This window comes from Manis pentadactyla, chromosome Y, assembly GCF_030020395.1.
Source record: "Manis pentadactyla isolate mManPen7 chromosome Y, mManPen7.hap1, whole genome shotgun sequence".
Lineage (NCBI taxonomy): Eukaryota > Metazoa > Chordata > Mammalia > Pholidota > Manidae > Manis > Manis pentadactyla.
Window position 1 is genome coordinate 6519783 of NC_080039.1, and position 72089 is coordinate 6591871.

At 39.0% G+C, this 72089-nt stretch overlaps 1 long non-coding RNA gene across 1 annotated transcript; it reads right to left on the minus strand.

The window, feature by feature from the left end:
- Nucleotides 1-9111: 9111 nt before the first annotated feature.
- Nucleotides 9112-52036, minus strand: LOC130682167 (uncharacterized). The gene is made up of 2 exons (XR_008995427.1): nt 51987-52036; nt 9112-9205 (listed from the first exon to the last, which is right to left on the minus strand). It is a non-coding gene; the product is annotated as an uncharacterized LOC130682167 (long non-coding RNA).
- Between the last annotated feature and the right edge of the window lie 20053 nt (nt 52037-72089).

Sequence of the window (72089 nt, forward strand, 5' to 3'; positions counted from 1 at the left end):
TGATACCAACGCTGGATCACGTGGGCCATCAGCTGGTCATGTGTGCAGGGAGAAGCCTCCAGGCTGTGACACTTCAGTTGCTGTGGTTGGATTTGCCGTCTCCCTGGACTTCAGCAATGGCAGAGGCCACAGGCAGGCAGGAGCCACTGCTTGCCAGGAGGAACGAGCTTCTGGGGATGGCTTTCACAGGCACTTCCTCAGCTGTGTCACACAGGGCTGAGAAATCTGGGAGGGTCTCCTTCTGCATACCTGGCAGCAAAGTCTGACACCGCTGGTGGGACAAGTGTGCCTTCTATAGACCACAGGTGAGGGAGGAGTTATGAGGCAGTGTTGTCCGTGAGGAGGTTGGGAGATCTGGAGCTGCTGGTAGTTCCCAAACTGCTGGGATAAGGAGGCATTGTTTGTCTGCCCTTTCTCCTGAGCAGAGAGCTCTGTCTAACCCTCACCTCTCTGGTACCGCTCCCACTGTACGGAAGTCTTTCAAACTGCCTGCTCTGCATTTGTCTCAGGGGTCGGGTAGAGCATGCCTGCTCTCCACAAGCAGCGGGAATCTCAGCTGTCCAGAATGTTCCACCTGTCCTTGTTGTCTAGCCCCGCTAATCACCAGAGCACCATGCCATGTGCGCTCCCGCTCCCGGAGGTCAGGTGTTCAGTGATACTAGCCTCATACAGCCTCCACGCTCTGTTCCTCTTCCTCCCGCCTGTGGGCTGGGGTGGGGGTGGGGCTTAGGTCCTGCCAGATCTTGGCTTTGCCGCTTTACCCTTTTCTGTGAGGTCTTCTCTTCCCCCCAGATGTAGGTAGTCAGGTCTGCCATCTTCAGGTCATTTCAGGATTAGTTGTATTTTCTGTATTTTCATGTTTTATGTTTTTGGGAGGAGGTTTACACATAGCCTTCCTACTCTGCCATCTCTGCCCATTTTTCAATTGGGTTATTTGGCTTTTTTTGGCATTGTCATAGGGGTTCTTTATATATTTCGAATTTTAGCCCTTTATTGCATATATCATAGCTGAATAACTTCTCCTCTACTGAGGATGCTCTTCTCTTTTGTTTGTTGCTTTGCTGTATAGCTTTACATTTTGATACAATCCAATTATTTTTTCTTTTCCCATGTGTAGGAGACATACCCAGGAACAAATTACTCATTTGGTGCTCAAGATATTCCTGCCAAACTTTTGTTCTAAGTATTTTATGGCTTCATGTCTTTAATTTACCTCTTTAATCCACTTTGAGTTTGCATTTGTGTATTCTGTAAGCCAGTGATCCAATTTCATTTTCTTGCATGTAACTGTCAGTTTTCCACACACCACTTATAGAAGAGGCTATCTTTTCCCCATTGTATAGTCTTGCCTCTTTTTTCAAATATAACTGACCAGATAAGCATAAGTTTATTTCTGGGCTCCCTATTCTGATCCATTGAGTTATGTGTCTGCTCCTGTGGATGTGCCATACTGTTTTAATCATTGCAGCTTGAATTCAGGAACTGTGATATTCCCAGCTTTGTTTTTCTTTCCAAGATAACTTTGGCTCTTTAGGGTCTTTTGTGGACTCATATTCATTTTAGGATTCTTTGCTGTACGTCATTGAAAAATCAGTTTTTTCATGGGGGTTTTATCGAATCTTTAAATTGCTTTAGGTTGCATGGTCATTTTGTAATATTAGTTTTTCTTAAAAACAAGAAATAGAATTCCATTTATTTGTGTCTTCACTTTCATCATTGTCTCATGTTTCATAGCACAGATCTTTCATCTCATAGGTTTAGTCCTACATGTTTTATTACTTTAGTGCAATTATAAATTGAGTTGTTTTCTTGTTTTCTCCTTCTGCTAGTTTGCTGTTGGAATGTAGGAATGTAACTGATTTCTGTGTATTAATTTTGTATCCTGTGACTTTGCCAAATATTTAATTAATTCTAATGGTTTTTGGTGGAGTTTCAAAAGTTATATGTATATAGTGTCATCTCACCAGAAAATAGTGACAATTTATATCTTCCTTACCAAGTTGGGTGTTTTTTTTAGCATCTATTTAGATGATCATATAATTCCTATCCTTCAGGGCCTTTCACACTGAACAGTTTGTGAATATTTTTCCATCCTTGAATCCATGGAATACATCCCATTTGATTGTGATGGATTATTCTTTCGATGTATTTTAAAATTCAGTATCCAAATATGTTGAGGATTTTTGCATCTATGTCCATCTGGGGTTTTGGTCTGTAATTTTATTCTTTTGGGTGCAATTTCAAGCAATGGTTTTTACTAGAGGATACCTGGCTGTGTAGATTTTTTATTTGTCATCACTAGAATGGGCAATCCGGGGATGCTGGTTAACACCGTAAGAGGCTCAGGAAATCTCCCTGCAACAAAGGATGATCCACCCAAAGTGCGAACAACACAATTGTGAGGAATTGTGATTTAAATCTTTTTATAAATTTTGAACAATAAACACTGAGATATAAGGTTATCTGTTAGGTCTTATAACATGCAACATAAAATCTGTCCTCATACACCAAATCGTTGAACAGAAAGTTGAACCAAACTCAGAAATACCCTGGCTGCATTCCTTTAGAAGGGAGACCTGTTCTTGGCAGAATGAAAAGAAAACCTTTAGGAAAATATCCATGATTTGTGGGAGCGATGCTGTGACTAAATATGCTCTATTCACTCTGACTTTGTAAATGAAAATAGTAAAGAATCACACTTGTGGACTTTAAGCTGGAGCACACACACAGACACACACACACACACACACACACACACACTCTCACACACACTCACACACACCTTTAGTTACTTAGCCAATGTTCATCCATGTCCATCACTGACCGCTGAATGTGTATCATAGGAACCATGCTGACATCTCTGGTTTTGATTCCGGTTTCCCTAATGTGACAAGGTATTTAAGGTAAATGCTGGATTTTTCTGGTGCATTAAATCTCCCACTTACATTATTTCCCACTGTGTATGTCTCATCCCCACAGTTTCTCATAATTTCTCTGTGCAGTCACTGGAGCCTGGCATGCCTCCAGCAAAATCATCATTGGCCACAGAGAGATCCCTCTACAATGCAAACACTCATATGCTTCCACTTCTGGAAACACTGGGGGAGGAAAGGAGAAAGAGTGCAACTAAAGGAAAGTCTAAAATGGCTGTGAAAGTTACACAGGAAGACAGTGGGGCAAAAATGGGGCAGTATTTATTGTTGAACTGAAAACCAAAGAAGATACAACATATCAATAAACAATAAGCCACAGACATTGCTGCATTTCCCAAGTCCACAGTCTTAGTGTTGGAATAACATGGTAATGTTGACTTTCTACCTCTGAAAAAAAGGGGACACTCCTCCATTTCTTATCATTCCTCCACTTGCAAGGATGCTCTGGTTTGCCATGATATCATTAAAGAGATGATATTTGCTGGCTGGCTCTGTTTCCCTTGTGAACAACTGTTAGAACCGAACTGGGATTTCTGACCCCAGGAATGGAATGGAGAAAGAATCACTCATGAGATCTCTGGAAAGTGCAGTTCGGTTCCTCTGCTATTTGTAGAACCAAGTTTCCATAGATGTACAATAAAAGAAAGCCCTTTCAATATCTGAGGCTTTCAGGACTGAATTCTCATTGTGCCTCATTAAATAAATTGATATAATGTTATCCTATTATCTGAGGATTGTCTCTTTTTGAAGGTAAGGACTAAAAGGAAATAGACTTGGATTGGAAAGACATGCCCCTTGATGGTAGTTATGCATCTCAGTGTGTCTTTTAAGCAATTTCAAGTTCCTTCCCTTACATGTGGCCTGTGGAGAGCACAGAAGGAGAAGGTTCCCTCTATATTTAAGTGTATTTAACCTAATATACACTTAAAACAAAGTTTGGAGAACCTCTGTCCACTTGCCTGGGCTTTGAACCAGAAACATAAAAATCATAAGGGAACTTTTTTTCATTGTCTTTGTCATTTCTACATATAATTTATCTAGAAATTTGTTGCTCCTTCTCCTAAAAATATTATCACTGCCTATTACTCACCATGTATTTTATGTTTCTGTTTTATCTTATGTAAATTTAATAAAATTGTAACTTCTAAATATAGAATTCTAAATACAGACTCTTCACACTTTCAAATATTATCCAATTGTTATCAGACCAATTATTCCACCAAATGGAAGTGGGTCTTTAAATACTTGCCAATTTCTGGACATTAATTTTCTTTAGGTGTGTTCTTAATGGTAATACTCTTTTGATTTATTTCAATTAAATGTAATTTATCTTAGAACAATTCATAATTGATCTTTACTCAGCTTTGAAAGTTAACATTTTCCCTTGATTCTGTACTTATATTTACTCATTATATTCTTATAAATGATCATCAGTGTCATGATTTTTATGTTATTCAAGTGAGCATGCTGTCAAATCTTTGGAGTCATATTTTAAAATGCTTTATCTTCATTGTATACTAAACAGTTAGTAAACTCATTGAGTACTATTTATGTCTGGAATAATTTCATTCCTGTTGCCCGTTTCACTTTTCCAATTAAAAATTAGAATCATCTATGCTTGCTGCTAAAAAAGTACCAAGGATTTTATTACATATTCCATAAAAGTTATAATTAAATTTTGAAAGAATCAACATCTTTATTATATTCAGATTCTCACTCCAATAGCAGTACTTTTTTCTCCAGATATTTCAGTCTCTTTTTGGATAAGCTTTCACATAATATTGCAGATCATGCTAATTTATTGATAACAGTGCTTTAGCATATTTTAGGTTTAATTCCGTTATGGTTCCCAACATTACATATTGGATATGGCTGTTCTATTACAGAAGCTTAAGATTTTCCTGTATTTATAAACTGTCATGATAATTTTCAGGATTTTATTCTTAATTTTAAGATTTCTCCTCCAAACTACTTTCTCCAAGTAAGATTAATTTACAATACTGAAAACCTAAGAACAGCGTGCAGGATCTTCTGCATGCTGGCACCTCAGCAGGAGTCTTGGCCACTCCTGCTCCATGTCTGCCCGCATCTGTATGTGTTAGAATGCCTGTGCACCTGTGCCTTCCCACACTGCTCATGCCAACACCCCATCCAAGATTGATGATGCCTGAGTACATGTCTCCCTGTGCACACGTTTCTGCAGTTCTATGTTCAGCAACTCCATAGAGTTGCAAAACTGCGGTCTAGAAAGGCAGGGACTGCACCAGAGAACAGTATCTGGTAAGAGTCCAGAGGAGAAGTTAGGATGCGGGCTTTATAAGCCAGGGTTCCGCCCATTCCACTAAGGTTGTGTTGGAGATGAGAGCACCTGAGATTATAGTAAACACTGTTGAACTTCTCCCATTTCAGTTATTTTCCTCCCAGTATTTACCAGGAGCATATAGGCATGCACAAGAAGATGTAAACTGCACAGTTGGGGTCATGAGAGAGTGGTTAAGCAAAAGCAGATAATTGTATGTGATATGTGAAAGAGGAAAAGAGATTGGAGATGTCTCTGCCATTAAGGGAACTCATTCTCATGGCACTGAGAGCAGAAGTCAATAGCATGATGGGGATTCTCAAAGTTCCCATAGTCCTGCCTACCAAAGACCAAGTCCATGAGGACAAGGCCTGGGTTCTCCAGCATATGGGGCCTTGGGTCAAACAGTTCACCATTCTTCATGGAAGCAGGCCTAGCACACAGTCCACTCTCCAGCATAGGCAGTAGCTATAGGAGAGAACTGTTTAATTCTCTGCAAACTGTGTTCTTGAAACAGTTTACATGTTTCTGCATGATTGGAAACTTTATTGACCTTAGTCCTCTAACAATGACCTATGGTGCTCCTGGGGTACAGGGAAAATGATTTTAACTCCATGAAGTTCCTTCAGGGCAGAGAGGAGCATGGGGCTTGGGGAATGAGGACTTGGAGTAGGACAGAATGAGGAAGAGCCATACAGCAAATGTCAGGTGTCTAAGAAGTAGGGCAGTCATCATGTCATCATTGGGGTCTTCATTTGGAAGTAGGAGGGAAATAATTGCTCGGCCTGAGATGAGGATGCCTTGAATGAATTAAACACCAGAGAAAAGAGACAAAGAGGGGAAAGCGTCTGCTGAGTTCCATCCCCACAGCCAAGGAAGCTTTCAGGCCCTACTTCTTTATGCCTGGGACTCTGGAGAGACTTTGCCTTGAGGACAACGTAGTAAATGCCTTGTGATGCAGTGATAGTGCCGGCAACCAGGTTTAAGGAAGCCTCCTGTTCTAGTGGTGTGCAATGATAAGTTGAGAAGGAAACAAAAATTTCCTTCTCTTTTATGGCTAAATGTCATTGCATTAGATAGATGATAGATAGATAGATAGATAGATAGATAGATAGATAGATAGATAGATAGATAGATAGATAGATAGATTGATAGATAGATGATAGATAGATATAGATAGATATAGATAGATATCCATACATACGTCTCTCTCTATATATATATATATACACACGCACAAATATATATACATACACACAGTCATATATACATACATACATACAAAATTTTCATAATGCATATGAAACTGATGGACTTTTTGTTTCAATTTATTCATCATTACAACTAATGCTGCAGTGAACATGGGTGTGCATATGTCTTTACACATTCAAATTTGTGTTCTTGCATTCTCATATAAATATTCTGAAGTGGAACTACTGGATTTAATGGCAATTCTATTTTTAATTCTTTGAGGAACTTCCATACCATTGAACATACTGAATATACTAATTTACTTTCCCACCAATAAGGCATGACTTCACTTTTCTCTGCATCCTCTCCAACACTTGTTATTTCTTGTATTTTGAGTAACAGCCATTCTGAATGGTGTGGGGTGATATATCATTGTGGTTTTTATTTTCATTTCCCTGGAGATTAGTGATGTTGAGTACCTCTTTGTGTTCCTGTTGGCTATTTGTATTTCTTTGGAATAATGTCTGTTCAGGTCCTCTGCTCATTTTTTAAAGTTTGGATTGCTTGGAGATTTTTTTCTGTTGAGTTATATAGGTGTTTTATATATTCAGGCTAGTTTTCCATTATCAAATACATAATTTGTAAGTGTTGTCTTCAATTTAGTAGGTTCCATTTCCATTCATTGACGGTTTCCTTAGCTATACAGATGTAGACACGTCTTTTTGGATTTTTGCTTTTCTTTCTTTTATTTTGGTATTCAGACCCTAAAAATCATTGTCAAAACCAATGTCAAAGAGATAAGCACTTCTTGTTTTTCTTCAAGGAATTTAATGGTTTTAGGGATTGCTTCCAATTCTTCAATCCATTTTGAGGTAATTTTTTTTTGAGAGGGCATCTCTCATATTTATTGATCAAATGGTTGTTAACAACAATAGAAGTCTGTATAGGGGAGTCAATGCTCAACGCACAACCATTAATCCACCCCAAGCCTAATTTTCATCAGTCTCCAATCTTCCGAAGCATAACGAACAAATTCTTACATGGAGAACAAATTCTTACATAGTGAATAAGTTACATGGTGAACAGTACAAGGGCAGTCATCACAGAAACTTTCGGTTTTGCTCATGCATTATGAACTATAAACAGTCAGTTCAAATATGAATACTCATTTGGTTTTTATACTTGATTTATATGTGGATACCACATTTCTCTCTTTATTATTATCATTTTTAATAAAATGCTGAAGTGGTAGGTAGATACAAGATAAAGGTAGAAAACATAGTTTAGTGTTGTAAGAGAGCACATGTAGATGATCAGGTGTGTGCCTGTAGACTATGTGTTAATCCAAGCTAGACAAGGGCAATAAAACATCCACGTATGCAGAAGATTTCTCTCAGAACAGGGGGGGTGAGGTTCTAAGCCTCACCTCTGTTGATCCCCAATTTCTCACCTGATGGCCCCCCTGCGACTGTGCCTGTCTTAGGTTGTTCCTCCCTTGAGGAATCTTACCCGTCTCTGGCTAACCAGTCATCTTCCGGGGCTATACAGGGAAATGTAAAGTTGGTAAGTGACAGAGAAGCCTTATTGTTTGAAAAGGTTAGCTTTTTACTTCTTTGCATATTTATGCCCTGTGGCTTCTATGCCCAGCATTTGTCTTGAGGTATCTTTACCACTTGGAGGAATTATAAAAGTCGGTAAATTCAATATGAGGCACGAATTCTGTTTAAGGGTTGTAATTAGGAAGGAAGAAGAAAAGCTATAGGGTAAAAGATGGAAGAAAACATGGGAAGATTGATTATTTCTTTGACATATCTTCTTGTAGAGTAACTTGAGCATGTATAGGTTTTAAACTACTAATTAAATTGTGTGTGCACATTAACATAATAGGAATACAGTTACATAACCAAAGCATATCTGTAATTACCAGCCATCTCCAGTGAAGCCAAGAAAACCAGTTAGGCACCCTAGACATTTGTGAAAAGTTGTCTATGATATGATGGATATTGTCCAACTGAACTTGAACAGTCTGAGAGAAATCAGACAAATTAAAACAACCCATTCCTGGGGACTGTTCACATTCCATATGTTCTTTTAACAGTAGATAGTCTGTAGTTGTAAGATTCTGGAGCACTACAACTTGAACTTCTCCTAATTCTTGGTTGAGTTCCAACAGTATAGATCCAGTCAAATTTGTTGTTTTACTGTATGCACAGGCCAGCTTAGATATCTCCTTCTTCATTCCCATGGCATATCCAGGAACAGGTGGGATGAGTGCATCTACAGCTGTAGCAGCACGTGGATCTTTGTTGAGGTTTTTGATGAGCATCTTCTGGTATGACTCTTCCAGGTAGTGCTGATGTTGGAAGTTTTTCTTTATATCGTATCTTAGTTCATTTTCTGGGTAGCCCAATTAGGCTTTGATCCTCTGTTTAAACACAAACAGACCCTTTGCCCACACTTTGATATGCCTTTTATACCATTGTGTAGAACTCATTGGAAGTCACCACACAGGAACTGCTTTTTTTTTTTAAGAGAAAGGAATATTATCAGAAAACTGTACCTCCATATCCGATCATCTGACACCCTTTATGATCAAAATTAAGGATATTTAAAGCATGCATTATTCATTGATTTACAATTAGTTTTATCCTATCACGGAGTAATCCCCCTTTTCTTTCTTTCTATTTATTTTGTTATCTTTAATCTACACTTACATGAAGAATATTATGTTTACTAGGCTCTCCCCTATACCAGGTCCCCCCTATAAACCCCTTTACAGTCACTGTCCATCAGCATAGCAAAATGCTGTAGAATCCCTACTTGCCTTCTCTGTGTTGTACAGCCCTCCCCTTTCTCCCACCCCCCTGTGCATGTTGATCTTAATACCCCCCTACTTCTCCCCCCCTTATCCCTCCCTTCCCACCCATCCTCCCCAGTCCCTTTCCCTTTGGTACCTGTCAGTCCAGTCTTGAGTTCTGTGATTCCACTGCTGTTTTGTTCCATCAGTTTTTCCTTTGTTCTTATACTCCATAGATGTGTGAAATCATTTGGTATTTCTCTTTCTCTGCTTGGCTTATTTCACTGAGCATAATACCCTCCAGCTCCATCGATGTTGCTGCAAATGGTAGGATTTGACCCATTTTGAGATAATTTTTGTGTGTCGTATAACGGTCCAATTTCATGCTTTTGCATATGATGATCCATGTTTCCGAATGCCATTGACTAAACAGACTACCACTTCCATGCTATATATTCTTGCCACATTTGTCAAACTTAATTAACCATATATGTGTCATTTTATTTCTGGGTTCTCTCTTCTCTTCAGTTGATTCATGTATTTTCTTATGCCAATATCATATTGTTTTGGTTGCCATAGTTTTGAAATACAGTTTGCAATCAGGGATCATAATGACTCCTCCTTGCCTTCTCTTTTTCAAGATTGTTTTGGCTATTCTGGATACTTGCGGTTCTGTACAATTTTTAGGAATATATGTTCTTTTTCTTTTTAAAAATGATGCTTGCATTTTTATGGGGAGTGCACTGCATCTGTCAATCACTTTGGTTATTATGAACATTTTAACAATGTTAATTCCTCCAACCCAGTCATTGTTTTTTAAATTCTTATTGAAGTATACTTGGTGTGCAATATTATATTGGTTTCAAATATACAGAACACAGTTTTTAAAGTTATATACAGTATTAAATCTCCACACAAAGTACTATTTACTGTGAACATAGAAAGAAGTCACAGACCTGTTGATCATATTCTCAATGTTGTGCATCTACCCCGGTGACTAATTCATATGATTGTGATTTTGTGCCTCTTTATCCCCTTCACCCATTTCACCACTCACCCCAAACCCTCTGCCATAGTAACAATCAGTCACTTCTCAGCATCAATGAGTATATTGCTGTTTCGTTATTTTGATTTTGTTTTGTTTTTAGATTCCACGAGTGAGTGAAATCATATGGCATTTGTCTTTCTGTGCCTGGCATATTTTACTTAACATAATACCCTCTAGGTCCATCCATGTTGTTGTAAATAGCAGGATTTAATTTTTATGGCTAAATGATATTTCACTGTATATGTATACCATATATTCTTCATGCATTATCTACTGATGGATACTTTTATATGCTTCCATATCATGTATATCATAAAAAAATATGACAGTAAACATAGGAGTGCCTGTATCTTTACAAATCAGATGTCTTGTATTCTTTGGGTAAATTCCTATGAGTTGAATTACTGGGTCATATGACACTCCTAATTTTTATTTTCTGAGGAACCTCCATTCTGTTTTCCTAAGAAACTGCCCAAAATGTACTTAATAGAAGCTAAAATAATTAATTCAGAGACTAAAATTCAGTTTCCTCTAAAAATCATAGGATAAATATCTGTGTTACATTTCGATTACTGCTGTAAAAATTACTATACTAGCCAGAGATTAAAGATCGCCAAGGTTTTCTTTTCTGCTTGGTTAACTGGCTAATTTATAATGAATTTATCTAATATGTTAAATAGAGAGGGGCCCATTGGGCTCAACAACATAAGGGTCATTGTAGAGAATTAAGTAAAGTGCAGAGAATTCCAGTTGTATAACAATGTAGAATGAGTAGGAAGCATGAAGTGATCTCAGTGAAATGAGAAAATATCCAAGAACTTTCCAGGCAATTAGAAGTAGGAAAATGGAGTGTTAGGTCTGGAAGAGTGTGCAGTGAGGTGAGGACATTTAAAAAAATTAATGGCATATCTGAGCATTCGTTGAATTCATTAAAAAGATCCAGTCTAATGGATATAGATAATACTTTTCAACAGCAGTTTCGACACTTACATTTCACAGTATTACTTTTTAACTTTGGATATTCACTTAAAATTTATGTAATAAGTCTAAAAAGGAATATCAAAATGTTCCATTTTGTGACAATTTAATTACTTTTGCTACTACATTTATTTTGGGGTTTGTTTGCCTTTCACTTTGTCTATGGTGATTGACTGCAAATTCTTCAATTCTGTTTTTATTATGATTGCATACTTTTGAGAAAAGATTGGAGGTTTTTTCATTAATGTTGTTGTTAAGCATTTAATTATTTTACTTACATAGATGTATTGGGGAAGATGCATGAAAATTTTGTGTGATATTTCAATTAGTGGGTCTTACTGGGTCCACTCTACAATTGTGTTTTAACACAGAAATTTCTATTGAACATTTTGAAAAATCACCTTTATATATAATGTGTTATTGTACATCTGTTTTCCTTATTTCTACCCTTTGCATTTTGTAGTAAGAGATATTTTTAGAACAATAATCATGACTCCTTTGTGGAAGACATTCTTTATATTCAACTAATAATATCTTTCTTTACATAAACATATTTTATTTCATTTACTTTTCTACAGGTAGAAGTTGGAAGTTTAGATGCTGCTTCCTCCACTGCTTTCTAAAAAGAGCACTTTTTATATTTTTCATTTCCAAGTCTTGGCCAATTTAACCTATAACTAGAGTCCCATGATGGTGTGATTAAATTATTGTTATTTTATATCTTTTTCTTCAGAAGCTTGTCTAACTTTCTATTCAATTTCATTGAATATAGTTATTGAAGTTCATTGTTCTTAACCTTGTTTACATTAACTGCCATTCTTTTTCTTTTTGAATTCTCATTTCCATACTTTTTCCCTATACAAATATTCATAATCATGAAATCCATAAACAATGACCTGAAACATGAGGTCCTGCACATCTGGATGTTATGATATTGGAGACGTCCTAGTACAGCCAAATAATTGTTTGACATCATTTCCTCAGGGATAAATCATATGAAGAAAGATTATAAATTGTGAATGTAGGTTCAGGATTTTCTATAAAATATGGGGGGAGGGGCTTTGCATTTTAGAGGAGAACAGAATGATGGCTAGAGTGTACCTATTGGATGTTATAAAAGACATAAAATTCCCAAACCCAAAACAACATAGGAAACAATGCCTCAAAGAAAATGAGAGGAGCACCAATACATCTGCTGTTGGGCCACATTGAAAAAAGTGTGGTCAATAAACAGGAATCACAGTTAGAACAGGGGCTGACATTAACATCATAATAAGGTGAGTGGAGCAGTCAGATTATAGTCCCTTGAGTCAGGGGTCACAGAAGAACCCACAGAGAACCTGACTGCTGTTCTCTCTGACCCTGGCTCTGATTGGGCTTGTCATTCATATCGCTTTTCCCTCAATAGACAAGAGTTAATCGTTGTAATCTTACATTTACTACAGTAGATTCCAGACTTTTTTTACTGTTTCCAGAGTAAAACAGACATTTCCCATTGCAACAAACTTTGCTTGCACTCACACAAACCAAGAAATACAAATACATGCATGCACACACACACAAGTGTGCAAATGAACACAGAGAATTATTAAATGACTTGGTAGGTATCCTTATGATATATGATGCACCCTGGTATTTTATTTTGTGCCTTTTTTATTCTATTTTACTTAAATTTTACAACCTATAGTCTGACACCCCAATGGGTACATTCCCCTTGCATGTACTCCATACCCATGTTCATATTTCTATGCACCTTTACTTTCATCACTGGCATATTCTATATTCTATACGAAAATGTTCCCTCATTCCTTCATTCATATAATTGATTCAGCTACTTTTCCTAAGTAACTCTGTCAACACTGTTAATGGCGGGGTTGGTAAGAATATATAACAGTGATCCATGCCTCAATTCAATTACAGTTTAGGAGGAAAAAATTTGGAATTAAGCAAAATCACAAAATGATAGCCCCTACATCTAAACTCATTATGTGAGGAAGTGTCCTTTTTCTCGGGAATGTAAAGGGGAGAAAGGATACAGGCAGTCTGTAAAAGGCAATGGAGATTCAAAGATGGGGATGTTGTGGAAACATCCAAAGAGACCTGTGGGCAAGGCTCCAGGCAGGGGGAAGCAGGCATACAGAGATAACATTGAGGTTGCAGCATCAGGTGAAAGAAAGTCAAGTTCAGTGTTTGGGAGGTCAATGAGTGCAGACATAGGACAGTGTGAGGGTGAAGCTCCCAGAAGATTCACAGATGTGTAGCCTAATGTTGTAAGGTACAGAATTTGGGCTTCATTCTCTACTAGGGAGACTTTCAATGGGGCAGCTTAAATCAGGGAAGGTGGTGATTACCCTCAGAACACAGAAATATCTGTCTGAGTTGATATAAATATTAGCTAGAAGAGTACCAGCCTGAGATAGATGAGAGAAGCAACATGGAATTCAAATCAGGCTGTGAAGAAAGGACAGACAGATGGTAAATAAATGAAGGCACTGGGGAGATAGAAGAAAAAAATCACCCTTATCTCATCACCAGTGGTAGGTAAGAACTAATGTGCTTTGAACTAACAGGAAGGAACTGTATGTTTTCCTTTGAAAGTATACTGAATAAAGCTGTCCACCACTTTAGGAGGATGGATACTGCTACCCACTTACTCGGTGAGGATATTATCCTGGCAAATAGTTTAAAAGGCTCTCCACATTCAAACAGCTAACATGTGGTAGGATCATAGATGCAATAGTTGGTTTTCTGATTTCAAAATCTCTTATTTACTATCATTTCAGTGTATTTCACCATTTCATCTTTTAAAATCCCTTACAATCATATGTTGTATGTTTGCTAGTGTAAATGTTGGGTTCCTTCCATGTGCTTAACTTTTTCTAAAGGGATATTCAGTCTGTAATTTGTCTTGACCATAAATAAATGACTCATTTTTCTTTAGGATAAATTGTCTTTTGCTGTGTTATTAGTTATTCTGGACATTATAGGGATATAAGTGTATTTGGTATGCTGCCAAGGCCAAAGTTGCTCTATTACTTTTCACAAACTCTCAGGGACCAGCTGAGTCACTTAATCCTTTTCCCCATCATATTCAATGTTTCATTAAATGCAGAATAGTCATATTACAAGGGAGCCCCATGTTCATATACCATGGATACTCCACCACTGGAATTGGGTGCTATTTCTGTATTCTTTAGGTATAGGTCACCTGATGTAACAGCTTGAACAGTAATATTCCTTTCCTAAATAACATGTCTGCGGTGAGAAGATCTTGGTAAGGAAATGGCCCCAGGGAGTCGTAGTGCACTGAGTGTGTGTCTGCTTTGTGGGGAACAAGCAGTTCTCCAAGCAGGAGTAGCTGAGCTCATTTATTCCTACAAGTGATCCATAAAAGAAAGATGAAAGAACATTAATCAGTACACATAAATAAGAAGGGGATCCATTCTACTCAAAGGTTGCTTGAAAGCAAAATTAATGAAGTTCAAGAACAAATAGACAATGGATTGCTTGTGTCTTGAAGATTCAGTGGCAGGGAACCCACCTCATTCCTCAGCAGCTTCTGGCACTATGGCCTCTCATTCTCCCTCTTGCTCCTTCTTCTCATAACACTGTGTCCATTTTGAGTCTTGCATATATATCGAAAATATCTTCCTCATGCCTTTGCACTGGCTCTTTCTCTGCAGAGCACACTTCCCCAGATAACTGCATGTGTCCCCATGAATCTTCAGGTCTCTATTCAAATGTCACCTTCTTTGCAGGTCTTCCTGAACTCTCAGTGAAAAGCAACACACAATCCACTACATTTTATACTCTTTTTCTTTACCAACACTCACCATCTCACATGATATGTATTTATTTGCTTATATTCTTTCAACATGATTCTATTCCAGAGATTTTGTTAGTTACCATCCTATGCCTTTTAACTAGAAAATGGTCAGTAGTTACCATATAATCTTCAAATGCATGAAATCACTCTTCATTAAAACTGGTATACACGGTGTATGATCTTTCTGATGTATTTTTGAATTCGGTTCGCTAGTTATTTTGTTGTGTATTTTTGCATCTACGTTCATCAGGGATATTGGTCCGTAATTTTCTTTTTTCTGAGGTCTTTGCCTGGTTTTGGTATTAGGGTGATGTTGGCATCATAGAGGGAGTTTGGGAGTATTCCCTTCTCTTCTATTTTTTGGAAAACTTTAAGGAGAATGGCTTTTATATCTTCTCTGTATGTCTGAAAAAATCCGAGGTAAAAGATCATATACGAATACCAAGTGGAATTCATCCCAGGGATGCAAGGATGGTACAACATTAAAAAATCCATCAACATCACCCACCACATTAAAAAATAAGGACAAAAAAGATATTTCATCTCCATATATTCTGAAAAAGCATTCGACAAAATTCAACATCCATTTTTGAAAAATACTCTCAACAAAATGGGCATAGAAGGCAAGTACCTCAACATAATAAGGGCCATATATTATAAACCCACAGACAGCATCGTACTGAACAGCGAGAAGCTGAGAGATTTTCCTCTGACATCGGGTACAAGACAGGGATGCCCACTCTCCCCACTGTTATTCAACATAGTACTGGAGGTCCTAGCCATCACTTAGAGAAGCAAAGAAATGCAATGAATCCAAATTGTTAAAGAATAAGTTAAACTGTCACTATTTGCAGATGACATGATATTGTACATAAAAAACCCTAAAGACTCCAATCCAAAACTACTAGAACTGATATCAGAATACAATAAGGTTGCAGGATACAAAATTCACACACAGAAATCTGTGACTTTCCTGTACACTAACAATGAACTAATAGAAAGAGAAATCAGGAAAACACTTTCACTCACAATTGCATCAAAAAGAATTAAATATCTAGCAATAAACCTAACCAAGGTACTTAAAGACCTATACCCTGAAAGCTATAACACTCTTAAGAGAAATTTTAAAAGAGACTAACAAATGGAAACTCATCCCATGCTCTTGTCTAGGAAGATTTAATATCATCAAAATGGCCATCCTGCCTAAATCAATATACAGATTCAATGCAATCACTATCAGTTACCAACAGCATTCTTCAAAGAAATGGACCAAAGAGTTCAAAAATTCATATGGAACGACCAAAACTCTGAATAGCCATGCAATCCTGAGAAAGAAGAATAAAGCGGGAGGGATCTCCCTCCCCAACTTCAAGCTCTCCTACAAAGCCACAGTAATCAAGACAATTTGTTACTGGCACAGGAAGAGAGCCACAGACCAGTGGAACAGAAAAAGACTCCAGACATTAAAACAAGCATATATGGTTAATTAATATATGATAAAGGAGCCATGGACTTACAATGGGGAAATGACAGTCTCTTCAACAGATGGTGCTGGCAAAACTGGACAGCTACATGTAAGAGAATGAAACTGGATGTCTAACCCCAAACACAAAAGTAAATTCAAAATGGATCAAAGACATGAATGTAAGTCATGAAACCATAAAACTCTTAGAAAAGAAACATAGGAAAAAATCTCTTGGACATAAACATGAGTGAGTTCTTCATGAACATATCACCCCAGGCAAGGGAAACAAAAACAAAAATGAACAAGTGGGACTATATCAAGATGAAATGTTTCTGTACAGCAAAGCACACCATCAATAGAACATAAAGGTACCCTACGGTATGGGAGAATATATTCATAAATGACAGATCCGATAAAGGGTTGACATCCAAAATATATAAAGAGCTCAAACATCTCAACAAACAAAAATCAAATAATCCCATTAAAAAATGGGCAAAGGAGCTGAACAGACAGTTCTCCAAAGAAGAAATTCAGATGGCCAACAGATACATGAAAAGATGGTCCACATCACTTGTCATCAGACAAATGCAAATTAAAACCACAATGGATGTCACCTCACACCAGTAAGGATCACCACCATCCAAAAGGCAAACAACATTAAATGTTGGTGAGGGTGTGGGGAAAGGGGAAACCTCCTATACTACTGGTGGATTGTAAATTAGTTCAACCATTGTAGAAAGCAGTTTGGAGGTTCCTCAAAAAGCTTAAAATAGAAATACCAATTGACCCAGGACTTCCACTTCTAGGAATTTACCCTAAGAATGCAGCAGCCAAATTTTAAAAATTCAGATGCACCCCTATGTTTATCGCAGCACTATTTACAGTAGCCAAGAAATGGAAGCAATCTAAGTGTCCATTAGTAGATGAATGGATAAAGAAGATGAGGCACATATACACAATGGAATATTATTCAGCCTTAAGAAGAAAACAAATCATACCATTTGCAACAACATGGATGGAGCTAGAGGGTATTATGCTCAGTGAAATAAGCCAGGTGGAGAAAGACAAGTACCAAACGATTTCACTCATATGTGGAGGATAAGAACAAAGAAAAACTGAATAAACAGAACAACAGCAGCATCACAGAACCCAAGAATGGACTAAAAGTTAGCAAAGTGAAAGGGACTGGGGAGGATGGGTGGGGAGGCATAAGGGCGGGGAAAAAGAAAGGGGGCATAACAGTTAGCATGTATAATGTGGAGGGGAGGCTCAGGGAGGGCTGTGCAACACAGAGAAGATAAGTAGTGAGTCTACAGCATCTTACTATGGTGATGGACAGCGACTGCACTGGGGTTTGTGGGGGGAACTTGGTGAAAGAGGGAGCCTAGTAAACATAATATTCATGTAATTTTAGATTAATGAGAACAAACAAATATACAAAACACTGTTATACATGACATCTTGTGGTAAAGGCTAAGAGTGGGACAGGAATTCCTAACAGAAATGTCAGAGAAGAATCCTTGAATATGTTGAGAGTCATATAAATAATGCATATTGATTATTTTACTGTAATATATAATAAATTGTAGCACTTCAAATGTCAGGAATGTGCACTTGTGTGAAAATTAATTGTAATATTTTTTCATTCCTAGTTATAAGCACCACCACAGGGGAGCAGGCAATGTCACACAAATTTCAAAATTTATTCTTCTGGGATTGTCAAAATAACCAGAAATACAGCCCCTCATATTTGGCCTTTTCCTCTCCATGTACCTGATCACTGTGTTTGGAAACCTAATCATCATCGTCGCTGTCATAACAGACTCCCACCTCCAAACCCTATGTACTTCTCCCTCTACACACTGTCCTTTGTAGACATCTGTTTCACCACCACAACCATCCCCAAAATGCTAGTCACTATATATTAAGAATGCAAAGTTATAATCTTTGCAGGCTGCATCAGACATATGTACTTGTACGTACACTTGGCAGTGTTAGATGACTTTCTTCTCACTGTGAGGGCCTATGACCACTTTGTGGCCATCTCCCACCCTCTTCACTACACGGTCATCATGAGTCCCCTGCTCTGTGGGCAGCTGGTTCTGGTCTGCTGGGTCATAAGTGCCCTGCATTCCTTGTTAGAAAGCTTAATGGTGTCACAACTGTCCTCTGCAAAACTTGGAGTTCCCCCACTTCTTCTGTGAAATCAAACAGGTGATCCAGTTTGCCTGTTCTACCACCTCCCTTAATGACACAGAGATGTATATAGCAGCAATGCTACTTTCTGGGGCTCCTCTAGCTGGTGCGATTTACTCTTACTTGAATGTCATTACAGCCTTATGTGTAATCTCATCAGCTCCGGGGAAGTATAAGGCACTTTCCACCTGTTCATCTCATCTCTCTGTTGCCTCCTTATATTATTGTACAAGCCTAGGAGTATACCTCAGCTCTGCTGCTACATACAGCTCACATTCAAGTGCAACAGCCTCAGAGCTACACACCTTGGTCACACCCATGCTCAACACCACCATCTACAGTCTGAGAAACAAAGACTTAAGGGGGCTCTGAAAAGAGTCCTTTGGATGGAAGGTGTCGAAACACAAAATGTTATGGGGATGCAGTGTCCATGATTTCAGGACTCAAAGCCTCAGGACCAGAAATGATTATTCCTTAATTAGTTTCTGAAAGGAGAACTTCTTTCTATTTACTGAAATATCCATTTATTTCACTTCCAGTTGTTTACACAATTTAAGTAATTCAAGTTATTAAACCTTCAGATCTTTCTCATAGACAGTTTCCCTTTATCCTTTTATTCCTTCCACCACACTTTTTTTCAAGTGTAAATCAATAGATATTTGGAAATTCCCATTTATTTCTAGGGGCACCATGGATTTTCTTAAGAATAATATTTTCCATAATGACAATACTATCCTTACTCATTTTTCACCTCTCACTTTAGTCTCAAATACACCTCACATTAGCCCAGAGACAAAAAACACTGACCCTAACCTTAAGCAATAATGCTAACTCTAACTAAAGCCATAATCCACCCTAAACCTAATGTGAACTTAACCCTAAACCTAGCTCTACATTCTAACTTCACTTTCACCAACACTTCACTGTTAGCTCTAGATAAACTTAAACCTTCCCCTAACCTACCATCTTACCCTAACTCTAACCATATCCATTACTTCCCCCTAATTCTAAACTTAAAACTCTCTTTAAAGCTTGATATAGCCTGAACTCTAGCACTCATCCCAACCCTCAAACTGACCAGCAACTCACTGTTGTTCAAATGCTAAATGTAACTTTTACCCAATCATTACCCCCTTACCCTAACACTAATCATAATGATTTCATCACCAGAAACCTAACCCAAACCCAGCCCTATCACCCACCCCTAAGTTGAGCACTATGCCCCCCAAACCTGAACCCCTGAGCCCTATCTCTAATACTTGAATCAGAATCCAAAGCTGAACCAAAACCTAATCCCCAAACCCTGAAGACAAACACAAAATCAAATCCTAAACACAAACCTCAGTCTGTGCACTGAGCTGTCCCAGAGACTAAAGCCCTCAAACCAAACAGGAACCTTGGATCCTTATCTGGGAAGCCTATCAATCTCACCCTGACCCCTCACCAAGAGCATTACGAATAGAAAGGGACAACAATGTCCTCTTCAGACCCTGGTTGCAAATGTTGAAAAACTGCCATAGAAACATTATTTAGTTCCTTGGATCTTCCTTCTAGGTTTATGGTTCTCTTGGTACTCCCACCTTTATGCATAGATGATTTCCTTAAGGGATCCTGGTAAAACCAGAGGGGAAATTTTCCTGCCCAAATCTGTTCCTCATAGACTGGGCTCTTTGTAACCCAGTGGACAGAGTCATTTTGGTTTTTGTTTTCATGATTGTTCTTTTCTCTTGATTCTCCTGCCTTGCATATGTCTCAATTGCCAGGACCTGACCTGCATTCTGAGTGAGTCATTTCTCAGACTCAAAATCCTCTGTGGATTAGGCTTCGAAATTTTCAAACATTTACTGGGATCAAACACAAAACCACCGGTGGTTCCAGGAACTACTTTTACTGTCATCAATGAAGGGGAAAACTTGATTGCTTTGTACAGAAAGCAGAGGCATGACACAACTTAGGCTTCATAATCTTTCTGCCAAAATGATCATTTCAGTTAGACATCAGTTGGACCTATCTTGTAGTCACTACTTATCAGATGTTTGTCTATCATAAAGGACAGCTTTCAAGTGTGTTTAACACTAGCAACAGATCTTCAGGTCTGATCTGGATTATGAGATTGAACTCTCAGTAAAGGGCTTTATGTGGGTTTCTCTTCTGAGGAAACCCACTTTCCATGCCAAAAAGGGATGTGTAAAGTGGTCTTGTGGGTAATGGATGGGCATTGCTTGCATTTATGCCAGGATGCCTCCTGTTCTCCTACTCTGGGTTGTGTACCACAAGGATGGATGATTATTCCAATGGAGACATTCGGCAATGTGGGAATGCATGCTGCTCAGAACCAACAAGGCCTGGGGCAACAAGCAAGAGAAAAGATTATCCTGCCTCCAAAATTCAGTGTCCAAAGGTGAGGAAAGCCAAGAAGACAAGCTCACCTAAGTCTTATACGTGGGGTTCATTGTGGCAGATAGTACCAAATGGCTCATATTTTGATTAAAAGCAATATGTCATGATTTTTCAGGTAAAAATAGTTTAATCACAATTCTCCAAATGGAAAGAGTGAGAAAAATGGACCGAATAGATCTGGAGGTAGGGATATATTGTTCCATGTTTTCCAGCTGGCTGTGAAGGTGTAGGGGACCCATGATTTAAGTCATGTATCTTTGTCCTAGATCTTGTAATGTTTAAATAATTGAATTCTTGCCTGGATGGTCAAGAAGGAACCCAGTCTAGCCAACATCTTGAGGTGAGCCCATTGTCTCTCATTGTGAGAATTTGACCTACAAACTGTAAGAGCATATATAGTTTTAAAGGTAGGACTGAAAATTCTTTACCCCAAAAATTTAATTCAAATAGATATTTACCATGGAATATTTAGTTCAAAGCTATGGATATTCTGTTTCCAATTCATTCATTTAGATTCCTGTGGTTAATAGAATTTCACTAGGAAATTTCATCTCAGTGAGATCATCTTTAAGTTAGCTTGAAGATAATCTTATAATAAGCCAATTCCCTGTGCCCTCAAGTTATGAGTAACTCTATGCCTAAACTGAACACTTACCTTAACCATCTCCTACCCCCGTGTAAAACCCTAACCCTAACTACTAATCATAATCCTAAGTGGCAGCCTTAAACCTAAGCCTAACACAAACCTTAACCCTAAATTTCATCACTGACTCAAATCCTAACCATCAACTCTAAAACTTAACCCTTATCTGCATCCTGATACCAAACTTCTGAAAACACAAACCGCCACCCTAAGGACTGAACAACAATCCCACATCCTAAGCAATGCAAGCAACCCCAAACTCCAGGTCTGATTCCTAAGCATGAAACTGACATCTATCTCCAGCCTCAATCCTTATATCCAAACCTAAAGACTAACCCTGTGCTCCTCAGAACCCTGACAGCTATCTCTTGATTCTCATCCTGAAGCTTGACCCAGATCAAGGAGAATGGATGCCAGTGTAGACGGACGGATGCAGGAGTTATGGAACGTGTGCTGGCAGTTCATGCATTAGGAAGTGCCTTGGCAGAGCTCTCCATACATGTGATTAACACCTGATGCTCACTGTCTGAGATGGTGCAGCTTCTCAGGGCTCAAAAGGGAATGTACCTAAGGGTAGAACTACTGGTATGGAGCACTTGCATGAGCACCAGTGTTGCAATAGATATATGACATGACAGTGGCAACTGTGATGACTCTGTCCTAGGAATATTCCCATTTCCGTCCCTGTGGCCTCAAATTTGGGAGCAGTCCTCGGCAAGTTTGGGGCTGATTGGCCAGGTGGCTGTAGAGGAAACAGGGTTCAAATCCAAGGTCCATGTTTATATTTGGTGCCATTTTGACCTATATGGATCATAGAAATGCCACTTGATTCCTGCCTAATGCTAGTGAGTGTGAATCCTGCTCCTGGGCTGTTCTGTAGCCATGTTCCTAGAAAAGGCAGGTGCACAAGAGAAATACCAGGTGAACCAACTGTGAGCCCAGCACTCCTCTCTGCAAATTGTGGATGAATATGCTCAACTTGCAGCCTAAATTTCACCCTTACCCTCATCTTAAACTTCACCCTTCATGCTCAGACTCCCCCACACCTCACTGTTAGACTGGAGGTCACCTGAAACCCTACAGTAACCCTAATCACTTAAGCTAACTCTTACTGAAGCCATAACTTCACCCTTCACATAATACTAACCCTAACCCTAATGTGGTACTAAACCCTAAACTCATCCTCACCCATGTGAGCAGACAACAGCTGTAGCTGCCTTCAAAGCCTTCCTCGGTGATGCCTGAGAACAGAGCAATGCCTGGACCAAAACAGTGAAGGTACCAGTGGGACCTGGCATGGGTAGAGACCAGGACTAATGAGCTCTCCAGCCCTCAGGCCACTGGTTGGGAAACCCACCTCACCAGAATAGGTCACAACACACTGTGTACCCAGAAAGCAGACTCTGAGCATGGAGGCCTGCCCTCTCCTACCTTAATCCCCCATAGTGTGGTTAACTAGTGCTGCTGTGACTGGAGGCTGCCTGGGTGGTGTAGTTTCAAGAACCGGGAAGGAGCCCACTATATAAGCTGTAACACCACCTCACTAAATTAGACCTGTGCCACGAGCCTTGTCACTGGTGCCTGCTTTTGGGGGGCATCGCCATCCTCAGTATCCAGGACCCCTGACCTGACAACACACCTATACTTCACTGTTAACCTAAAGACAACTAAACATTTCTCCTAACATATCCCCTTACCCTATGACTAACCATAACCCAAAATTTCACCCTTAAACTAGCCCTTAATGTAACCCTAACCTTAGATGTAGGCCTAACGCTATCACAAATCCTCACCCCAACCCTCAATTGCACCTCACTGTTCTCAAAATCAAAGTTGAACTCTTATCCTAACCTAACAACCTACGTACCATAACTCTAACATAATGGTATCTTTTTGTAATACTAATCTTAAAGCCAAGCTTAACCATTAACCTTAACCTGAGCTTGAAATGTCAAACCCATGAAGCTGAACACTAACCAGTGGAACAGAACCCACAGGTGAACCCTAACCTAAACTTGAAATCCTTAACCCTAATGCAAAGCCTTAGCCTTGAAGATGAACTAAAACTTGAACCCTGACCTCTACAACTGAGACAGAAACTGTCAAGATGCACTGGAAACTTATCCAAATCCTAACACTTCCTGCTGAAGCATTACTGTTGACTCTCACCTTCACCCCTCACCTGGAGCCTTAGGCAATGAAACAAACAAACATGTTCTCTTCAGACTTTGGTTGCATATGCTGAAGGACTGCAGCGGAACCATTGTTTAGTTCCTTGGATCTTCCCTTTCGGTGCATGGCTCTCTTGGTCGTCCCACTTTTATGCACACATGATTTCCTTCTGCAATTCTAGTAAAATCAGAAAGGAAATGTTTCCTACAGTTCTCTTACTCATATAATGTGCTCTAAGCCAGCTGAATGGAGGCATTTTGGTATTCGTTTTCATGTTTCTTATTTTCTCTTGCTTCTCCTGCCTTTAATAGTTTTCAATTGCCAGCACCAATCTGAAAAGCTGTGCCTTCTCAGAAACAAATATTTGATGAAGAGGAACTTAAGGACATTTACCAACTGATATCATAAGGAAATGGCTCTTGTGACAAAAGGAAGATGAAGTCTAAGGAGTCTTAGACCTCTGCTTCCAAATAGAGCAACAAATTTTTCAACGTCATTGCTTATAGGAAAATTAGCATTCTGGAATGACCACTGGTTGTGTGTCCACCCCAAGTGAGTGTTAGAAGGTTGCAAGAAACCTAAACAACACAGGTGTCTCAGTCTGAGGAAAGATTCACAGGATGAAGATCAGGTGCTTGTATTTGAGTCCTATGCAAGGCAAGTGAAGAAAGACAAAAAACAATAAAACCCAAAAGACTCCATTCAATGAGCTTAGGCCCAGTCTACAAGAAACAGAGATTCAGCAGGAAACATTTCCTTTCTGTTTTTGCCAGTATGCTGCAAGGAAATCTTGTGTACATAAAGGTGTGACTACCAAGGAAGGCATGCACCTAAAGGGAAGACCCAATGACCTAAACAATGGTTCTGCTGCAGTTTTTGAGCATATGCAAATGGAGTCTGAAGAGGACATGGTTGTTCCTTTCCTTTCCCTAGGCTCCCGGTGAGATGTCAGGGAGAAAGTCGACAGTTAGGCTTCACAGGTAAGGGTTAGGGTTTGGGTAAGGGTTCATGGTTCCAGTTCATTGTGAGGGCTTTGGGTTCAGTGGGAGGGGTCTGTGTTTGGATTTAAGTTTGTGTTCAACTGTTAGGCTTTGTGTTATGGTACAGGGTTTGTGGTTTAGGGCCATGTTCAACTCTGGGGTTCTGGTTCAGGGGTTACATTTCAAGTTCTGGGGTTTGGGATTTTGGATCCTGTGTCCAAGTTAGAGGTAAGGTTTAGGGTAGGGTTGGGCTAGGTTTACAGTGAAGATACGGTTATTGTTACATTTAGGGTAATCAGTCTGGGTTAGGATAAGATTACAGATTCACTGAGGAGTGGGCTAAGGTGATGGTGAGGATATGTCAGTGTTCAGCTATGTCTAGGATTAGGGTAGGTTAAGGTTTAACTTTAAGGTGAAGCTATGGCTTTGGTTTGAGTTAGGTTAAGGAATTAAGACAGCAGGGATAAGTGTGTCTGTCAGTTAACATAAAGTGTGGGTGACCTTAGTTTAGAGCTTTGTTCTAGGTTTAGAGGTAAATTTAGGGTGGAGTTATGACTTCACTGAAAGTTAGCATAATGGGTTTGGGTTACTTTCAGTTTATCTCCAGGCTAACAGTGATGTGTGGGTGAGGGTGAGGTGTGGGGTGAGGTTTATTTTGAGTGTGAGGGGAAGGTTTGGTTTATGCTGCAGGTTGAGCTACTCATCCCAATTTAATCAAGAGGAATGCTGGTCTGTGAAATGGGTCACCTGGTGTTCCTCCACATGCCTCTGTCTTTTGTAAGACCATGGATATAGGACTGCCCTGGATAACTACTAACACTCACTATGGCTGAACAGAATCCTAATGGCTTTGTTTGTGAGTCATATGGGTCACCACAGTCCAAAGCACAAACATGCACTTGGATCTGGGTCCCATTTCTATACAGCTGCAAGGGTGCTCAGTCCCCACCTCACCAGGAGCCTACTCTGCAGCTGAGGCTCCGAGCCCTGAAGAGGGATCATGCTGTACTCACCAGGCAGTATTTTTCTCTAGAAAATAGTCATTACACTTGCCACTGTGACATCATATATTCAGGGCAGCACTGGTGCTCATGAATGTTCTCCATACCAGAAAACCTTCCCATTGGAGGCATCCACTGAAGAGCCCTGAAAACTGCATCATCTCATACAGAAAACAACATGGGTCCAGTATCATATATAGAGAGCTCTAAAATTTCAGTTCCAAATGTGTGAACCTTGAGAACAGTGCAACCACACAGGCATGCAATCCCCATGGCCCATGTCAGGGATCACAATGAAAGTCAGGGGTTATCTGTCATGTTTCTGGAGGGTTCAGGGTTAGGATATAGATTTGGGTTCAGGAGTTTAGGGTGGTTTTCAGGTGATGGTTTCATCCTTAGGAGTAAGATATTCTCTTTGGGTTCATTGCAGTGCTTAGGTTCCTGTTTTGTGTTTGGAGCTTAGTGATTCAGGATCAAGTATCTTTCTCAAGTATTAGGGTAAGTGGTAGTGTGTTCAAGGTTTTGATGTCGGTGCTGGTAAGGGTTAAGGCATAGTTTTGGGTGTTAGGGTTAGTGTTACTGTTGAAGTTAAAGTGATCTTCTCACAGAGGTGAAATTTCAAACTTCCCTTAACCATACAAAGATCAGTGACTGAATTGGAAAACAGGATACCCATACCTTTGAACAAAACATTCCAGGGTAAATCTCTATATGATAATTCAATTGAAGGGGTAATCAATTTTCATAGTTTGACTTCAAACCTATATATGCTCTTACAGATTAGTAAGACCTGAACCTAGGGTGAGTAGCAATGGGCCCACATCAATATGTTTAAATTTTTGGGTTCTTCTCAATAATTCAGGCAAAAATATAGTGCTTTAACATTCACAGTTCTAGTACCAAGCTCTATGACTCAAACCATAGACCCCCCTACACCTTCACAAGCAGCAGGAAAACATGGTGGAATATCTACCTAACTCCTGATATATTTAAATCTATTTCCCTTATTCTTCCTATTTGGCTGGTGAATTTTGAGGATGCTAGTCATGCCTAGAAAATCATGGCAAATCTTCTAAATCAAATGATGACCCACTTGTTACTTTCTGCCACATGAACCTCACGTGGGATTTGAGTCGTATTTGTCTGCAACGGATTTTCTCGCCTTGTGACACTGAATTTTGGAGGCAGGGTTGCCTTTATGTTGCTTGTTGCCCTCTGCATTGTTCATGCTGAGCTGAATCCATTCTGACATTGCCGAATATCCCCAGAGACAAAGTCATCCATGGTTTTTGAGAAAGGGGGCATTCTGGCATAACTTCAAGCAATACCACAGCCCTTACCTAGATGAGAATTACTGATGGACAAGTCCAGCATTTGAGACCCCCTTTTTGCCAAAAAAATGGGTTTCTCCAAAGAAGTATCTAACAGAATGCCCTTTCCTAAATATTCAATGTCACAATCCAGACCTGATGTGAAGATCTGTTGCTAGTGTGTAACATATTTTAAAGATTTCCCTTGTCAGGTAAAAGCTTTTGATAAGGAGGTTAAAGGACAACCCCAACTGATATCCCACTAAAACAGCTCTTTTGTCTGATCATGAGGTCTAAGAAGTGTCATGCTCCACTTTCAGTACAAAGCAACAAAATTCTCCCCTCACTGATGACAGGAAATGCAGTTTTCTGGAAATAATGGTTTTTTTTTCCTACCCCAAGTCTATGTTGGTGATGCCAAGAAGCCTAATCAACACAGGTTCCCAATCTGAGGAAAGGTTCACCCAGGATGCATATCGGGTGCTGGCATATGTGACCTGTGCAAGGCAGCAGAAGCAAGAGAAAAGAAAGACACTCAAAAACAAAACCAAAAATGACTCCTTGAATCTGGTTAGAGCCCCAAATACTAGGAACAAGTATTCTGTGGGAAACCTTGCCTTTTGGTTTTTACCCATATCTAAGAAAGGAATTATGTGTGCATAAATGTGAGACTACTAAGACAGCCATGTACCTATAGGCCATACCCAAGCAACAAAATAATGTTTCTGATACAGCCTTAATGGCCATGGTTGTTTCTTTCAATTCCTAAGGCTCCAGGTGAGGGGTCAGGGTGAGAGACAAAGGTTAGGTTTCATCGGCAATGGTTAGTGTTTTGATAAATGTCATGGATTCCAGTTCAGTTTGAAAGCTTTGTGTTCAGTGGGAGGTGCCACAGTTCAGGTTGTGGTTCATGTTCAAGGGTTAGACTTTGAGGTTGAGGTTTAGGCTCAACTCTGGGGTCTGTTTCTGGGGTTAGATTTCATGTTCTGAGTTTGGGATATTGCATCTGGTGTCCATGTTAGGGGAAAGGGGTATGGTTGGACTTTGGTTTGGTTTACAGTGAAGAGATAATTATGAATGCAGTTATAGTAGAGGTGAGGGTTAACACAGGGCTTCCACTTAGCTACCAACCACCATTGAGGTGTGGATCTGTGTGAAGGTGAGGATGAGTGTTTGGTTACCACTATGCGTGGGTTTAGGGTTAGCTTAAGGGTTATTTTGAGAGTGACCTTACGGTTCTCTTAAGAGTTAAGGTAAGGGGTTAAGTTAGGAAAAGGGCTAAGATTGTCTACCAGTTAACAAAGAAGGGCGAGTGACCGTGATGTTAGGGTTTTGCGCTTGTGTTAGTATTAAGTTTAAGGTTAGGTGTAGGGTGATGTTATGGCTTTGGTTAGAGTAAACATAAGTGTTTAGGGCTAGGGTCAATATTCAGTTTTCCACAAGGTTAACAGTGATGTGAATGCGAGTGTGAGGGGTGAGGTGTATTGTGACTGTGAGTGTGAGGGTGAGGATTAGGGTACAAATTGAGCATGCCTATCCCCATTTTTCTTGGGGGAATGCTGGTCCCACAGATGGGTCTTCTGCTGTTCCTCCCACAACCTTGCCTTTTGTAGGAACAGAAACATGGCTGCAGGACAGTTCTGGAGAAAGACCAGCACTCACGTTGGCTGGGGAGGATCTGAATGGCTTTCTCTATGAGCCATATTGGTCACCACAGCCCAAAGCACACACAGATGTCTTGGATCTGGTTTACATTTTCTCTATGGCTGCCAGTGTGTGGAGCACCCACTTCACCACTGACTTCCCTACAACTGAAGTAGAAGGCTCGGAAGTTGGAATATGCTCTACTCACCAGGCAGCCTTTCTCTCTAGGAAACAGTCGTCACACCTGGCATTTTGATGTCCTATACTTAAGGCAACACTGTTACACATGGAAGTCCTCCATACCAGAAGTAAGCATCCACTGCAGAGCCCTAAGAGACTGAGGTTGCTGGAGAGGATAACTAGATCTGCCTTCAGGACCTGGGGCCTCACCTGTGGGTGCAGTCCTTGGCAATGCGTATGTGACAGTGCTGTTGAGTGTAGAGCAACTGGAACCCTAATCCAAGGAGCCGGCTCCTGCTTAGTGTCCTATATGGGCCATAGAGATGCAGCTCAGTTATTACCCGAACATACTGAGTTTGTTCTCCTCTTGGACTGACTTGTACATATATTGCTAGAAAAACAGGGGCACAAGAAGAACTCCAGATGACCCATCTCTGAGCCCAGTGGTCCTTGCTGCATAATAGGATGAGAATGCCCAACCTGAAACCTAAACATGTACCTTACACTCATCCTAACCCCAAGCCCTCACCCTCCTTCCTCACCTTCACCCACACCTCACTGTTAGGCTGGAGCTAACCTGTAGGCTGAATGTAACCATAACCACTTATGCTGTTTAAAAGAAGCCATGCCTTTACAATACAACTAACCTTAAACCTAACCTTTACTTGGGCCCTAAACCATAATCTCACTCACCCACAATTCACTGTTCTAAGAAAGACAGACAGCACTTCTACTAGCCTATTACCTAACACTAACCCTAAACAAAACCATAACTTATCCTACAACTAACTCTTACTGTAATTCTAATTCTAGACACAGCCCAAACTCTAACACACATCCTCAGCCTCACCCTCACCCACACATCACTGTTCATCAAAAGCTGTGCGGACCCCTATCATCACACTAAACCCTTACCCTAATGCTAATCATGATGATATCTTCACCATAAACCTAACAAACACAAACCTAGTTCTTAACTCAAAGCTGCGACCAATTCCCAAAATACTGAACTCCAGAACCTGAACTCTAACTCCTAAATGAGAACTCTAGATATACACCAGACCCTGTCCCCCAAACCCTGAACACCGACACTAAGGCTAACTTTTATCATGATCTCTGATCCCTCCCAGTGAAGCCAAAGACCGCAAACCAAAGTGGAACCCTGGACCCATTATGAAACCTTACCCCAGTCTCATAGCAGTCAACTCTCACCATCACCCCTCACTTGGACATTAGGAATAGAAACAAACAAACATGTCCTCTGCAGACTCAAGTTTTGTATACTGAATGATTGCAGAAGAATGATTATTAGGTTCCATGGATCTACCCTTGAAGTACATGGTTTTCTTTGTAGTCCCACCTTTATGCAACATGATAGTGGTTAAAACAGAAAGGAAATACTTTATGTCAAATCTCTGTTCTTACTAGACTGGGCTCCAGATAACTGAATTGAGGTATTTTGAGTTTGTTTATGTATTTATTCTTTTATCCTGCTTCTCCTGCATGCATAGGTCTCAATTGCCATGACCTGATCTGTATTTCGAGTGAATCTTTTCTCAGACTGAGAAACCTGTGTTGATTAGGCTACTTGTAATCTTCAAACATTGATGGAGGAGACACAAACAACCAGTTGTCTCAGAAAACTGCTTTCCTGTCATCAAAGAAAGTTTTCTGCATTGTTATCAGTGTGGTGGCATGACACTCCTGAGTATCCACGATCCTTTTGCCAAAACAGCTTTTTTTTGTGGGATATCATTTGGGAACTCTCTTGAAGTCACTACTCATCAAATATTAGTTTCTGATGAGGGACAGCTTTAAAGGTATTACACATGAGCAACAGATATTCAAATCCAAACTGGACTATGGATTTAACTGATAGAGAAGTGCACTCTTTGAAGTGCAGCTATAAAATACTCAATTTCCATGCAAGAAAGGGATCTAGAAGGTGGATTTGTCCATCAAGAGTTGTCATCTGAGTAAGTGACAGAGCATTGCTTCCACTTATGCCAGGAAGCCTTCTGATCTCCAACTCCAGGACTGTGGAACTCAACCATGGTTAATTTTGCCTCTGGGTATATTTTGCAATGAGGGAATGCATGTAGTTCACCATATGCACTACAGAGCAATACGCCACAGAAAGAGTATTCAGTTGCCACAATTCAGTGTCAGAATGTTACAAACCCAACTGAAGACAAACAGCTGAAATTTACAGGTGGGGTTTATTGTGCAAGGCAGTATCAAGCGACTCATCATTTTTTTTGAGAGGGCATCTCTCATATTTATTGATCAAATGGTTGTTAACAACAATAGATTTCTGTATAGAGGACTCAATGCACAATCATTAATCAACCCCAAGCCTAATTCTCAACAGTCTCCAATCTTCTGAAGCATAACAAACAAGTTCTTACCTGGTGAACAGTGCAAGGGCAGTCATATCACAGAAACTTTCAGTTTTGATCACGCATCATGAACTATAAGCAATCAAGTCAGTTATGATTGTTTGATTTTGATACTTGATTTATATGTGAATCCCACATTTCTCCCTTATTATTATTATTTTTTAATAAATGCTGAAGTGGTAAGTAGGTGCAAGATAAAGGTAGAAAACATAATTTAGTGCTGTAAGAGAGCAAATGTAGATGATCAGGCCTGTGCCTATAGCTAAGTATTAATCCAAGCTTGATAATGGCAAAAAAACATCCACGGATGCAGAAGATTTCTCTCAGAACAGGGGGGTGAGGTTCTAAGCCTCACCTCTGTTGATCCCCAATTTCTCACCTGATGGCCCCCCTGCGACTGTGCCTGTCTTAGGTTGTTCCTCCCTTGAGGAATCTTACCTGTCTCTGGCTAACCAGTCATCTTCCGGGGCCATACAGGGAAATGTAAAGTTGGTAAGTGAGAGAGAAGCCTTATTGTTTGAAAAGGTTAGCTTTTTACTTCTTTTCAGTTGTATGCCTTGTGGCTTCTATACCCTGCATTTGTCTTGAGGTATCTTTATCACTGAAGAATTATGATACTTGGTAATTTTCAATATGTGGCACGAATTCTACTAAAGGATTGTGATTAGGAAGGAAGAAGAAAAACTATAGAAGTAGCAGACGGAAGAAAACATGGGAAGATTGAATTTTTCTTTGACATATCTTCTTGTAGAATAACATAAGGATATATAGGTTTTAACAAACTACTAATTAAATTGTGTACACACATTAACAGAATAGGAATACAGACACATAACAAAAGCAGACGTACAATTACCAGCCATCTCCAGTGAAACCAAGAAAACCAGTTAGGTACCCTAGGCATCTGTGAAAACTTAACAATGATATGATGGATATTGTCTAACTGAATTTGAATAGTTTGAGAAAAATCAGACAAATTAAAACAACACATTCCTGGGAACTGTTCACATTCCATATGTTCTTTAACAGTAGATAGTCTATAGTCACATGATTTTGGAACACTGTGACTTGCACTTCTCCTAATTCTTGGTTGAGTTCCGACAGTATAGATCCAGTCAAATTTGTTGTTTTACTGTATGCACAGGCCAGCTTAGATATCTCCTTCTTCATTCCCATGGCAAGTCCAGGAACTGGTGGGATGAATGCAGCTACAACTGCAACAGCGCCAGGATCTTTGTTGAAGATTTTTGATGATCATCTTCTGGAATGACTCTTCCAGAAGATGTTGATGTTGGAAGTTCTTCTTCATATCGTATCTTAATTCGTTTTCTGGGTAGCCATGTTAGGCTTTGATCCTCTGTATAAACAGAAACAAACCCTTTACCCACACTTTGGTACGACCTTTATACCATTGTGAAGAACTTATTAGAGATCATCACACATGAACTGCTTTTTTTTAAGAGAAAGAAATATTATCAGTAAAATGTACTTCCATTGCTGATCATCCGATACCCTTTAAAAGATCCATATTAAGGATATGTAAAGTATGCCTTAATTATTGATTTGCAGTTAATTTTATCCTATCAGGGAGTAATCCCCCCTTTCTTGTTATCATTAATCTACAATTACATGAAGAATATTATGTTTACTAGGCTCTCCCCTACACCAAGTCCCCCCACGAACCCCATTACCATCGCTGAAGTGACTCATCATTTGATTTCAGAAGATTTGCCATTATTTTCCAGGCAAGACCAGTGTCCTCACAATTCTCCATTTAAGTGGAAAGAATATGAAAAATAGATCAAATGAGATCTGGAAGGATGGACATATTCCACCATGTTCTTCTGCTGTCTGTGGAGGTGGAAGTGTCCATAATTAAATTCATGTACTTGGTTCTAGAAATGGAAATGTTAAAGCAATTTAATTATTGCCTGGATAATTAAGGAGGAACACAGTCTAGCAGAAACCTTGATTCTAGTTACCTGTTAGTAATTGTAGGCTTAGGACCTACTAAACTTTAAGAGCATACATACTTCTGAATTCCAGAACTATGTAAATTGTTTATTAGAAAATTAATTCGCACATCAAAATTTCTCCAAGAAAATTTTTCCAAAGTCATGGATATTCTATTTCTAAGTTTAGTAATTTACTTTTCTATGTTTAAGGGTAGTTCACTTTGAAATTTCATCTCAGTGAGGTCATTTATAATTTAAGCTGGAGGTAATTTTCCACAGTAGACGATTCCACTTGCTCTAAAGATATGCTTAATTCTATCCCTAAGCCTAACACCTACACTAACCGAAAAACAAACCCTCACACAGACATTACAGTAACTATAACCCTAGCCAGTAAACCTGTCCCTAAAGCTAACAATGTACCGCCTACCTAACCATAATAATAATACTAACTTTAATCCTAAACACTATCTCTAACCCTAACATCAACCCTAAACCTTAAAACTTGCCCTCAAAATGACTCCAAACTCTTGAAGCCACAAACACCACCATAAGGCCTGAAGAAGAACCACAAACCTGTACCCTGAATCCCTGAACACAAACTCAAAACTTACCAGCTACAACAGAACCCAAACACCAGGTCTGACTATGAAACATGAAAAGGACATATGAAATATAACATATATTCCTGAAACCAAGCGGAAACTCTTACCCTACATGTCCTCAAACCCTTTCAGCTACCACTAGACTCTCACCATCATCCCTGACAAGGACTGAAGGGTATGTATCTCTGTGTGACTGGATGTATTCAGGAGGTGAGGAACATGTGCTGGGGGTTCTTGCATTTGGATGTACCTTCAAAAATATCTTCATACATGTGCAGGACCCTCCGGTGTTCACTATCTGAGATGATGCAGTTCTCAGGGCTCAGCAGTGGATGCCTCCAAGGAGAAGGACTTCTGGTATGGAACACTTGCATGAGCAGCAGTGTTATGATAGGTCCATGACATCAGAGTGGTGACTGTAACGATGGTTTCATAGAAACAGGTTTCTTGTTGAACAGGGAATTCCCTCTTTAGGCCCTGGGGCCTCAAGTGTGGATGCAGTCCTTGGTGAGCTGCAGGCTGATCCTATTGGTGGCTATAGAGAAAATGGAACCCATATCCAAGGCGCCTGGGTTTGCTCTGTGCCATGGTGATCCAAATGGTTCACAGGGAGAGCCATTCAGTTCCTGCTCATCACTGGCAAGTGTGGGTTTTGCTCCTGGGCTGTTCTGTATCCACATTCTTAGAAACACAGGGGTGCAGGAGGAATGCCAGGTGACCCAACACAGAGTCCAGCATCCCCATCAGCAAATTTGGAATGATAATTGTCATCCTGAGCCTGAAACCCCTAAGTTACCCTCAACCTAATCCTCTCCCCTCATCCTCAGCCTCACCCACACCTCACTGTTAGCCTGGAGCTAAACTGAACGCTGACCCTAAGCTTAAGACTCACCCCTCATGTGAACTCTAAGTGAAGCCATAACATCACCTTACACCTACCCTTAAACTTAACTGTAACCCACACTCAAAACCTTAACTTTACAGTCACCCACAGTTCAGTGTTAGCCTAAAAGCAAACTTAAGCTTTCCTAACCTAGAATCTTAACCTAACCCTAACTATAATCATGACTTCCCCCTAAAGCTCACCCTTAAACTAACCCTGATCACAGTCATAGCCCAAATGCTAACACTCATCCTTTCCCTCCCCCTGACCAAGAATCGCTCTTGGTTGAAAGCTAAAGCAAACATTTACTCCCACACTAAAGCCTTACTCTGAATTAAACCATAATGATAACTTCATTGTAAAAGTAGCCCTAAATCTAACCCATCACTACTTCCAACCTGGACTCCTGATCTGAAATCCCAAACCCCAGAATTCAAACTCTAACCACTGAACCAGAATCCCAGATTGGAACCAAAAAATGAACCCCAGAGAAGACAAACATGAAGATGAACCCCTGAAATCAAACCTCAAACTGAATCCTGAACACTCTCTCTGTATCCAAAACCCCAAACCTGACAGGGAACTCCGGATATTTATCCAAACCCTAACCCTGACCTCTAAATCCTAACCATCCACTTTTACCCCTCACCTGGGGCCTTAGGAATCATGAGAAACAACGATGTCCACTTCAGAGCATGGTTTCGTATTATGAGGTACTGCAACCTAACCATTATTTATTTCCTTGGATCTGCTCTTTTGGTTCATGTCTCTCTTGGTTGTACCACCTTTATGATCACAAGATTTCCTTGCAGGATCCTGGTAAACAAAATGAATTTCCTATCTTGCACAGATCTCAACTGACAGCAGCTGATGTGCATCCGAAATGAATATTTCTCAGATTGAGAAATTTGTGTTGATTAGGCTTCTTGCAATAATCAAACACTGACTTGGGCAGACAAGCAACTGGTCATTAGAGAAAACTACATTTCCTCTTGTCAATATATGGGAAAATTTTGTTGCTTTGTATTGAAAGTGGGGCAATGACACTACTGGGCTTCATGATCCTTTAGGGAAAACAGCTAATTCAGTGGGATATCAGTTTGGAGCTGTCCTTTAGTCCCACCTCATCAAATGTTTGTTCCTGAAAAGCGATAACTTTAAAATGTGTTTCACACTAGTAACAGAGCTTCATACCTGATCTTGAGTACAGAACTGAATTGTTAGAAAAGTACGTTCTGTGAGTTGCTGTTGTGGGGGAATCCATTTTCCATATCAAAAGGGGGTGTGCAGTGGGTACTTTTGCATCAAGAGATCTCATCTGTGTAAATGATGGGACATAGCTTGAAGTTACATAAGGATTTCTCCTATTCTCCAACTTTGGGGTGGTGTAATTCCAGCACAAATAATTTTGCATGTGCTGATATTTGACAATGTCCAAATGTATGCTGGTCACCAACTACAAAGCACAGGGCAACAAGGAACAGAAAAGACTATCCTGCCACCAAAATTCACTGTGAGAAGTTGAGAGAACCTAATGTAGGCAAACTGAGCTCAAACATCCAATTGGGATTCAAAGCACCAGGCGGTATCAGCTGGTGCATTGTTTGTTTAAAGATTTGCCATGCTGTTCAAGGAAGTACTGGTGTCCTCAAAATTCTCCTGCCAAGTGGAAAGAATGGTCAAAATAGACCAAAACAGATCTGCAGTCAGTGAGATATTCCATCAGTGAGATATTCCATCATGTTCTTCTGCTGGCTGTGAAGGTGTAGGGGTCCATGATTCAAGTCATGTAGCTTGGTCCTAGATCTCTGAGTGTTAAAGAAACTGAATTCTTTTCTGGATGATCGAGAAGGAAACCAGCCTATAAGAAATCTTGATGTGAGCCCATTGTCGCTCACTGTAGGCTTAGGGTTTACTAAACTAACAATATATAGAGTGTGAAATCCAGGACTATGAAATTTGGTCACCACAGCAACTGAATTCTCTCAAGTAGATTTATCCTGGAATAGTTTGTTCAAATTATATATTTATATATATATAATGTTTCAAATCCAGTCATTTAGTTTCCTATGGTTAAAGGAATTGGACCTTGAAATTTCATCTCAGATCATCTCAAAATTAGCTTAGAAATAGTCTTTGCCATTTATGATTCCTCTCACTCCACGGCTATCCCTCACTCCATGGCTAAGTCTAACATTTACCCTAAACTATAACCCTAACCCTGACACATATCTCACTGTAACTCAAACTCTAACCCATAAACCTAAATCAAATGCAAACCTTAAACCTCTGTCCTAACACTAAGTGTAGCACTAATCATAATTCTAACCTTCAATGCAAAACCTTAACCCTTAAATGCAGGTAGATATTGAAACCCTCATTGTGAAACCCTGAACCACAACGCTCCACTGTAATCTCAGAATCAGAAAGTCAGTTGTGAGCCCCAAAACCCTGTAAACATACACAACACCTAATATTGCTACTGATCCCAAACCCCAATCCAAAATGTAAGCATGACACTGACACCTGAACCAATCAGTAAAACACTGAATCTCAATCTGAAGCCTAAGCCTGCAAACCCAGAACCCGGAGGCTATCCCCTAACTCTCACCCTGATCCCTACTGGACCGGATAAATCAGTGCCTGTGTGGCTGGATGAATGCAGGAGATGTGGAACTGTGTTGGGGATTAACACACTGGAATGTTCCATGGCAGAGCTCTCCATGCATGTGATTGAACACCGGAAGTTCAATGTGGGAAATGATGCAGCTGCACAGGGATCTGCAGAGGATGCAGCCACAGGGTAGCAATCTTGGTAGGGAGGATTTGCATGAGTGTCAGCATTACCATAGTTCTGTGACATCACAGTGGTGACTATGATGATGGGATCCTAGAGATTGAGGCTGCCCAGTGGGGAGAGCAGGAGAGCACTTCCAGGCCTGGGGCCTCAGCTGTAGGTGTGGTCATCAGCAAGGTAGGGCTGCAAACCCTGTTGGCTTTAGAAAAAATGGAAAAGAGAGCCAAGGGCCCTGTTAGAACTTTGGAAACTGCTGACCCACATGCTTCCTAGAGAAAGCAACTCTCTTTTTGCCCTGACCCTAGCAAGGGTGGATCCAACTCCTGGGCTGTCCTGAAGCCTCATTCTTAGAAAATGCAGGGTTCCTATGAACACCAGGCAATCCAACTGGTGCCAGCATTCCCCTTGGCAAAATGTAGATGATAACGTTCAACCTGTAGCCTAAACCTCACCTTACCCTTGCCCTAAACTTCACTGCTCACCCCTCACCCTCAGCCTCACCTGCACCTCACTGTTAACAGGAGCTAAACTGAATAATGACCCTAACCTTATCCCGATATTCTAACTCTAACTGAAGCCATACAGCCATACCTTAACTCTACTCCTAATCCTATTATTACCTTAACTGTTCCAATAAACACTAACCTCACTCTCATGCAAACTTCACTGTTAACTGAAAGACAAAGTTAGCTCTTCTCCTAACTTGACCCCTTCTTCTTACTCTAACCATAACCATACCTTCACTATAAATGTAACGCTTAACCTAATCTTAATTCTAGATGTAGCACTAACCTTAACTCTCACCCTTTTTCTCACCCTGATAAACACCACAAAATTGGTCAAAAGCTAAACTGGACCCTAATGCTAATACTCACCCATTACCCTAACTCTAACAAAACAATCTCCTCACTTTAAACTTAACCCTAAACCCAACCCCAAGATTAACCCCTAACATGCCTGAGTTCAACCCAAACCTGAGCCCCATATCAAATACTCAAGCACAAAACCTAAAACTTGAACACAAGCGACAATGTAACTCCTTACTCCCACAGTAAACTCATACTCCTCAAACTGAACTGGAACCCTGGATACTTTTTTTAACTCCTAAACCTTACCCTGGATGCCTAACCTTTGACCCTCACCATCAACCCTCAGGTGGAGCATTATAATTGAAATACACAGCAGTGCTAATTGAGACCCCAGATGCATATGCTGAAAGCCTGCAGCAATGAAAAATAACATTGTTCAGTTATTTATATCTGCACTTTAGGTGAATGACTCCCTTGGTTGTCCTGTCTTTATGCATACATGACTCCTTTGCAGGATACCAGTAAAAGCAGGAAGGAAATGTTTCCAGAGAATCTCTGTTCCTAGTAGTCTTGGCTCTAAGACAGTTGAAAGGAACCATTTTAGCTTTTGTTTTCATGTTTCTTCTATTCTCTTGCTTTTCCTGCCTTCTATAGGTCTCAATTGCCAGCAACTGATATTCATCATGAACGAATCTTTTCTCAGACTGAGAAAGGTAATATCATAAGTATTCTTGCAATCTTTAAACACTGATTTAGGCCAGACAAAAACAAACACTGGTCACTCTAGAAACTACTTACTTTTCCTATCATCAACAAAAGGGAAAACAGGTTGCTTTATACCAAAGGTGGGAGCGTGACACTCCCTACTATTAATAATCCTTTGTACCAAATCAGCCATTTCAATGGGATATCAGTTGGGAGCTATCCTGTAGTCTCTCTTCATAAAATCTTTGTTTCTGACAAGGGAAAGCTTTGAAATGTGTTACATTCTAGCAACAGATGTTTGCATATGATCCGCAATATGGGATAGAACATTTTGAAAAGTGCCTACTGTGAGTTGGGTCTGGAATGTAGACTTGCCAATCAAGAGTTCATCAGTGTAAGGGATGGAGCATTGCTTGCAGATATTTCAGGATACTTGCTGTTCTAAAACTCTCGGGTGGTGGAACTCAAGCACAGATTATTTTGCCTCTGAGGATATTTCTCAATGTTGAAATACAAGCTGCTCAGCACATACAATGCAAACAGCAACAAGAAACAAAAAAGACTATCATGGCCTCAAAAATCAGTGTCAGAAGTTCAGAAAACACCTGCAGACAAACTCAGCTCAAGCTTCTGGGTGTGCTTCATTGTGGCAGATGATGTCAAATGGCTCATTGTTTGATTTACAAAGATCTGTTACAAGTTTCTAGGTAGGACAAGTATCCTCATATTTCCCCACCTAATTGGAAAAAAATGAACAAAATAGACAAAAACAGATCAGGAGTTAGGGAGATATTTCATCATGTTTTCCTGCCAGTAATTATAAGGTGTCCATGATTCAAGTCATGTAGCCTGGTTCTAGAGCTGGAATGTTAAAGCAAGTGAATTCTTCCATGGATGATGGAGAAGGAACCCAGCCTAGCAGACATCTTTATGTGAGGACATGGTCACTCTTTGTAGGCTTAGGACCTACTAAATTGTAAGAGCATACATAGTTTTGAAACCAGGAAGATAAAAATTGGTTACCCAAGCACTGCATTCTCACTCAGAGATATGAACAGGAATATTTTTCTCAGATATGGAAAGTCTGTTTCCAGATTCAACCATTTAGTTTCCTATGCTTAAAGAAAGTTCACTCTGAAATTTCGTCTCGGTGAGAAGATCTCCTGTAAGTTAGATTGGAGATAGTCTTCCCCATTAACTGATTTTCTTTGCTCTAAATCTATCCGTAAGCCTACAACTTATCCAAAACCATAAATATAACCCTAAGTCAAACAGTAGTTGTAACCTGACCCCAAACCCAAGAATGAACCCTAATCTTATCCTAAATCTCAGTTCTAACAGTAAGCCTAACGTTAACCCTAACCCTTAGTCTGAACGCTAACCCTAACCCTTAGTCTGAATACTAACTCTAACCCTAAATGTCAACCAATCTTAACTCTTACCAGCACCCTGAAAATAACCACTGAATGCACAAACCCCAACCCTAAGCCCTGAACAAGAAAACTGATTCTGAAATCTGAACCCGTGAACACAAACTCAAAACCTAACCAAACTCCAGTTCTGACACCTAAGCTAGTAACCAACACATGAACCCCACACTAAGCCCTGAAACAAACTTCACAGCTGAACACCCAGCTACCCGGAACACTGAGAGCTAACCCTTGACTCTCTCCTTGATGCCTGACCTTGACCCATCTGAATGGATCCCCAAGTGGCTGCATGGATGCAGTAGCTGTGGAACATGTCCTTCTGTCTCATGCATTTTGTTGTGCCAAGGCAGAGCTCTCCACACATGTGACTGAACCCCTGATGTTTGCTGTCTCAGATGTTTTAGTTTTTCTGGGCTCTGCAGTAGATGTGTCCAGTGGAAAGCACTTACTGTGTGTAGGACTTGCATGAGTACCAGTGTTCCCACAGATCCATGATGTCACAGTGGCGACTGAATCGACTGTAGCTTAAAGAGATGCTGGCTTGTAAGGAGAGCAGATTCCACCTCCAGGGCCTAGGGCCTCAGCAGAAGGTGCGGTACTCAGTGAGGTGGAAGTTGTTAACCCTAGCCACTGTGGAGAAAACAGATCCCAGACACAAGGCATATATATATATCTCAAGGAAAAAGGCATTCAGTTCTGTGCCCATCCGAGTGAGTGTGGGTCTTGCTTGTGGGTTGTCCTATAGCCACGTCCATTTGAAAGGCAGGGGCACATGGGAACACTTTAGCCAAGTGTTCCCCTTCACAATTTTGGGACTGGAATGCACTATGTGCAGCCAAAACCTCACCCTCACCCTCAACCTTATCTTCTCCCATCACCCAACAACCTCAGCATCACCCACATTTTACTGTTAGGCCGGAGCTGAAATGAACACTGACCCTTACCCTTTATGCTAACTGAAGCCATAACTTCACTGTACACAAAACCTTTAACTTAACCTAAACCCTAGTCCTAAATGCTATCATCATTCTCAATGACATTTAACTGTTAACCAAAAGACAAACTCGAATGGTCTATTAACCTAACCCCTTACTTTAAATGTAACCAAAACTGTGCATTGCCTGCAGTGCACCATAAAGCAAATCTAATCTAAGACCTAGCCTTAACACTATACCCATCCTCACCCTCACCCACACATCACTGTTGATCAAAGCTAAACAGAACTGCTAATATAAACCTATCCCATTATCCTAACTCTACCCATAACGGTATCTTCATCATATACCTAACTCTAAGCCCAACATTAGCCATTTTCCTAACCTGGAAGCTGGACCATGAAATCCCAATCACATGAACCCAAACTCTGACCTATGAACCAGAATGCCAGAGATTAATGAGATCCTGAACAAAAAACTGTGAACCCAAACACAAACTCAACTCATGAAATCGAACCCTATCACAAACTTTGGTTCCTCATAATGAACCTGAACCATTCAAATAGAAGGGGCACCCTTTACTCTTTTGTGAACTCTACCCCTTACCTGGAAGCCTAACTGTTGACTCTCATCCAGACTCCTCATCTGGAGACTTAGGAATCAAAAGAAACCGCCTTGTCCTCTTCAGAGCCCAGTAGCATATGTTGAGGGGCTGTATCAATACCATTATTTAGTTCCTTGGATATGCCCTTCGGGAGAATGACTCTATCGGTTATCTCACTCTTATGTACACATGCTTTCCTTGTGGGATTCTGGTAAAAATGGAAACGTAATTTTTCCTGCCAAATCTCTGTTTCTAGTAGACTAGGCCCTAAGCTGGTTGAATGGAGTCATTTTGGGTTTTGTTTCTGTTTCTTCCTTTCTCTCATTTCTCCTGCCTTGCATAGGTCTCAGTGCCAACACCTGATCTGCATCCTGAGTGAGTGTTCTCTCAGACTGAGGACCCTGTGTTCATTAGGCTTCTTGCAATATCCAAACACTCACTTATGGTAGACACACAACCATGAGTCCTCCCAGAAACCTACTTCTTCTGTAGTCAACAAAGTGGAAAACTTTGTTGATTTCTTCAAAAGGTGGGGTATAACACTCCTTAGGCTTTATGTTCCTTTTGCCTAAATAGCCATTTCAGTGTTATATCATTTGGGGTCTGTCCTTTAGTCCCCTTTCATCAAATGATTTTTCCTGAAGAGGCACATCTTTAAAATGTTTACACACTACCAAATCATCTTCTCATGTGATCTGGATTATGGGATTGAATTTATAGAAATGTGAATTATGTATATTGGTACTCTAAGGAAGCCCATTTTCCATGTCAAAAATGGGTCTGGACAGTGGACTCGTAAATCAAGAGTTCTCCTCTGGGTAACAACCCAGAATTGTTTGCAGTTATGCCAAGAAGCATCCTGTTCTCAAACTACGGGGCTGCAGATCACAAATATGGATGATTTTGCCTCTGGTGATATTTGGCAATGTCAGCTGCATGCTGTGCAATATCTACAATGCACAGTGCAGCAAGCAACATAATCAACTACTGTGTCCCAAAAATTCAGTATCAGAGGTGAGAAAACCCACTGCAAACTCATCTCAAAAATCCAGATGGAGTTCAAAATTGCAGGTGGTATTAAGTGGCTCATCATTTTATTTAATAATTGCCATAATTTTCAAGGTGGGACTAGTGTCCTCACAATTCTCCAGCCAAATAGAAACAATGGACAAAATAGACCAATATAGATCTTCTGTTAGGGAGATATTACACCATATCGTCCTGCTAGCTGTGAAGGTGTAGGGGTTCCTAGATTCAAGTAATATGGCTGGGTCCTAGAATTGGGAATGATAATCAACGGTATTACTGCCTGGATGACTGAGAATGAACCTTTCTAGCAGACTTCTTGATAATGAGCCACTTGTCACTCATTGTAGGCTTAGGACCAATTGTAATGTAAGAGCACATCTGTTTTTGAAACCAATAGTATTAAAATTCATTTCCCCAGCAATTAAATTCTCACATAAAAACTTGTCCTTGAATATTTGTAGAGCAAAATGTGTATTATTTCCCAATTCACTCAGTTTTCTATGTTTGAGGCAAGTTCATGCTGAACTTTCATCTCAGTGAGAGGACCATATAAGTTAGCTTGGAGATAGTCTTCCACATTATTTTATTCCCCTCACTGTAAAGCTATGCTTAATTCTATTGCTAAGCCTAACAGTTACCCAAAAGCATTACACTTACCCTCTTACGCACGTCACTGTAATCCTAGCTCTAACTCATACCCTACCAGTAAATCTATCCTTAAACCTAAGCCCTAACACTAAGCCTAATAATAACTTAAAGAGATCAAGATTGAATAGAGAGGAGCCAAGTTGGTGGCGTGAGTAGGGCAGTGGAAATATCCTCCCAAAACCATATGTATTTTTGAAAATACAACAAACACAACTATTCCTAAAAGAGAGACCAGAAGATACAGTACAGAAGACAGACTACATCCACACCTGTGAGAACCCAGCACCTCACAAAGGGGGTAAGATGCAAGCCTCGGCCCAGCGGGACCTGAGCAACACCCCTACCCCAGCTCCCTGGAGGGAGGAGAGGAGTCAGAGCAGGGAGGGAGGGGATCCCAGGACTGCTGAATATCTAGCCATAGCCATCTGCACCAGGAGTGCAGGCACATGTGAATGGTGTGCTAGATACTAGGGAAATGGAACAGTAAAACCTGCAAGCGGGTCCCCGCAACTGGCACCCCTGGGACAAAAGAAAAGTGAGTGATTTCTGAAAGTCTTGAAGGGACAGGGGCCTAACAGCTGGACAGAACTGTCCCGGTGCACACTGTCCAGCAGCTGGGAATCCCAGGGAACTCCGGACACCCTAACCTCCTGTGTGGCAGCACAGCTCAGAGACCCCTCATTGCGATAAGCAGCCTTTTCCGCCCATTCCCCCTCCAGTGGCCCTGCAATAGCAGAGCAGCAGCCTGAGGCTGAACACACCCAAAGCAATGGCACGGAGCTTACTCCACAGCGGCCGGGCAAGTATCAGAAAGCCCATCTGTGTGTAGGTGCCCAGCACAAGCTGTTAGGGGTCGCTGTTCTCCCAGGAGAGGAAGGCCACAAACTAGAAAGAAGGGACGTTCTCCCAGCCGACACACGTGTCAACTCCCCACAACTACCTCTATCACCATGAAAAGGCAGAAGAATTTGATCCAGACCAGAATCACACAGACATCCTCCCCTGAGAGGAAACATGGGGAGATAGACCTAACCAATCTTCCCAAAAAAGAATTCTAAGTAAAGGTCATAACTATGCTGATGGAGCTGCAGAGAAAAATGGAAGACCAAACCAACAAAGTAGGGAGGGAGAGTACAGAAATTAAATAATCTCTGGAAGGATTCAAAGGCAGAACGGATGAGATGCAAGTGGCCATTGATGGAGTAGAAACCAGAGAACAGGAACGCATAGAAGCTGACACAGAGAGAGATAAAAGGATCTCCAGGAATGAAACAATATTAAGAGAACTGGGTGATCAATCCAAAAGGAAAATATCCACATTAAAGGGGTACCAGAAGAAGAAGAGAGAGGAAAATGGATAGAAAGTGTATTTGAAGAAATAATTGCTGACAATTTCTGCAAAGTACTGAACAAAATGGTTGCAAAGACCACAGAAGGACACAGAACTCCCAACAGAAGGGACCGAAGGAGGACAACACCAAGACACATAGTAATTAAAATGGCGAAGATCAAGGACAAGGACAGAGTATTAAAGGCAGCTAGAGAGAATAAAGGTCACCTACAAAGGAAAACCCATCAGTCTATCATCAGACTTCTCAACAGAAACCTTACAGGCCAGAAGAGAATGGCATGATATATTTAATGCAATGAAACAGAAGGGCCTTGAACCAAGGATTCTGTATCCAGCACGACTATTATTTAAATATGAAGTAGGGATTAAACAATTCCCAGACAAGCAAAAGTTGAGGGAATTTGCCTCCCACAAACCACCTCTACAGGGTATTTTAGAGGGACTGCTCTAGATGGGAGCACTCCTAAGGCTAAATATATATCAGCAGAGAATATAAAATCACAGCAAAGCAGGCAGACCAAACCAAATACTAACTAAAGGCAAAAACTAAAATCAACTACTCATGAAAGCAGTCAAAGGAAACACAAAAGAGCACAGAATAAAACACCTAACATATAAAGAACAGAGGGGGAGGAATGAGAAGGGAGAGAAATAAGGAAGCAACAGACAGTGTTCATAATAGCTCAATAAGCAAGTAAAGTTCAATAGTAAGATAGAAAGAGGCTAACCTTGAATCTTTGGTAACCATGAATCTAAAGCCTGCAATGGCAATAAGTACATATCTTTCAATAATCACCTAAATGTAAATGGATTGAATGCACCAATCAAAAGACACAGAGTAATAGAATGGATAAAAAGCAAGACCCATCAATATGCTGCTTACAAGAGACTCACCTCAAACCTAAAGACATGTGCAGACTAAAAGTCAAGGGTTGGAAAAAGATATTTCATGCAAACAACAGGTAGAAAGAAACAGGTGTTGCAGTACTTGTATCAGACAAAATAGACTTCAAAACAAAGAAAGTAACAAGAGATAAAGAAGGACATTACATAATAATAAAGTGGTCAGTCCAACAAGAGGATATAACCATTATAAATATATATGAACCCAACACAGGAGCACCAGCATATGTGAAACAAAAACTAACAGAAATAAAGGAGGAAATAGAAAGCAATGCACTCATTTTAGGAAAAAAAAGAAAGATGACACAAATAAGCAAAATCAGAAATGAAAAAGAAGTTACAACGAACATCATTGAAATTCAAGGAATTATAAGAGAATATGATGAATTATAAACCAATAAATTGGAAAACCTAGAAGAAATGGACAAATTCATAGAAACATACAATATTTCAAGGCTGACCCAGGAATAAAGAGAAAATATGAACAGACCAATAACTAGTATCAAAATTGAACTGGTAATAAGAAAACTCCCAGAAAATGAAAGATCCAGATCAGATTCCTTCATGTGTGAATTCTACCAAACATTCAGATAAGCTAATTTCTTAAAGTATTAAACAAACGAAAAAGGAGGGGTGAATACTTCCGAACTCATTCTATGAGGTCAGTATCATTCTTATATCCAAACCAGACAAAAGTACTACAAAAAAAGAAAACAGAGCAATATCCCTGATGAACATAGATGTAAAAATCCTCAAGAAAATAGTAGCAAACCACATTCAAAAATACATGAAAAGAATCAGTCATCATGATCAAGTGGTATTTATTCCAGGAATGCAAGAATGTGTAATATCCATAAATCAATCAATGTGATACACCTCATTAACAAAAGGAAGAATAAAAACAATATCATCATCTCAATAGATGCTGAAAAAGAATTTGACAAAATTCAACATCTAATTGTGATAAAAACTTTCAACAAAGTAGATATAGAGGGACCATACCTCAACACAATAAAGGCCATACACAACAAACACACATGTACATATGCAACAAAAACATCATACTCAAATGCAAAAAGTGAAAGCTTTTCCTCTAAGATCAGGAACAAGATAAGGATGTCCATTCTCGCCGTTTTTATTCAACATAGTACTAGAATTCCAAGTACCAGAATTCCTAGCCTAAAATGGACAGTGACTGACTGTGAAGGGGTATTTGGGGGGGGCTTGGTGAAGGGGGGAGCCTAGTAAACATAATGTTCTTCATATAATTCTAGATTAATGATACCAAAAAAAGCAAGAGCTAAAAATTTTTTTTTCTTGTATCTAGGAAAATTGGTTACAATAAAATCAGTGTAAAGAGGTTTCAAAAAAAATGGGCAGAGGACATGATAGACATTTTTCTGAAGGAGACATACAGATGGCCAACAGACACATGCAAAGATTTTCAACATCACTAGTCATCGGGTAAACAGAAATCAAAATTGCAATGAGGTATCACCTCACAGCAGTCAGAATGGATACTATCCAAAAGAAGTAACAAGTGTTGGTGAGGATGTGGAGAAAGGGAACCCTCCTACACTGTTGGTGGGAATGTAAATTGGTCCAGCCACAGTGAAAATAATGTGGAGCTTCTTCCAAAAACTAAAAATAGAAATACCATACAACCCAGCAATCATTACACTTCTGAGAATTTACCTGAAGAGAACAAAATCACTAATAAGAAAAGATACATGTACACCTGTGTTCATTGCACCATTATTTATAACTACAAAGATATGAAAGCAATCTAAATAAATGAATGGATAAAGATGTGCTACATATATACAATGGAATAATACTCAGCCATGAAAAAGATGGAGCTCTGTCATTTGCAACAACATGGATGGATCTAGAAGGTATTATGCTAAGTGAATAAGTCAGTCAGGGAAAGATAAATACCATATGGTTTTACTTATCTGTGTAATCTAAGAAGCAAAATAAACAAAGAACAGAGAAATAGACCCATAAATATGAACAACAGACTGTTGTTACCATAGGGAGGGCAGTGGGGGGATAGGTGAAGTAGGTGAAGTGGATAATGAGGTACAAACTGCAAATTGTAAAATAAGTTAGTCACAGGAATGGAAGCATAATGTATAGAATATAACCATAATACAGTAATGTCTTGGTATGTCCCTATGGTAACAGGAACTATACTTACTGTGGCAAGAATCCAGTAATATGCATAATTAGCATGTAACTGAAGCAAATACAATTTTATTCAATTTTAAAAAGGTAAAAAAAAAGAACTGAGGACAGGAACTCAAACAAGTACATGTACACAAACGTTCATGGCAGCACTATTCACAGTAGCCAAAAGGTGAAATCAGCCCAAAAGTTCATCAGTAGATGAATGGAAAAATAAATGATGGTATATACAACACCAGAATTATATCCAGCCCTAAAGCATTAAAAAAATATCATGTGGAAAACATCCCATTCATAGAAGCAATAAAAATAATGTAATACTTTGGATCAAATAGAGCAGAAATACGAACGTTGTCCCAAGGACAGAATGAAGAGTTGAATAAAACAGGGAAACTTCATGCATCTGAATGAGAAGGCTCAGGGCTCTCAAGATACCAGTTATTTCCAAACCAACTGATAAATCGAATAAAACTTTACTTTCTTTAACCTGACAAATTGATTTTTAAATTCTACTGAAAGAATATATTCATGAAAGAAAGATAAATGTTGAAAATTAAAGGAACAGGCTACTAGATACTAAAACATATTTTCAAACTACTATAGTTTAGGAAGTTTGCTGCCATCCTTGGAATAAAAAATAGATCACTGGTCCAGAACTCCATAAAACCGAGTTTACCATATGCTAAGTGAGCAAATGGAAGAGGTGGGAAGACTAATTAAATAGTCTAGAAACTATTGGCTAAAAATTAATATACCAAAATTAATTCCAAGAGGATTAAGTGTTTAAATGGAAAGATGAAACCACAATAGAACTAGGAGAAAATATGAGTAAATATTTATGTCATATCATGGTGAAGAAAGTCCAGGTAAACATAAGTCCAAGAGCAGAAATTACAAAGTGTAAGATTGCTGGATACATTTGACTAAGTAAGAGTTTAAAAAAAAAACTGTATATGAAAAATTGAGGAAAACATTTGTGAAATAAATGATGTTTCCAATATATGAAAAGAGCTCTCATAAATCAGTAAGAGTGTAATATCTCAACAGAAAAATATAACAAGCAAATGAACAGAAAATCATCAGAATATGAAAAAAATCTTTGTTTAATAATTTTATTAACAATTAAAAATACAAATTATAACGAGTTTTCCAAATGGAAATATTTTTAAAGTTATAACAACTTAGCAAGAATGCAAGCAAATGGGCATTGAAGTTCTCTAATTTGGTATGAACTTTCTGGAAGACAATTTCACATTGTGCATCAACAGTGTTCAAGATGTGCCTGGGTATTGACCCAAAAATTCTATGTTTGGGAATTTCCCTTAAGGAAATAACAAAAAATCAGAGGTGGAAAAAGAGCTTGTAGCTTTTTATGATGTTTAACAAGTATAAATTTTTTAAAAGCCACAGAATGGAGTATTATGTAGCCACTGAAATAGTGTTACAGAAATATGTTTCTGGCATCTGGAAAGATGTAGATGTATTCAGTGAAAAAAACCTGTTTTTAAAATGATATGTGTAATACCGTTTTGTAAAAATCACACCATCTTCACAACCACACAATAATCTATGAACCATGTTTTTCTCTGGCCATTGGAGATTGTGGGCACTTTTATCTCTCTCCCTTTGGGCCATATGTATTTCTTTTTTTTTAAACTGTGGTTTACCTAGGGCTAAGCTGGAGAAAGCGTCATCCAATAGTTACAGAAGATTACAAGGAGTTTTAGGGAATACGTATTTATTCTTTACCAAAATACACCATGCCTTTGAAATAAGAAACTCATTATTGAACTTAAAACGTTTTCCTGAATAAAAGAAACAGCAAGTAAATAGTTCTATGTACCTCATTTGTACATTTGACAAATTTTGATGTCATAAAACAAAAGAAGAACAATCTATCTGGAAAAAAAAGATTCTGGTACAGGAGAGAGGTTGGAAAAGTGTTAACGTTGCTTGGCTGCCTTATGTTAAGCAGAAGTCTTAGTTGGAAATGGCGAGCCCCTGACTCAAGCTAGCTGAGCAGGAAGGAGGATTCAAGGACACTGAAGTACTTCAAATAACTGAGGGAAGATTGTCCAAATGAGCCCTTACCAAGGGCCAGGAGTGGGGTGTGCACAGTGCTCGACCTGCAGCAAGCAGACACACAGTCCTGCCCTCCTGGAGGCCAGGCTCATCACAGAAACTTTCGGTTTTGCTCATACATTATGAACTATAAACAGTCAGTTCAAATATGAATACTCATTTGATTTTTATACTTGATTTATATGTGGATACCACATTTCTCTCTTTATTATTATTATTTTAAATAAAATGCTGAAGTGGTAGGTAGATACAAGATAAAGGTAGAAAACATAGTTTAGTGTTGTAAGAGAGCAAATGTAGATGATCAGGTGTGTGCCTGTAGACTATGTGTTAATCCAAGCTAGACAAGGGCAATAAAACATCCACGTATGCAGAAGAGTTCTCTCAGAACGGGGGAGTGAGGTTCTAAGCCTCACCTCTGTTGATCCCCAATTTCTCACCTGATGGCCCCCCTGTGACTGTGCCTGTCTTAGGTTGTTCCTCCCTTGAGGAATCTTACCCGTCTCTGGCTAACCAGTCATCTTCCGGGGCCATACAGGGAAATGTAAAGTTGGTAAGTGAGAGGGAAGCCTTATTGTTTGAAAAGGTTAGCTTTCTACTTCTTTGCATATATATGCCCTGTGGCTTCTATGCCCAGCATTTGTCTTGAGGTATCTTTACCACTTGGAGGAATTATGATACTAGGTAAATTTGATATGAGGCATGAATTCTATTTAAGGGTTGTAATTTGGAAGGAAGAAGAAAAGCTATAGAAGTAGCAGGCGGAAGAAAACATGGGAAGATTGATTATTTCTTTGACATATCTTCTTGTAGAGTAACTTCAGCATGTATAGGTTTTAAACTACTACTTAAATTGCGCACACACATTAACGTAATAGGAGTACAGTTATGTAACCAAAGCATATCTGTAATTACCAGCCATCTCCAGTGAAACCAAGAAAACCAGTTAGGCTCCTTGAGCATTTGTGAAAACTGATCTATGATATGGTGGATATTGTCCAACTGAACTTGAACAGACTAAGAGAAATCAGACAAATAAAAACAACCCATTCCTAGGGACTGTTCACATACCATACGTTCTTTTAACAGTAAATAGTCTGTAGTTGTAAGATTTTGGAGTGCTACAATTTGCACTTCTCCTAATTCTTGTTTGAGTTCCAACAGGGTAGATCCAGTCTAATTTGTTGTTTTACTGTATGCACAGGCCAGCTTAGATATCTCCTTCTTCATTCCCATGGCAAGTCCAGGAGCTGGTGGGATGAGTGCATCTACAGCTGTAGCAGTGCATGGATCTTTGTTGGGGATTTTTGATGATCATCTTCTGGCATGAGTCTTCCAGAGAGTGCTGATGTTGGAAGTCTTTTCAGATCGTATCTTAGTTCATTTTCAGGGTAGCCAATTTAGGCTTTGATCCTCTGTTTAAACACAAACAGACCCTTTGCCTACACTTTTATATGCCCTTTATACCATTGTGTAGAACTCATTGGAGTTCACCACACAGGAACTGTTTTATTTTTTTATCATTAATGTACACTTACATGACGAATATTTTGTTTACTAGGGTCTCCCCTATACCAGGTCCCCCCTATATACCTATTTACAGTCACTGTCCATCAGCATAGCAAAATGTTGTAGAATCACTACTTGTCTTTTCTGTGTTGTACAGCCCTCCCATTTCTCCCACCCCCCCATGCATGCTAATCTTAATACCCTCCTTTTTCACCCACCCCTTATCCCTACCTACCCACCCATCCTCCCCAGTCCCTTTCCCTTTGGTACCTGTTAGTCCATTCTTGAGTTCTGTGTTTCTGCTGCTGTTTGGTTCCTTCACTTTTTCCTTTGTTCTTATATTCCACAGATGAGTGAAATCATTTGGTATTTCTCTTTCTACGCTTGGCTTGTTTCACTGGGCATAATACCCTCCAGCTCCATCCAAGTTGCTGCAAATGGTAGGATTTGCCCTTTTCTTATGGCTGAGTAATATTCCATTGTGTATATGTACCACATCTTCTTTATCCATTCATCTATCGATGGACATTTAGGTCGCTTACAATTCTTGGCTACTGTAAATAGTGCTGCGATAAACATAGGGGTGCATCTGTCTTTCTCAAACTTGATTGCTGCATCCTTAGGGTAAATTCCTAGGAGTGGAATTCCTGGGTCAAATGGTAAGTCTGTTTTGAGCATTTTGATGTACCTCCATACTGCTTTCCACAATGGTTGAACTAACTTACATTCCCACCAGCAGTGTAGGAGGGTTCCCCTTTCTCCACAGCCTCGCCAACATTTGTTGTTGTTTGTCTTTTCGGTGGCAGCCATCTTTACTGGTGTGAGGTGATATCTCATTGTAGTTTTAGTTCACATTTCTCTGATAATTAGCGATGTGGAGAATCTTTTCATGTGTCTGTTGGCCATCTGTATTTCTTTTTTGGGAACCGTCTGCTCAGATCCTCTGTCCATTTTTTAATTGGGTTATTTGTTTTATGTTTGTTGAGTCGTGTGAGTTCTTTATATATACTGGACGTCAAGCATTTATCAGATCTGTTATTTTCAAATATGTCCTCCCATACTGTAGGGTTCCTTTTTGTTCTATTGATGGTGTCTTTTGCTGTACAGAAGCTTTTCAGCTTAATATAGTCCCACTTGTTTATGTTTGCTGTTGTTTTCCTTGCCCGGGGAGATATGTTCAAGAAGAGGTCACTCATGTTTATGTCTAAGAGGTTTTTAACTATGTTTTTTATCACGAGTTTAATGGTTTCATGACTTACATTCAGGTCTTTGATCAATTTTGAGTTTACTTTTGTATATGGGGTTAGACAATAGTCCTGTTTCATTCTCCTACATGTAGCTGTCTAGTTTTGCCAGCACCATCTGTTGAAGAGACTGTCATTTCGCCATTGTGTGTCCATGGCTCCTTTATCAAATATTAACTGACCATATATGTCTGGGTTAATATCTGGATTCTCTAGTCTGTTCCATTGGTCTGTGGCTCTGTTCTTATGCCAGTTCCAAATTGTCTTGATTACTATGGCTTTATAGTAGAGCTTAAAGTTGGGGAGTGAGATCCCCCCTACTTTATTCTTCTTTCTCAAGATTGCTTTGGCTATTCGGGGTCTTTGGTGTTTCCATATGAATTTTTGAATTATTTGTTTCAGTTCATTGAAGAATGTTGCTGGTAGTTTCATAGGGATTGCATCAAATCTGTATATTGCTTTGGACAGAATGGCCATTTTGACGATATTAATTCTTCCTAGCCACGAGCATGGGATGAGTTTCCATCTGTTAGTGTCCCCTTTAATTTCTCTTAATAGTGACTTGTAGTTTTCAGAGTATAAGTCTTTCACTTCTTTGGTTAGCTTTATTCCTAGGTATTTTTTTGTTGTTGTAATTGTGAATGGAGTTGTTTTCCTGATTTCTCTATTAGTTTATTGTTAGTGTATAGGAAAGCCACAGATTTCTGTGTGTTAATTTTGTATCCTGCAACTTTGCTGAATTCTGATATTAGCTCTAGTAGTTTTGGAGTGGAGTCTTTAGGGTATTTTATGTACAATATCATGTCATCTGCAAATAGTGACAGTTTGACTCCTTCTTTACCAATCTGGATTCCTTGTATTTCTTTGTATTATCTAATTGCTATGGCTAGGACCTGCAGTACTATGTTGAATAACAGTGGGGAGAGGGGGCATCCCTGTCATGTTCATGATCACAGAGGAAAAGCTTTCAGCTTCTCGCTGTTCAGTATGATGTTAGCCTTGGGTTTATCATATATGATCTTTATTACGTTGAGGTACTTGCCCTCTATACCCATTTTATTGAGAGTTTTTATCATGTATGGCTGTTGAATATTGTCGAATGCTTTTTCAGCATCTATGGGGATGATCATGTGGTTTTTGTCCTTCTTTTTGTTGATGTGGTGGATGATGTTGATGGACTTTCGAATGTTGTACCATCCTTGCATCCCTGGGATGAATCCCTCTTGGTCATGGTGTGTCATCCTTTTGATGTATTTTTGAATTCGGTTTGCTAATATTTTGCTGAGTATTTTTGCATCTATGTTCATCAGGGATATTGCTCTGTAGTTTTCTTTTTTGGTGTGGTCTTTGCCTGGTTTTGGTATTAGGGTGATGTTAGCTTCATAAAATGAGTTTGGGAGTATCCCCTCCTCTTCTAGTTTTTGGAAAACTTTAAGGAGAATGGGTATTATGTCTTCCCTGTATGTCTGATAAATTCTGAGGTTAATCCATCTGGCCTGGGGGTTTTGTTCTTTGGTAGTTTTTTTATTACTGCTTCAATTTCATTGCTGGTAATTGGTCTGTTTAGATTTTCTGTTTCTTTCTGGGTCAGTTTTGGAAGGTTTTATTTTTCTAGGAAGTTGTCCATTTCTCCTAGGTTTCCCAGCTTGTTAGCATATAGGTTTTCATAGTATTCTCTAATAATTCTTTGTATTACTGTGGGGTCCATCATGATTTTTCCTTTCTTATTTCTGATACTGTTGATTTGTGCTGACTCTCTTATCCTCTTAATAAGTCTGGCTAGAGGCTTATCTATTTTGTTTATTTTCTCGAAGAACCAGCTCTTGGTTTCATTGATTTTTGCTATTGTTTTATTCTTCTCAATTTTATTTATTTCTTCTCTGATCTTTATTATGTCCCTCTTTCTGCTGACCTCAGGCCTCATTTGTTCTTCTTTTTCCAATTTCAATAATTCTGACATTAGACCATTCATTTGGGATTGTTCTTCCTTTTTTAAATGAACTTGGATTGCTATATACTTTCCTCTTAAGACTGCTTTTGCTGTGTCCCACAGAAGTTGGGGCTTAGTGTTGTTGTTGTCATTTGTTTCCATATATTGCTGGATCTCCATTTTGATTTGTTCATTGATCCATTGATTATTTAGGAGTGTGTTGTTAAGCCTCCATGTGTTTGTGGGCCTCTTCGCTTTATTTGTACAGTTTATTTCTAGTTTTATGCCTTTGTGGTCTGAAAAGTTGGTTGGTAGGATTTCAGTTTTTTCGAATGTACTGAGGCTCTTTTTGTGGCCTAGTATGTGGTCTATTCTGGAGAATGTTCCATGTGCACTTGAGAAGAATGTGTATCTTGTTGCTTTTGGATTTAGAGTTCTGTACATGTCTATTAGGTCCATCTGTTCTAGTGTGTTGTTCAGTGCCTCTGTGTCCTTACTTATTTTCTGTCTGGTGGATCTGTCCTTTGGAGTGAGTGGTGTGTTGAAGTCTCCCAGAATGAATGCATTGCATTCTATTTCCTCCTTTAGTTCTGTTAATATTTGTTTCAGGTATGTTGGTGCTCCTGTATTGGGTGCATATATATTTATAACGGTTATATCCTCTTGATGGACTGAGCCATTTATCATTACATAATGTCCTTCTTTGTCTTTTGTTACTTTCTTTATTTTGAAGTCTGTTTTGTCTGATACCAGAATTGCAACACCTGCTTTCTTCTCTCTGTTGTTTGCTTGAAATATCTTTTTCCCTCCCTTGACTTTAAGTCTGTGCATGTCTTTGGGTTTGAGCTGAGTCTCTTGTAAGCAGCATATGGATGGGTCTTGCTTTTTTATCCATTCTATTACTCTGTGTCTTTTGATTGGTGCATTCAGTCCATTTACATTTAGGATGATTATTGAAAGGTATGAACTTATTGCCATTGCAGGCTTTAAGTTTGTGGTTACCAAAGGTTTAGGGTTAGCTTCTTTACTGTCTTACAGTCTAACTTAACTCGCTTGTTGAGCTATTATAAATGCGGTCTGATGATTCTTTATTTCTCTCCCTTCTTATTCCTCCTCCTCCCTTCTTCATATGTTGGGTGTTTTGTTGTGTGCTCTTTTTAGGAGTGCTCCCATCTAGAGCAGTCCCTGTAGGATGCCCTGAAGAGGTGGTTTGTGGGAGGCAAATTCCCTCAACATTTGCTTGTCTGGGAATTGTTTAATCCCTCCTTCATATTTAAATGATATTCGTGCTGGATACAGTAGTCTTGGTTCGAGGCCCTCTGTTTCATTGCATTAAGTATATTATGCCATTCTCTTCTGGCCTGTAGGGTTTCTGTTGAGAAGTCTGATGATAGCCTGATGGGTTTTCCTTTGTAGGTAACCATTTTTTTTTTCTCTCTCTGGCTGCCTTTAATACTTTGTCTTTGTCTTTGATCTTTGCCATTTTAATTATTATGTGTTTGGTGTTGCCCTCCTTGGATCCCTTGTCATGAGAGTTCTGTGTACCTCTGTGGTCTGAGAGGCCATTTCTTCCCCTAGTTTGGGGAAGTTTTCAGCAATTATTTCTTCAAATACACTTTCTATCCCTTTTTCTCTCTCTTCGTCTTCTGGTACCCCTATTATGCGGATATTGTTCCATTTCGATTGGTCACTCAGCTCCCTTAGAATTCTTTCATTCCTGGGGATCCTTTTATCTCTCTCTGCGTCAGCTTCTCTGCATTCCTGTTCTCTGTTTTCTAGTCCATTAATGGTCTCTTGCATCTCATCCATTCTGTTTTGAAGTCCTTCCAGAGCTTGTTTTATTTCTGAATTCTCCTTCCTTAGTTCTTGCATATTTCTCTGCAAGTCCATCAGCATGGTTATGACTTTTGTTTTGAATTCTTTTTCAGGAAGACTGGCTAAATCTATCTCCCCAGGTTCCTTCTCAGGGGAAGATGTAGCAGATGCCGAAGCTGTCTGGGTTAGTCTTGTCTGGATCATATTTTTTTGCCTTTTCATGTTGACAGGTGCTATTGACTGTCAGCTGGGAGGGAAATACTTTTCACTTGCTACTGGCCTTTCTTTACTGGGACAACTGTGACCCATAGTGGCTTGTGTTGTGTAATTGCATGTAGGCTGGGTCTTTGTGTCATGCCTGGCCAATGTGTAGGAATTTTCCTTTCTGTATTCGTGTTTTGCTTTAGGCTGTTTCTCTGCTTTCACAGCACCCAGAGGTGTAATGGACGGGGGGGCTGTTTGGCTGTTTACCTCCGTGAGGGGTCTCAGAGATGTTTCCCAGGGGTTAGTGCACCCAGTTTTCCCTGTAATTCCCAGCCACTGGGCTGTGACCTGTGTTGTTTCCGTGTAGCTGTTAAATCCCTGTCCCTTTAAGACTTTCAAAAAGCACTCGGTTTTCTTTGTCACAGGGGCATCAGCTTCGGCACCCGCTCAGAGGTCTTGCTGCCCTATTTCCCTAGTTTCCAGCACCCCACACATGCACTGTGTCTGCGCTCTGGTGTGGGTGGATGGGGCTGGGTGTTTAGCAGTCCTGGGCTCCCTCTCCCTCCCGCCGGGAACTGGGGTGAGGGACTTCGGGTCCCACCAGGCCAGGGCTTATATCTTACCCCTTTCACCAGGCGCTGGGCTCTCGCACGTGTGGATGTAGTCAGGCTGTTGTGCTGTGTCTTCTGGTCTCTCTTTTAGGATTAGTTGTAATTGTTGTATTTTCAAAAATATATATGTTTTTGAGAGGAGATTCCCACTGTCCTACTCGCGCCGCCATGTTGGCTCCGCCCTCTGAGAGTTGTTTTTTCATAACTTTTTCTTGATGTATTATATACAGAAAAGTCCATATGTCTTGAGGAGCTTTTCAAAATGGCTGCCTCCTAGGAGAATTAAAATTTAAGACTGATGATAGTGTTGTGGCAAAAACGTAGAGCAGCCTAATACTCATACATTGCTAGTGGCAATGCAATATAATACAGCTATACTTTGGGAAACAGTTTGGAAGTTTATTGTAAAGTTAAACAGACAAGTGCCATATGACCCAGAAATTCTACTCCTAGGTGTTCACCCAAGAGCAATGAAAACATATATCCCCACAAAACCTTTTACATGAATGTTCATAAAAGCATCATTCCTGTCTATAGCAGGAAACAGCCCAGATGTCCATCAGCTAGTGAAAGGATAAACAGAATGTGTCCTCCTATACAACAGAATACTAACCAGCAGTAAAAAATAATAAACTATGGAACATGCAGCAATGTGGTGACTCTCATAAGCATACTGCTGAATGACAGAGGCCAAAGTGCACAATTCTATTTATGTGAAATTCTCGTGCTTATAGTGTCACAACTATGGTGACAAATCAGATCCTCCATTACCCGGGAACTGAATGGGGGGTATTTGGGGATGACGGGAATGTTGTATACTTAATTGTGGTTTTGTTTATAGGGAAAGTACACGTGTACTTGTTAAACAATTCATAACACTGTACACTTAAAAGAGATGTTTTTCACTGTATGTAAGTTACAACTCCAAAAAGTTGATTGAAAGGAAAAGTGTTGACACAGACCCCACCTCAGGCCAATTAAATTAGGACCTCCAGGCTAAAATTCAGACATTAGACCTATTAAAAAGCACCCTATCTTAGTCTATTCAGGCTGCTGTAACAAAATATTGTAGACTGGGTGGCTTTTGCACAATGGATATATCTTTCCCAGTTCTGGAGTTCTGGTGTCTGGTGTAATCCCACTTCCTACATGGCCACCTTTTTGCTGTGTCCTCAAATGGCAGAAAGGAGAGGTGGCTCTCTGGGACACTTTATAAGAGCACAAATCCCATTCATAAAGGTTTCACTGTCATGATCTAACCACTCTCCAGAGGACCCACCTCCTAAGACCATTACACTGGGGATTAGGTTTCGACATACAAATTCTGGGGGCACAAACATTCAGCCCATTGCAAGTTCCCTGGATGATCCTATGTGTAGCCAGAGTTGAGGACCACTGGCCCTAAATTTAACAGCATTTTTGGGCAGAAACAGAACCACACAATTTTTAAAAAAGAAGTTTCAGGAAACATCACAGATGACTTCTGTTTCCTCCTTTAAACTAGTCTGTATTTTCTATTATGAATTACGTGCGTATTTTTGAAAACACAGTGTTATTTTATTTCTCTCAAACTCTCAAATTTTGTTCTATCACTCATTTTTGTTCTCAAGTCACTATCATATTTGTTAAAATAAATCATTACTTGATATTCATTAATCCAAAGTAAACTGAACATCTACCTTATGTAAATATTTTAGGAACTAAAGGAGCAAAAGGAAGGTAAGCAGAGGCATAGGTGAAAAAGATGCCCACATTTAGTTTTTATATGGACTTCCAAGTACTATAGCTGCACAAAGGTGACAGGAGATACGATGTTACCTCATTATTGTGTGTTTCTGGAAAACAGTCTAAAAATTTCTTTAAAAACTTAAAATATACCTAATATGGGACCCAGCCATTCAATTCCTAGGTGTTTACTCAAAAGAAATGGAAGCATATATCCACATAGAGACTTGTACACAAATGTTCATAGCAGCTTTACCTACAAAAGCCAAAACCTGGAGACAACTCAGATGTCTTCACCAGGATGGGTGAGCACAAACTGCGATGAATCTGTATTGTGGAGTACTTACTACTCAGCAATAAAAAGGAAGCAGCTATTGAAACATGCATCAACATGGACGAATGTAAAAATAATTACTCTGAGTGAAAGAAGCCAGGCCCAAGAGTATATATTATGATTCCACTGATAGAAAAAGTTAGAGAATAGAGACTAATCTATAGTGAGAAAAAGTGGATTCTTTGGGGGGAAATTAATTACAAAGGTGATGGAAATGCTACTTGCCTTGATTGTTGTGAGGGTATATGTCAAAACTCATCCATTGTACATTTTAAATATGTGCATTTTATTGTATACAATTACAGTTGGCCCTTGAACAACATGGATTTGAACTAACCAGGTCTACTTATATGTGGATTTTTTTCAACAAATATATTGGAAAATGTTTTGGAGATTTAAAACAATTCAAAAAACATTTTCTTTTCTTTAGCTTACTTTATTCTAAGAATCCAGTATATAATAAAAATAACATACAAAATGTTTTGATTGACTGTTTATCAGTAAGGTTTGCAGTCAACAATAGGCTATTAGTAGTTAAAATTTGAGAGAGTCAAAGTTATATGCAGACTTCCTTACTTTACAAGGGCATCAGTGCCCCTAACCCCAAGTTGTTAGAAGACAACTGTATAATCATGTAGGATTATACAAAGGAAGGAGTACCAAGAACTTTCAATGGGAAAGAGTAGTCTTGTCAATAAATGATGCTGAAACAACTGAACATCACATGCAAAAGAATGAAGGTGGACCCCTACCTCATGCCATATAAAAAATTAATTTGAAATGGATCAATGACCTAAATGTAAAAGCTAAAACTATAAAATTCTTAGAAAATATACAGGGGTAAGTCTGCATGTCTTTGGACTTGCAATATATTCTTAGATATAATAGCTGAAGCCTAGGAAACAAATTACTGATAAATTAAGCTTCATATAAAATCAAACTGTGCATCAAAGGACATTAAGAAAGTGAAAATCCAGCTTACAGACTGGGAGAAAATATCTGCAAATCATGTCTTTGATCAGAGTCTAGTATCCAGAAAATATATATATATATATATATATATATATATATATATATATACACATATATGTAGGTGAATGAATCTATCTATCTGCATCTTAAGCTCAATAGTAAAATAACCAAATTAAAAAGTGGGAAAAGGACTGAATAGACATTTCTACAAAGAAATACAAATGGCCAACAAACACCTCAAGAAATGCTCGCCATCATTAGTCACTAGGGAAATGAAAATCAAAACCATAGTGAGGTACTATTTCATGAGGACAGCTACAATTAAAAGACAAAAACGAGTGTTGACCAGGATGTGGAGGAACTGGAACCTTTGTGTATTGTGGATGGGTATGTAATGTGGTTCAGCTACTGTGGAGAACAGTTTGGTGGGTCTGAAATGACTGAACAGAATATCATAGAAGCCTGTAATTGCACTAAGTATATACCCAAAAGAGCAAAAAACGGGGACTCAAACATGTACTCATGTTCGTAGCAGCACTATTCACAGTGGCCCAAATGGGAAGGCAGCTCAAGTGCCCATTAGCAAGTGAATGGATTAATGTGGTATACTGCGTACAATGTAATATTGTTCAGCCATAAAAAGGAACAAATGCTACAGTATGGTGCTAAGTAGACAAAACATGCAAAGTGACAGAAAGACAAAAGGCCATATATTGTATGATTCCATTTATGTGAAATATCCGGAATGGATAAATCCACAGGTTGGTGGATGCTGGAAGCTGGAAGTGGTGGAGGACGGGGAGAAACTGCTGAATGCATAATGGTTTTTATTTTGGAGGGATGGAAATATTTGGTAGATAGGTGGTGGTTGTATAAGATTGTAAATGGACTAAATGTCATTAAATTACTCACTTTTGAATAATGTTCTTATGTGAATTTCACCTCATAAAGTGTTTCCTAAAGAAAAGATTCTACAAGGAAGAAAATTTATTCATTTTTGACACTTCTTCCACACTCAACACCAGATCTGTTCTGTGTAAGCCACTGTAGTGTGAGGAAAGAGAGTGGTGTGAGGCGGCCTTGACGTTTAAGTGACAATCAGAGAGTTTAGGATAGTGGTTGACCCTGAGGGCTTAAGACTCCTGACTGCAGCTAACTAGCTCGGTGACATTAGGCAAACTCACACTTATGAGCATTTGAGTCTTCATCACTAGAAGTAGGGGCAGTACCTATCTAACCTTATTAGGTTGTTGTGAGGATTTAATGAGGGGAGCTACCTAATGCAGATTAGCACAGAGCCTGGCATACGGTAAGTTTTGGCTAGTCTATTCTAACAGTAAGCGACTTTATTTTTTCTCAATTGAATGCTAACTTTCCGTTTTACTTTCTGGACCTAGTTATAGTTAATATGGAGCACAAGGAAAAATATTTCCATATTTTGTATTTGGGGAGAACACTGTCTATGAGATAGCAGAAAAAGCACTGGCCCAGCTATGCAAAGTCCTAGTTTCTTATTTTTCCAAACCCAAGGTGTGTACATTTAGGGAAATTATATCTAAAACCTGGGTATGTCCAGTGCTTCAATGGAGCTGGTGAAGATCAAATGAGATCATATGCATGAAGTAGCTCTGAAAATCCTGAAGCACTATACATACAAATACCAGGGAATATTTTTGTGATGAAAGCCGGATGACAAATCCTTCCTGCCTCTCTGAGCATTGTAGGGGGAGATGAGGGATCAGACTGTAATAGGCAATGTTGGCCCATACACATTCATACACTTACTAGACATTCTGTTCAGTCAAGGGCCTCTCAGAAAAAGAGAAGAACCATTCTAGAATATATTCTGGATACCCCAGAATAATGAGCTACTTGCTGCTGCCAAAGAAGATGCACAAATGTTAAATCTCAGTGTACAGCATCCCACCTATATGGCATGACCATTCTGTACATTGAATGCTTGCAAAGTTCTTGACACTAAATGAAAGGACCAGGAGAAGGCCTCAGAAGAGGGAACTACTGTGGAAGGTGGGTGGATAGAGTGGTGGAAAGGAGCTAACCATGTCGATACTTTGTCAAACTTAATCTCATTGCAACCCTATAAAGTAGGTATCAGAATTATTATTTTATAGAGGAAGAAACAGACTGAGAGAAGCTTGTCCAGGTTACTCAGTAAGTATTGGGTCTAGGGTCTGAGCATCACGTTCTTTTAATGGGACCCTAGTGCCTATCCTGAGATGGGTTCTAAAGTAATCACAAGCATAAAGGTGTTTAAGAATGTTGACAGTACATGACTTAGAATAGTGGTCAACCAATCAATATTTAAATATTTAGAATTGAAACATAAAAAATAAAATTCTATTGTCTCTTAGCAAGACAAAGGGGTAAGTAAACCATGCGATACTCAACTGATATAACAAAAGAGCAGTGGAAATAAATAGTCTCCAAGTAAACATGGATGAGTCTCATAATGTACAGCCACAAGAGCAATTTGCTGTGCAAGTTCTTTTAAGGGCCAAAACCATGTACAAATTCAAAACTGTACTGAAAGCTTTTCTTTTGCAACTAGACAGGAAAAGGAAATAAAAGACATACAGATTGAGAAGGAAGAAATAAAACTGTGTTTGCAGATGACATGATAATCTCCATAGAAAATCCTAAGAAACTAACAAAAAATAACTCTTGAAACTAATACACAAACATAGCAAGGTTGTACGATACAAGGTTAAGATGTGAAAGTTAACTGCTTTCCAATATATGTGCCACAAGTGGAATTTGAAATTAAAAACACAACACCATTTACAGCAAAATCTCCAAAAATGAAATACTTGGGTATAAACCTAACAAAATATATCTAATATCTACAGAAGAAAAACTACAAAACTCTGATGAATGAAATCCCACAACATAATAAATGGAGAAATATTCCATGTTTATGTAAGGAAGACTCAATATTGCCAAGATATCCCCAAGTTTATCTGTAAATTTAATGCAATTCCAATCAGAATCCCAGCAAGTTATTTTGTGGATATTGACAAATTGATTATATGGAAAGTCAAAAGACACAGAATAGCCAAGGTAATATTGAAGAAAAAGAACAAAGATGGAGGACTGATACTACCAGACTTTAAGACTTCCTGTATAAAGCTACAGTAGTCAGGACAGTGTGTGGGTGAAGGAACAGACAATCAACAGAACAGAATGGAAAGCCCAGAAACAGATTCACACAAATACAGTCCACTGATCTTCTACAAAGGATCTAAGGAAGTACAGTGGAGCAAAGAGAATCTTCAACAAATGGTGCTGAAACAAGTGAATATTCACATACAAAAAGCTGAATCTTGGCACATAATTTACACCCTCCATAAAAATTAACTCAAAATGGATAAGAGACCTCAACACAGAATGCAGGACTATAAACTCTTATAAGATAACATGGGAGAAAATATGTATGACTTTGGGTATGGCAATGACTTTTTTAGATACAACACTAAAGGCACAAACTATGAAAGAAATAATATTTCTTTGCTAAAATGAAAAACTTCTGCTCTACAAAAGACAAATTTTAAGAGATGAGAACACAAACCACAGACTTACAGTAAATATTTGCAAAAGACATATCTGATAAATAACTGTTATCCAAAGTGCACAAAGAACTCTTTAAACTCAACAATAAGAAAACAACTGGATCAAAACATAAGACAAAAACCTTAACAGACACTTCACCAAAGATATGCAGATGACATATATGAACAGAAGCTCCTCATCATATGTCACTGGGGAAATACCAACTACAGCAATGATAAGATACCACTAGACAACTAATAGAATGACCAGAATCTGCAACACTAACACCACCTAATTTTGACAAGGGTATGGAGCAGCAGGCACTCTCATTCATTGCTGGTAAGACTGCAAAATGGTACAGCTGCTTCAGAAGACAGTTTGGAGGTTTCTAAAACTAAACATACTAAACATACTCTTATCATACAGTCCAGCAATTACACTTTGCGTCATTTACACAGATGAACCAAAGACTTCTGTCCACTCTATGTTTATATCACATAGATGTTTACAGCAGTTTTATTCGTAATTGTTAAAACTTGGAAGCAACTAATATATCCTTTGATAAGTGAATGAATAAACAAACTGTGGTACACCAGAATAGTACTCAGTGCTAAAAGGAAATGATAGATCAAGCCATAAAAACACAGAGGAAACCTAAATGCATATTACTAAGTAAAAGCAGCCAATCTAAAGAGGCTACATGCTATAATTCTAACCACATGACATTCTGGAAGAGGAAAAACTTGGAGACAGTATAAAGATCAGTGGTTGCCAACTGGCAGGGGTGAAGTTGAAATGATGACTGAACGGAGTCCACAGGATTTATAGGGCAGTGAAAATACTCTGTATGATGCTATAAAGATGGATTCATGTTATTATGTATTTGTCCAAACCCATTGTCCAATGCACACCACCAGGGGTGAACCCTAAAGAAAACTATGGGTTTTGGGTGATTATGATTTTGATAGGTTCATCGGTGGTAACAAACATACCATACAGGTGGGGGATATTGATAATGGGGAGGCTATGCATGTATGTGGTCAGGGGCATATGGAAAAATTCTTTCCTCTCATTTTGTTATGGACCTGAATTTCCTCTAAGGAAATAGTCTTTAAGTAAATGCTTCTAAAAAGCAAAATCATAAACACAGACACACGTGAAAAGAAATAACAAATCATTTGGTGGATGATAAAACCAAAATTCAATTTAATGGTAACACGTTATTGAGGAGGAAGAGGGTATGTGATCAGAGAGGGCACATAGAAACTTGTAAATTAGTGGAATGTCCAATTTCTTAAATTAGGTATATACTATTCTTTAAAAGTATACCTACTTTTAATATTTTATGTGAATTACATCAATTTTAAAACTCAACACACATACAAACACAACATGGATCTCAGTATGTTCAAGATTATCTCTGGAATTTGATTTTTCAACATATTTCCAATATTGATTATTATTCTTAATAAGGATGAGACATATTAATTAATTCCAAGGCAGGAAAAGGAGTGATGGCAGGTCACACTTTTCTAAAACCCAAAGGTAATACCTCTTATTAAATGTTTCTAAGAGGGCCAGAGGCATAGTTCTATCCTCCAGGAGGCAAGTACAGTATCTCTACTTCCACCACGTTCACTCAACCTCCTCACAGCCAAACCTCATCCCTCACCCTTGGCTTGCCTGCACTTGGCCGTAGAATCCAGTTTTGCTTCTTCAGTCACTCCCTTGTACCATTTGTTTTTGGCCAGAAATCTTGGCCTTCAGATTTCATTCCATCTATTTTTCAGCCTGTTCATGCATTACCCTTGCCTGTGGACATCTGGCACTCCTGGATACAAGCGTGGCAGAGAAAGATGGGTTAAGCCAACGAAATCCCTTATGAAGGAGTCAAAATGAGCCCAACAGGCTTTTTCTCCAAATCCAGCTATCCCAGAAAAAGAGGTAGCCTGAGATGATAAACTGAGAGATCCCCATCTTGTGCAGTATTTACAAGTGTTGAACAGGTCAGAATCCCCCGAGGGACTTGTTAAAAACAGAGATTACTGAGTCCACCAGGGCTACAGAGTAAGAGCAAACTGAGAATGGTGCCCAAGAATTTGCACCTCTAAAAGCACCCCAGATGATGGTTCTGCTGTTCTCAGGTTTCTCTGTGGGCTGGTACCATTAATAAAACTTGCCCTATCAATGCAGGGCTGATCCAATCCTGGATTTAACCTTGGTTGGTGAGCATATATGTATATATATTTGGTCAAGAAGGGACACACCACTATCCAGAATTGAGAGAAGCAACCAAGTCAAGTTCAGAAAAAAAATGTACAGCGTTATAAATTTTTCTCATTTAGCAATTGTACTGTTAAATACTGTTTCAGATTTATTCACACTGTGAGCAGGTCCAGCACTAAGTAGGGGATCAGCTTAGATAAAAGCAAAGATAAAATGGCCTCTGTGTTTCAATTTTGGCTCTCCATTTCCACTGGTCCACTAAGATTTATTCAGTGGCTGTGGGCCGGGGTGGTGTGAACATGGGGGAAGGCACTCAGAAGAGTTGGCAGTATTAATAGTATTAAGTATTTTTACCTAGTGTGCAAGAGCAGAGGGGAAAAGCCCTCTGTGAAGCACTAATCTGGCTGTACAAGTGCAGATCAGTTGACTGTCAGCCCTACCTTCTTCTTTGGTAAACAGTTTTATCCACGACTGGGTAAGAGTATGTCTCTATTCATTTTATTTTGGGAAAAGACAATAGATGTAGATAGAACCATAATGTATTTTGCTAGATTTTTCTGTTAAAATAGTAAAACAAATAAGGATTATAAAACGTCCAACTTGAACTGCTTGAAATACTGCTATTGCTTCAAATTTGTAGAGAGTTTTCATGACCCGAATATCCTAGTCACTCATTTGTTCTAATGTTAACGACCTAGTGAACTGATTGGCATCAAGAATTTTAAATGTGGGAAGAGGTATATTCCTGGTACAGCCTCAGTGTAGATGCACATAATATAAAGTCTTCACGTGCATTGGGAAAACAAACTACGGACTCAACTGGAAAACTTTCTATTTCAGACCAATTAAAATCATAAAACATAGCTTCTGTACAGCTTAATTGTACAGTGGGTTTCAATTTCTGCATTAAGACATTTTTTTTCATTTTCTTTGGATTGGCCCACAGCTACAGCTATATTGGAGAGATGTTTTCAACTCTAAATATGATTTGGAATTACCTATCATTTATTTGCTATCCAACTGAATATTTTGCATGAGTATTCAAACTTACATGTTAATAGTTTGAACTCCTTATGTTTATTGTCTTCTACCACCAAATGTACTATCTACAGATGGGAAACTCAGTCTTTGATGATGGGTGGTGAAGAACTGCTCAAAAAGATTCAGTCACACACAGAGACACATATCACATATCACATTGGAAAGGCTAGATCACACACTTATCAACATATGTACAGAAGCAATCCTCATCTAGAAGTGTTTCAGGGATTCCAAACGATCATACTCAACAGCGGGGCCTATTTGTAAGACTTGCAAATGGAAAACACTGCCACTTTTCTCCCCATTAGAGTTCCCCACCCTCTCTATTGTCATCTTTGTGGAAGCAGAGTGGCATGCTTCTGTATCGCTGCTGCTCTTTATTACCCTCAAACGGCAGCAACGAAAGCAGGGAGGACAATTAAGCAATGCGGCAGCCCATTTTTATGAGTTTACCTTTAAAAACAATGAAGAGAATTTTAGAAATGAGGGTAGCAGGCTTTACAACTATAGGGAACTGCTGTGGAATATTTTATTTTTGAAATTACTTCCTTGCAGTTTAAGGGTGCTAAACAACATTGAATAATTATTTAACCATGACAAAGGTAACATGTTCTTAGGCAAAAAAAAAAAAAGGCATGAAGGTTACACTTCCTACAAGGGTTACCAGCCTTTTTGGAGTTACTTGATTTTGACCGAATGTGAAATTTTTTACAAAAAACGTGCTGAAATTTTTTCAATCCTGAAGACCTGGTTCTGTGTTGAGAATTTTGTGGTAATTCTCAAAAGAAAATATACCTGAAATATGAATAGGTTTAAAGCAACTGTTTTAAGATATATGTGGCTGTTTTAGCATCTCAGGTAGAACCTTATTTAGCGTGGTCAGGGATTAAAATTTCTGGATTAGTAGATATGTATGAGCATATACACACACACACACTCATGCAAAATTCAAGGATTACTAATCTTCAGCAATTATAAACATCAAAATGTATCTCTAATGATTCAGAAGGCACTCTTTTTTATCTTGCAGAACCTGAAAATCAAAATTTGTTGGTAATGAGTCATTCATGAAATAGAGTATAAGAGCATCCAAAGGGGGCATTTCCTATGGCTTCAGCTTCTGGAACTGGAAATATTCCAACTAGGACAGGAAGAGGTGGTGTGTAATGATCTTCCGGATGCATCCTCATTTGAAGCAGACAAACTAAAAAATCTTTGCTCTATTATTGACAACTTCAATATCCTCAAGTAAAAAGGTCACAGAGATTAGGCCCAAAGTGTGCAGTAAACAAAATGGAGTTTATAGAGTTCAAAACGAGAGGGCCTCGGCCATGAGACCACAGTCATATATGATGCTGCAGCATACCTAGTAGGTACTGCTCTGTTGATGCACAGCACTGGAAGTCACAGATAATCATTTCCAACTCAACAAAAAAAGGGTTGGTTTCTTATGAAAATCTCTCTTCATAAGCAATACGTCCCAAAATTTGCGTTTACAAGCAAAAGCTACCAGGATAAAAAAACTGAACAATATTTACACTTTTGAATTTCAAGTGTCTAAACCCCTGTTCACATACTACCCACCCAACTTGCCATTTCTTAAGGTAATATGATATGGGTGAATAAGTAAGACCAAAACACTTTTGGGAAAAAGAGGTTTATTTCTTTTTATTCATTTTTGCAAAGACAGTTTCAGTAATAGGTAATATGAACTTACTTCTAACTTTAAAATTAATTTTCCATTTTGAAAGGTTCAGGACTTTGTGTTGTCTTTCTACCTTACTCTTTTAAATACTTCAGTCCAACAAAACAGCAGACAAATACAAAGTTTATTCCCCTACTTTCCTTAAGGGCAAACTGGGATAATTTGAATTGGCTCTTTAGACCTTGGTATCATCTGTAGTAATCAAGAGATTTAATCACAGAATGATAGACACACACACAAAAAGAACAGAGAATTCTTAAAAGGACAAATTTCAGGGCACTTTCAAATTCTGAGGCCTAAGTAAGCCCTCTTGGGGATCCTTAAGTTAAAAGTCTCTTCATATTTAGAATGAAAACTGTTCAGACTAAGACAACAAGAGGCCCTGATGAGAAGGCCTATAGTAACGGCAATAGGCTAAGTAAGGTAAATAGTGTCTCCACGTGGTAGCAAAGGGGCCAATGTAAAGAAGGCTAGGCAGCCACTTTAAACTCATGTCTGCGGCAAGTCATATGATGTGATACAAGGGTTTCCCTTAGAAAGGATTACCCACCCTACTGCCACCTTTCCAGGGCTGAGTCCTCAGACTGCTCATACTGCTACTTCTCCTCTTCACGTCACCTGTTCTAGGCACCTCTGCTAGAACAGGGTACTGGCTGGAAAAGCTGGACAGTGGGTCCAGCAAACGTGGCTCTGGTGCTCTAGCTGCTTGTCAAGATACAATGTCTAACCACAGGGAGACTAGCTAATCTAGAAATGGATTGTTGACTCTAGCACATTCTTGGGATATGCTTACTAAACAACTTTTGTTGTTTAGAAATGTCAAAATTACTTTGACTCTCCTGGACATATTTTACTTTAATAAAGGGAATATAATAGGCTAATAAAATAAAAATCTATTTGCTCTTTAACAAGTAACTAATATTTTCATGTTTTTTAAAAAAAATTCCTTTCAGATACTCTGATTAACTACCAAGTGTCATAAAAAATTTCAGCATTCTTCAATACTAACATTTAGTACAATTTAAGATACAGCCATCAAGTTTAGCATTTCAAGGAAAAAAGAAAAAAAAGGAGAATGGTAACTCACTGAGAACCTTATGTTCCTAGTAAAATTTAGTTTGTCTTGGATTTAAAAAAATTAGGCCCAGAATTTTAGTTATCCTAATTGCCATCCCAATCAAATAGCATATCTGTGTGTGGATTCCAGATAAAAGATAAATATTTTGAATAAACATAAGACCCACTGATTGGACTGTTTTGTTTAGAATCTGTCTTACTGGGTTTAGATAAGGAAGACATCAATAAAGTTAACTATATGTTGAGTTCCACTGATTAAAAATGTAGTTTTAAAAACTTTTGCTTTTGTGGTAAATTTCTAGACAAAAATAAAGTACAATTGTTAAGCATTGTAAATATCGTAATGTTAACTGTTTACTTGTTAGAGAAATGAAATGCCTGTGTTCAAACTATCAAAATTCTGCCCTTTCAAAATAGTCGGTTTTTTAAAACAATTTTTTGAAAATCAGCATTTACTTTCAAACTCTTAAAATGTTAATTGCTGTTTAAAAAATTCCTTACAAATTTATCTTAAGTTACTCCTTTCGGTCTTTATTATTTTTTACTTTCAACTATATATTCAACACAGAACATTTCTAAATAAACATCTAATGAAAAACAGTTTCAGTGTAAAGTAAAACTAGGTCATCTAATATAACTTATGTAGAAAGTCTGAGTGCAATTTATACAAATTCAGCATTAAATTTATATAATAGTGAACAACTTTCAGTCTTTTAATATTCAAAACCAACAACTTCCAATGAGACTAGAAAGTTAGCAGAGAGAATCGATCAGATTTAAGCACTGCCCGACTTCTTCTAAAGTAATGCACTCTTTTATCCTAGAAAAGACAGAAACAGTCCTTTATACTTCATTGAAAATTTCCTAATATCACTATGACCTAAGAGTTGCAAAAATACTTAAAGCATTTATTTTAGTTTTAAAAACTATAAATAATGAGAGAAAAGTGATCCTTTTTGGGAAGCATTCCTTAACTTAATTTTTAAAATTACTGTTTTCACTAAAAGAAGTGCATAGGTAGAAACCATGGCTTGAGAATAGCACTCCACTTCAAACTGAAATCCCAGGATTTTAGGTTAAAAAATAGAAGTTTGGGCATACTTTAAGGCATATCCTTATCCTGTGATGAAGACCGATCATTCTTTAGGAAATAAAGAGAGAAATAAACGACCTATCCATAACTGTCCTATCCATAATTAACAGGTTTTACCCTGGATATTTACGCTGGATATGCCTGGACTTTACGCTGCTGGCAGATGGGCAGATGGAGGGAGGTGAGGCATTACAAAGAGGAATAGAGCTCAGTAAACTAGTAATAACCTAATACTATCTTCTCTACTTACTCAGCTACATTTTTAGCTCTCTGTGTTTAGTCATTTTCCTAGGAATTTAATTCAGTTTGTCATATAAAGAAAGGTGGTTTCAGGAAATTATGTCATCTGCAACAGGGTAATATCCTATTTGAGTTAAATCCCAGAAAATTGGTCACAAACTCAAATACCTTCGGAGGTCAGGTAAAGATATCAAAGATTTTGAAGGAGCTGGAATTAGGACAATTAGAAGGAGTAGAATTTACTATGTATATCCTGCCTCAATGCATTCAATTTCAATGAAAACAACAATATTTAGCTTATCAAAATAGGTCTAGATGCCAGACATCTGCAAACTACGAACTTCTGACTCGTAGCCCAGAGAAGCAGAAAATTGTGGAAGGTGTAAAGGGAGACTTTTGTCTAATACCAGG